Source organism: Amborella trichopoda, chromosome 11 (assembly GCF_054954075.1).
Source record: "Amborella trichopoda isolate Santa Cruz 75 chromosome 11, AtrichopodaSantaCruz75HAP2 v2.0, whole genome shotgun sequence".
Lineage (NCBI taxonomy): Eukaryota > Viridiplantae > Streptophyta > Magnoliopsida > Amborellales > Amborellaceae > Amborella > Amborella trichopoda.
In genome coordinates, this window is record NC_142346.1 from 33,569,828 (window position 1) to 33,641,916 (window position 72,089).

At 36.7% G+C, this 72,089-nt stretch overlaps 3 protein-coding genes across 9 annotated transcripts; 1 reads left to right on the top strand and 2 right to left on the bottom strand.

Moving 5' to 3' along the window:
• Positions 1–24,835: 24,835 nt before the first annotated feature.
• LOC18436656 (cellulose synthase-like protein H1) lies at positions 24,836–36,946 on the bottom strand. 6 transcript variants are annotated; one of them, XM_088852105.1, is made up of 9 exons: positions 36,404–36,946; positions 35,970–36,303; positions 35,749–35,880; positions 34,211–34,327; positions 31,556–31,768; positions 29,148–29,277; positions 27,659–27,843; positions 26,906–27,250; positions 24,836–25,420 (listed from the first exon to the last, which is right to left on the bottom strand). In XM_088852105.1, the coding sequence occupies exons 1-9, from the start codon at positions 36,712–36,714 to the stop codon at positions 24,890–24,892; spliced, it is 2,298 nt and encodes a 765-aa protein (XP_088708231.1). In that variant the 5' UTR covers positions 36,715–36,946; the 3' UTR covers positions 24,836–24,889. The 6 variants fall into 6 exon arrangements, 5 of the variants coding, with proteins under 5 accessions (XP_088708231.1, XP_088708233.1, XP_088708232.1 ...); XM_088852107.1 differs by having other exon boundaries at positions 35,970–36,296; positions 36,404–36,880; XR_016044586.1 differs by lacking the exon at positions 29,148–29,277.
• Positions 36,947–44,272: 7,326 nt separating this feature from the next.
• On the top strand, positions 44,273–46,004 carry LOC18436657 (F-box/kelch-repeat protein At5g15710). The gene has a single exon (XM_006846890.3). It carries the CDS (start codon positions 44,622–44,624, stop codon positions 45,762–45,764), a length of 1,143 nt encoding a protein of 380 aa, XP_006846953.1. The 5' UTR covers positions 44,273–44,621; the 3' UTR covers positions 45,765–46,004.
• Positions 46,005–65,602: 19,598 nt separating this feature from the next.
• LOC18436658 (transcription factor TCP8) lies at positions 65,603–69,164 on the bottom strand. Of its 2 annotated transcripts, none has more exons than XM_020668905.2 (2): positions 67,317–69,164; positions 65,603–65,818 (listed from the first exon to the last, which is right to left on the bottom strand). In XM_020668905.2, exon 1 carries the CDS (start codon positions 68,915–68,917, stop codon positions 67,418–67,420), a length of 1,500 nt encoding a protein of 499 aa, XP_020524564.1. In that variant the 5' UTR covers positions 68,918–69,164; the 3' UTR covers positions 65,603–65,818; positions 67,317–67,417. The 2 variants fall into 2 exon arrangements, with proteins under 2 accessions (XP_020524564.1, XP_020524563.1); XM_020668904.2 differs by having other exon boundaries at positions 67,179–69,164.
• Between the last annotated feature and the right edge of the window lie 2,925 nt (positions 69,165–72,089).

Genomic DNA, 72,089 nt, shown 5'->3' on the forward strand with positions numbered 1-72,089 from the left:
CTATCATTTCCATAGCTTTTGGGTATATAAGTTTATCTTTATCTAGTGTGGACTCTCATGTCTATCCTAACATAACTAGAACTAACCTAAAAAGATAATTATCCTAAATAATATGAATTACCCAAAAATGGGAAACCCAAATAGAGGTCACGTGATGCCCCTATCTCTTGCCAATTTAAAGATATCCAAAAAATATTTGTTTCCTAAATTTTGGGCTTCCAATCGCAACAAAATACGGAAACCTAACCATGATTTATCTGGGAATACAAGACAAATAAACAAATCTCCACCTTGGCTTGAATTCCAAAGAAAGAAAAAACCATCGATCGTCTTCTTCACACTCGTTGTCATAGGTGCTTACCTTAGTAACACATTAGTCAAGTCCAAGCATAGCTTGAACTTCTGTAATGGAACCGGCATTGTTAACATATCTGCAATATTCTTTTTTATGTCAATTTGCAATAAAAAGATATCATCTTCAGCTATGATCTAACGAATAAAATGATATCTGACATCAATATGCTTCGTCCTTGCATAATATACCTGGTTCTTAGCTAAATGTATTGCACTCTAACTGTTATAATAAATAACAGTCTCATCCTGTCGTAAGCCAAATCGCTTACAGGCCCTTTAAGCCAAATGGCTTCGTTCATTCCCTTAGTAACAACCATTCATTATGCTTTAGATAATGCAACAATAGTTTGTAGCATTGACCTCCAAATGATTGGAGCTCCTGCAAGTGTAAACACATGACCTATAGTAGATCTCCTACAATCCAAATCACTTGCAAAGTCAACATCAACATAACTAATAACCTTGTCACCAAATTTGCTATGCCTATCAAAAATCAGATCCACATCTGATCTACCCTTTAGGTAATGCAGAATCCATTTTACCACCTGCCAATGGTATGAAAAATATCTGGTCGACTGCAAACCATTGCATACATGAGGCTTCCAATTACACTCGCATAGGGAACACGTGACATGCGTTTTTTTTCAGCATCTGAACTTGGAGATAATGCTGCCGACAATCTCAAATGTGCAGCAAGAGGAGTACCCACTAGCTTTGCATTTTCCATCCCGAATCTAGCGAGGACCTTCTCAATGTACTCCATCTAAGATATCCACAATTTACCCAACTTTTGATCTCTACGTATCTTCATGCCCAAAATTTTCTTTGCTGAACTTAAATTTTTCATTTCAAATTCTCTGGAAAGCTGAGTCTTCAATTTACTGATTTTTAAAGAATTCTTCACAACAATAAGCATATCATCTACATAAACAATAAATAGATGAACGAATCATCAGTAAATCTCTTAAAATCGGCACAATTGTCTTACTTTTGACATACTAGTGTCCAACTATGAATGTATCAAAGCGTTTGTACCACTGTCTAGGAGACTGCTTTAGGCCGTACAGTGACTTCTTAAGCTTGCAGACATAGTCCTACTTTCCTTTAACAACAAACCCTTCTGGTTGAGTCATATAAATATGGTATTCTAATTCTCCATGACATAATGCAGTATTGATATCAAGATGCTCTAACTCCAAATCAAACAATGCAATCATGGCTAGTACAACCCGAATAGAAGTATATTTCACAACTGGAGACAAAATCTAATTATAGTCAACACCTTCTTTCTGCGCATAGCCTTTTTGTTGACACGAATGGCTATGAGGCCTTACGTGTCTAAACCTACATTTGTGGAAATCCAATATATCCAACGGTCTTATGGTCCAACGTCCATATGAACATTGGATATCCCTGAGATCAGCGATCGTTTTTATCAAAGATCCTTTGGAGATCAGGGAACCCCTCATTTTTCTCAGAGACCCGATGGAGAAATCCACTATTTCCCCCATCTTCTCCCTATAAATGGAAAGCTAAAGAGAGGATGTGAATAGCAAGAAAAAGGCGTACAATTGTGTACAGTTTTTCTCTCTCTTTAAAAAGTGAAGGGATAAAAAATTCGTACTCTACGATCACCAGCCTCACGGTACTCCTCTCTGATCTTGAGTTTTATTTCATCTGCATCCTCTACTTTTCACTAACACTGGTATAAGAGCGATCAGTTTCCTTATTTGACCTTTGATATTTAATTTTATTTTCAAGTTAATAAATACAAAATTATATATGAAGAGATGAATCCAAAATTCATGACCATCCATGCTCACAATAAGGTTTCTTTCTTGATCGATAATATCTTTGTTTTGTTTGTATAGTTTGTTTTCTCTGCTTGTTGCTAAAGCTTATCCTATCAAGTCCACAAAGCAAGTATCTGAGAAAAATTTTATATAATTTTTTTTTTTTTCTTTTTTCCATAGCTCAGTGGGAAAGAGAGATCCCCTGACCCTGGCGTTTGTAGGACTCGAGCCTGAGAACTGAGCGTCGCAAATTCTATCACCCGACGTACTTGCCTGGCTTGAGAGAGAGATTACTTAGGTGTGCCCCTTGGCTTGAGAGAGATTACTTGGACGTGCCCCTTGGTTTGAGAGAGAGTTTACTTGGGCGTGCTTTTGACAAATGCTTCTATTGGTCCAACCTTTGCATTGTGTCTATAATTCATGCGTCAGAAAAACCCTTAAGCACTTGTTTCTATTTTTTTATTTAAAGTCTAGGTTGGTTTCCTCTGTTCATATTTTTTTGTTTCTACTAGCCTAGTTGGTAACAAAATATTGGATCCATATATATATATATATATAAGAGATTGCTTATAATTACAGAAAGATATAAAATGATGGGTAGCAGTCGTATCTTTTAATCTACCAAAGTAGTTAACTTTTGGTAGATTATCTGTTACAGAGATACAGTCACTTTGAACATATATCGCATCTCTGAATATATATTTTGTTTTCTTATATATTATTGATATCTCTATTAAAAAAAAAAAAAAGTAGAAGATTTATTTTGCTCATTTTTAACATTTTTTATATTTAAATGCACTTACTGCCTTAGTGTGATATAGAATTTGATTTATCTAATCACATACTTGATATTTGCTCTTTTATAGGGCTCACACACCCATGATATTGCTCATGCACCCCAAATAAAAAAAATAAAAGGGGAATTCATGTTGTCTTTGATAATTGTAGTGTTTCGAAGCTTGCCTATTTCATAAAATTGTTTTTAAGGCATCACTTAATAACTAATATTATTTATGAAATATTTGCAGCTCTCTCTGTACATGTGTTGACCACACATAACAAATATTTTGGTGGCTTATTTAGCTTCTTTAGAACTTAGAAAGTATGAGGTTGCTTACACATAACTTAGCAAATGACCAGTAGAATTGTAATAGCTGAACTGTCTAGAGATGAAAAATTGAAGGGAAACAATTTTGCCATATGGAAGAGAAATAGTGCAATTTCCGCAACCGTTGGCGACACCTATTGGTCAGTATGCCCCTCAAGCACCAATGCATCAAATCGCCCTAGTGACTACGACTCATCAATCTCAGGCCGATGTAGTCCAATAGATACCCCAAATTTCAACTTATCAGTCTACGCTTGGGAACCCACCAACCAGTGGGCCTACTATCATGCCAAATACTCAACAAGAAATCACCTTAAAATCAATCCAGGATATGCTTGTAAGGATGGGCATGCATGAAATTCTATCCCCAAAGGCCTCTGTTTATGAGACCCTTGGAAGCATGGAAGACCTTCCTTTGGGATTTGTCATCCCAGAATTTAGAAACAAGTTCAATGGGAAGAGCGATCCAGATACTCAAGTCAACACATACCTCCTCTCAGTTCGAGCTTTGCGAGACATACCTAACCAATTGAGGCCATCTTTTCACAAACATTGACCGGTGAGGCCTTGAACTGCCATCGGAGAACAATGTCCGCTCAACCACACATCACTCTAGAGGAAATGTTCAACCTATGCGTCTCTCACTACCGCGGGTCGACACTAAGACCACTTTCCCTAGGCAAACTCAGTGCAACAAAACAAAACCCAGGAGAATCCTTCGAGTATTTCATCGGTCGATTCCGCGTGGCGGCAATACAGGTCATAGAATGTCTACTTACAGACCCAGCTAAGATCTCCATAGTCTTAGAGAATGTTGCATCAGAGTACAGAACCTTCTTTCTCCAAGGTCTTATCCCCCAGTCTTTCGACTCCATGATCGAGTGGGTGGTGTGACATGAAAGAGCCAGAGGGACACCCCTTAGCACCAAGACCGACAACAAGCCGATAACAACTCCCCAAAATAAGAACAAAAAAAAGGGAATGCTTTCGGTCAGGTTAATGAGATCATCGTTAACGAATCGGCCCAAAGTTCAGTTACTCAACGCAATAATCAGAATCAAAACCAAAGGGGTCCGCCTAGAGCCAACGCTCAAAATAGTAACCAAAGGTGAGAGGATAATTTCACCAATCTCAAAGACTCATTCGAAAAAGTATTGGAATTACTCTTGCCTAATAATATGGTTTATCTTCTGCCACCATTTGAGCCACCATTTCAAATCACGGAAAAGAGAAGGTGGTGCAAATGGCATCAAAACTATGATCATGATACTCAAAACTGCATATATTTGAAACGGGTGATTCAAGGGTTAATCGATAGGGGGCACATCACTGTCGCACCTTGAAATCAACCGGTCAAAGAACCTAATCAAAACATGGGTATCTTCACAAATCCTCTCCCTAAAAATATGGTCACAACGACTGAAAAGCTGAGAGCTCAAGACAAGTCGAAAGAGAACGTTATTATAATGTCAAGACGAAGAAGAGGATCCCAGTCAGTTCATATTGGTTTGTGATCATCACTTTCAAGAACTCGAAGAAGATCTTTTGAGCCTCCTAAGAGGAAGCCCTTCATCTCCAAACCTCGATAACCTTCCTAAATGGGACCGATATGATGACGATGACATACTAGAGACTCATATGGTCAAGATCAATGAAAATGCGTAATCTTTCAAACAAGGGGCCAACACTCCAAAATCTCTCATTACTCTCGCTAGGGCTGACCCTATCGAGCATTAGGCTGACGAGGTTGACTCTTTAACCAGAAGAGGCCAAGTGTTCAAACCCATTCAATTGATGGCCAATACTCTCGATGAAAGAATTGGAAATACCTTAAAAACCAAACAACCAGCGGGGTCATAAAGGAAATTTAAGGATCTGCAACCACCTAAGATCTAACAGCTCATCTTGGAAAGATCTAGGCTCAAATATTCATCTTGGAGCTACTCTTCAATTCACCAACACATAGAGCCCAGATCGAGAAGGTCCTTGCTAAGACACACATCCCAAGCCACACACAGCTGGATGAGTTGTGCGGAATGATCAACCAGCTGATGACACCAACACCAATCATGTTCACAGACGATGATATCCCAGCCAGCTTCAACCGATTTCCCGTCCAAGCTCTGCACATCACCGTCTTCACGTAAGGATATGAGATACGAAGAGTGCTTGTTGATAATGAGGCATCCTTAAACATATGCCTTATGAAAACAGTGAAGCAGATAGGCAAAAGCCCAGATGACTTTGAGTCGTGTCAATTAACTATCGCTGCATACGACAGAACCAAAAGACAAGTTGAAGGCATACTACCTCTCACACTCAAGATCAATCCTACCATCCAAGTGATAAAGTTTTATGTCTTGGACATAAAGCCTTCTTTCAACATGTTGTTAGGAAGACCGTGGCTGCATGAAAACCTCGTGGTGGTCACCCCTACACTCCATTAATGCCTCAAATTTCCAACTAAAAACGACATTGCAAAGGTATGTGCTAAACCCCCTGCTTTTCTCAATCCTAGTATACATAATAGGAAGTTAGCTGTAGGAGTCGTGCTCAGAGAAATCCCGCTCGCTTCATTCGAGCAAGCCAATTGTGCCACCTTACGCCTAGAAACTGGCGACCCTGTTCCTTAAATTTTGCAAACTTTTGCATTAATGGATGACATTATCCAATGTCACATCGATATGGTTTCAGGTCCCTCAAAGCTTAGCACATGCTCTTCTCCCAAGGCTTCCAACCAGGCCAAGGCTTGGGTAGTCAAGGGCAAGGCGTAATGGAGGCAATTTCTGAATCATTCGAAGCCAAAACTGAAAACATAGATCGAAGAGGTCTTGGGTGTTCTCTCACCTTATTGCAAAGCTGGATGAAGCCTTCAAGCTATCCAAGCTTTGTATGAGGTCTTGGGTGTTCTCTCATCATCTTCCATGACTTTATGCACACCATCATTGAAGACTATGTCGACGACATTCTGGTCAAGTCGAAGACCAGGCCTAATCATCTCATCAACTTGAGAACCATTTTCGAAGGCTCTGAAAACATTAACTCAAACTCAATCCGCAAAAATGTGCCTTTGGAGTTGAATCCGAGAAATTACTAGGCTTTATAGTAACCCAAAGAGACATTAAGATGGAGCCGTCCAAAATACGAGCCATCACTAAAATGCCCTCTCCCCAGAACATTAGAGAAATTTGTAAAATACAAGCCATAAGGCATTTCATCTCACACCTAGCAGACAAGTGCGTGCTGTTTAATAGACTACTAAAAAAAGATACCCCATTCTTATGGGATAATGAGTGCCAAGAAGAGTTTGATCAAATCAAGGAGTACCTTACCAAACCTCCCATCCTTAGTCCTTGTAGTCCAGACAAACCCCTATTCCTATACATGTCAGTGAGAGACAAGACCATGGGGGCAATGTTAGGACAATATGATAATTATGGGAAAGAACAAACGATATACTACATTAACAAGACTATGGTGGACTATGAGACAAGATACATGGATGTGGAGAAGCATTGCTTGACACTTGCGTGGATCATGCAAAAGTTAAGACACTATGTCTTATCTCATTCAATCAAGCTCATCTAAAAAATAGACCCACTCAAGTACCTATTGGAGAGACCAGTCCTGGACGGATGTTTGGTGAAGTGGAGAATGCTATTGAGTGAGTTTGAGATCGAATATATTACTCAAAAATCGATCAAAGGACAAGCCAGTGCTGACCACTTAGTTGAACCTGCACTGCCAGATAACACTTCCATCAACATGGATCTCCTTGATGAGAACCTCTTCACAATCGAGGAATCAATTTGGGAGCTATACTTCGATGGTGCAAGGAATGAATACGGGACAGGTATAGGAGTCATACTATGCTCACCCGAGAATATTTTGAATACTAACAACCATCAGATTGAATTTCCCATGTACCAATAACGTTACTAAATATGAAGCCTTGATAACTGGGCTCGAGAACACCATGGAAATGGAAATCCAACAAATACTAGTGATTGATGACTCCTTACTCGTCATAAACCAAGTTCAAGGGATTTGGAAGGTGAAGAAGAAAGCTCAAGCCTTATCAAGAAAAGGTAGAAAAGATGATCTCATATTTTAAGAAAATCACCTTTCAGCATGTAACTAAGGAAAATAATCTGTTTGTCGACGCCCTTGCGACCCTTGCTTCAATGGTTGATATTCCTCTAGAAATCACCATGCTACCATTCTATATCAAGAACAAACATTATCCTTCCCCACCAAGGATCGAAGAATAAATAGAGCAAGAAAATGAGAACGATGGAGAAGTGTCTCTCGTGGCTTTAGATGCACTAGTTAAGGCAAAACCATGGTTCAAGGATGTTCTGTTCTTGCTGAAAGATGGGTTATACCCTGAAGGAGCCATCAAAAAGGATAAAGAAGCCCTTCAAAGGTTTTCTATGGATTTTTAGTAAGAGGAGATCTTCTGCTCAAAAATTCATTCGATGGAATCATTCTACGGTTTCTCGATCAGCCATAAATCGATCAAAGTACTGACAGAGTTACATAATGAAGGAGGTCATTCTAGAGCAACCGCCTTAGCTCAGAAAATCAGGCGTCAAGGCTATTATTGGACCACCATGGCTGAAGATTGTTGGAAGTTCGTAAAGAGGTGTCCCAAATGTCAGCTTTATGAAGACCTCATCCATGCACCGTCTGTACCACTCAACTCAACACCCCCTGTATGGCCCTTTTCCATATGGGGTCTTGATATCATCGAAATGATCTCACCGAAAGCCCCAAACAGTCACTGTTTTATATTAACGGCTACATAGTACTTCACCAAATGGGTAGAGGCCGCATCATTGTCAAAATTGAGGGACAACATGTTGCCTGTTTCATAAAGAACAAATTGTATTCAGGTTCAGTGTTCCTAAGTCAATCATTATTGACAAGGGATCCAATCTAAAAAATGAAAAGGTCTCTAAAGTGTGAAAATTTTTTGGGATAACGTAGAAATTCTCTACACCTTACTACCCTCCAGGAAATGGACAAGCAAAGACTACAAAAAAAAGACTTCTCAGAATTATAGACAGAAGAATAAAAGGAGGCAAAGATTGGCACAAAAAGCTAAATGACGTGCTATGGGCCTACTGGACAACTGAGAAGACTCCTACTGCCATAACCCCGTACTCATTGGTGTATGATATGAAAGCAGTCTTACGTATTGAAGTTGAGATACTGTCTCTCCGAGTACTTATTCATAAAGATTCAGATGAGAAACAAAAGATCGAAGCACGAATCGCTGCCCTGGTTAATTTGGATGAAAGACGACTACGAGCAACACAAAATATTCTTGCTTACCAGCGTAGAATTGAGAGGGCATACCAAAATAAAGTTGTTCCTCGACAGTTCAGGGAAGGGGACATGGTACTCAAGAAAATCTTCCACACTGTTGCAAACCCACACCCTTTAGGGAAGTTCAAACGTAATTGGGAGGGGCCATTCATGGTCACCAGAGTGCATGCAGACAATTCTTACAAGAGCAAGATTCATGAGGGGTGCGAGCTCAATGACCCCATCAATGCAATGTATCTCAAAAAATACTACCCTTAACGGGCTCAAAAGAGTGGTGAAAACCTAAAAAGGCATAAAAAAAAAGAAAAAATGGACATGGTGAAAACCTGAAAGGGCATCACAGGTAAAAAAAAAAAAAAAATCTCAAAAAAGAAGCTTCTAATTCAAAAACACTCGAGTACAAACAAGTACTTGCAAGTTCCAACAATACGACACAAGCAGAACCTAAGGACGAAGACTCCTCCTAAACCCTGCAGGTTCCCAACAGAACTAACTCAAAAAGATGCAGTAGAGTGGTATCAATGGAAAACCGAAGTGACTTCGACGAATCCTGGAAGAACATCAGGACCTCTCTAAGATGGAAGCTCATCAAGAATCCAAAGAACTCTTCATGGACGCACGAAGCACAAGATGAAAGCTCAAAAGGTAAAAAGACAACTTCGAGACTTTTGAGCTTTCACGATCCCACAAGGTAATGCTTTTATCATCTTTGGGCAAAATATAATAAAGAAAATGACTACCAAAGGGCCACAAGTGGCAAAACTATAAGGGCCGTCCCTTTTAAAAGAGTTTTTTCAATTTGATGGTTAAAAATTTCAATTTTCAAAACCCTTTTAGAAAAGACTTCCTCCATCACTACAAGAGGTTAAATTGTTAGTCGATCTGGCCTCGTTCTCAAAGCCAACTTCCTACGCCTGTTATGAAAGTTTGAAACTAGCCAGGCACTCCATGGTTGTATGAATATAACTACCAACTACCACATATTGGAGATGAGTGAACCTCACCAATGACGATATTGGCTAGTTTAGGAGCATTTTTCTCTCGACTAGATCCCCTAAGGCGAAATGAAGCAAGCTCATCCCCGTGTGTGCGTATGATGTCCCAAAAGTCCAATTCAGAAAAACATCAAACTCATGCGACGTAAAAGATCGGAGACAAGATAAATATCAAATTCGTGCAACATAAAAGAGACGAGACAAGATAAGCGTCAAACTCATGCGAAGCCGAGAAAAAAAAAATACGTCAAAGTCGTGCGACGTTAAAAGAGCCGAGAAAGGAAAAAAAATTAAACACGTGCGACGTTAAAGAGCCGAAATAAGAAAAACATCAAACTCGTACGATGTTAAAAAGCCGAGAGAGGAAAAACGTTAAACTCGTATGATGTTAAAGAGCCGAGATCGGAAAGACATCAAACTCGTGCGACGTAAAAGAGCTGAAGTAGATATTGTCTACCCCCGTATGACGTGAAAGGTCGGGTGTATTCAGAGCACAACCACCCTGTTTCAATGGAAAAACGTCAAATTTATATGGCATAAAAGAGCCAAGACAGGTACCGCCTATTCTCGTATGACGTGAAAGGTCGGGTGTATCCAAGGCACAACCACCTTGTTTCAATGGAAAAATGTCAAACTCGTGCTATGTAAAAGAGTTGAGGTAGGTATTGTCTATCCCCGTATGATGTGAAAGGTCGGGTATATCCAGGGCACAACCACCCTGTTCGATGGAAAAACGTCAAACTCGTACGGCATAAAAGAGCCGAGGCATGTACCGTCTATCCCCGTATGATGTGGAACGTCGGGTGTATCCCGGGCACAACCACCCTATTTGATGGAAAAACATCAAACTGGTGCAACGTAAAAGAGCTGAGGTAGGTACTGTCTAGCCGCGTATGACGCAAAAAGGTCTGGTGTATACAGGGCACAACCACCTTGTTCGATGGATTTTATTTATCCCCGTATTGATATAAAGGGGTCGAGTGTATGGTCCATCGCTGCATGACAATAAACTGCTTAAAGGGCTCTATGGTTGCAGGAGTTAAAACTGCTAACCAACCTTGTTTTTCGAAATATCTTTCTCTTTTCAAAATTTTCACTATATGTCTTGTGTTTTTCAAAATTTTAATTTCTTTGTTAAAATCATAACATGTCCTTGCTCCAGGTTCTATTTCAAATCTCCCCCTACTTTCAAAAAAATTCTAAACAATTCTTAAAAAAGCAAAGGACCTTGGACACCCATCTATGATGATTACCACGTTGTCGCGATTGCCGTGTTGTTGACTCGTCTCTCACTGCAGATTCGGTAAGAAAAGTCTCTTCTTATAGAAAGCCTTTTCCTATAGACAGCCTTAGGAAACCCTAAGGAGATCAAAGAAAATGCTAGGGTTAAAAATTCAAACAACAAAAACCCCTGAAATTGAGTGGCATGGCTAGAAAATCCAACTCGAGTGGGTGAGCTTAGTGAGTGCAATAACGTGGAGGGATAGTTGGTGTGCCTCCTGACCCTGTGACTTCAAGAAGAAATTTAAAATGTCTGCTTTATTTTTTATGTTCATCTGTCCCTCGAAGGACAGGGAACGCCAAAGTCTCTACTTCTTTGCCACTCACCTAACCCTCGAAGGACAGGGACTACAAAAGAGGGGCAAATGTAAATACCCCATTTTAAATCTAACAAATTCTATAGTTTTTTGAACCCGTAGGACCATATTATCCTAGTAGATCCAATTTAATTACTCCAAATCCTATTTCAATTTGAAGTAGAGCCCAAGAGCTTTCCAACGGTCCAAGAATCGTCAGAAGAGGACCTACGGATAAAAAGATATAACAAATAACAATTTAGTCCCTGTGAGATCCAACTGTCGGGCCTCGGGCCGGGCTGTAACGGGCTCGACAGGCCCAAACATAGGCTGATGACGCATTCAACGCATTTGATGATGCAGTAAACGAGTGTTTTTTAATTAAATAAGACTAAAACTTCAAGATGAATCCAAAAATTTTTTAAAAAACTCCAAAAAATTTAGAAAACATCACCATTGAAATTTTATAAATACCCCCCTCTCCCTAATCCAAAAAGAGAGATAAAAAGAGACAAAAAAATTCTTAGAAATTCTCAAAATTAGGAAAATTACCCAAAAATATTAAAAATAGGAAAAACCCTTGGAAAATTCTTAAAAAATTTAGGAAAAATCCCCAAAAAGCCCAAAAAATTAGAGAAAATATCAGAATTCTTATTCAACCTATGGAGATCACAAAGCCCTTAGAAAACTGAGGAAATTCTCCTCCAGACACAAGAAAGATCGACAGCTTTAGAAAAATCTCTAGATTGAAAACCCTAGAGAAGATAGAAACCCTAGCCTCCTGAAGTCATAACCCCCATGACTGAGAAAACCTAGACCTAGGGCATAAAAACCCTAGATCAAAACTAGAATTAGGGCACAACAACCCTAGATCTAACCCTTTGCACCAGAGATCTACTGGTCAACATCTGAATCAAAAAGGCAAAGAGAACCAGTTCTGATACAGGCGAGTCCTCGAAGGCTTGGGAATTCCGGGCCATCCGCCCCGGTTTGGTATTATTTCTTCATCTCTCTTTCTTCTTCTTTTTACTATTTTACTTCTTTTATATACTTTTTATCTGTTAACTTGTCTTAAAAATCGTATTTTAATGCTTTGGATTATGCGGGCTCTGCCACAGATCTGAGAGTAGATATGCTCGTGTCGGGGAAAATTTGGCCTCAGATTTGAATTCGATCTATCCCACTTTCTATACCACTTTATTTACATCTTTTTAATTAGTTTAAGGTGTTAAAATTTGAAAGCTCTTCATCAGAAGATCTTTCATATTTTCATCGTAAACTACTCTCCACCATTATCAATCCTCAAGCACTTGACCTTCTTTCCAGTATGTCTTTCTACCATAGCTTTCCAATGTTTGTATGTGTTAAATACATCTGCCTTTTTCTTAAATGTGTAAATTCACACATTCTTAAAGAAATCATCTATGAAGGAAACAAAGTACAGAGATCCATCTTTTGAGACAATCGATGCAAGGCCCCAAACATCTGAATGAATATAGTCAAGAATACATTTTGTGGTATATTTTGACATGCAAAACTGTACTCTACACTTCTTACCATAAACGCAGTGTTCACAGAAGTCCAACTTACACTTCTTCCCGCTATTGATCAATTGACGTTGGCTAAGTCTCATCAAACCTCTCTCACCCATGCGGCCTAATCGCATATGCCACAACTGAGTCAAGTCACCATCATCAGACACAAAAATTGATGCTCTATCAGTGATAGTATTACCAAGCAGCACGTATATATTCGGTCTGATCTTCTTGCCTTTCATCACAACCAGAGCACCCTTAAGAATATTTAGAACTCCACCTTCTCCAACAAATTTGCAGTCATTGGAATCTAAGGTACCCAGAGAAATAAGATTCTTCTTCAAATCTGGAATGTGTCTAACATCAGTCAAGGTTCTGACAACTCCATCATACATCTTAATAGTACTTGTCCCAACACCAATGGTCTTCCAAGCTGTATCATTCCCCATCAAAACTGATCCACTATCAATGCTCTTATATGTGGTGAACCAATCCCGATGAGGGTACATATAATTGGAACATCCTGAATAAAAAACCCACGAGTCTTTAGAGTTGTCACAATTTGTTGAGACCAACAACACATTATCTGTTCCACTTACCGAGCTTCGATCAACTATATTGGCTGCTTCAGAAGCTCGTCTTTCTTTCTCTTTGAGTTTCTAACAATCATTCTTAACATGCCCCTTTTTCTTGCAGTAATTGCAATAAATATTACTTTTTTTTATCTAGATTTGGATCTGGACCAACCCCTTTTTCATGTATCTTTTCATTTCTCTCAACATATCTCCCTCGAGCCATTAAACCATCTGCATGTGGCTGAGCATTATCCTGTCTCTTCATCAAATCATTGGAGAAAAGAGTCGAAGTCACATCCTCCATCTCCATGATACCTTTTCCATAAAGCAATGTTATGACTAGATGCTTACACGAATGAGTGAGTGAGGATAACAAAATTATAGACTTATCCTCATCATCCATTTTAACACCAATATTCAATAATTCACAAATAACTTTCTTAAAATAATTCAGGTGTTCATGGATATATGTACCTTCATTCATCCGCATGGTGTACAATTTTTGCTTCAAAACCAATCGATTTATGAGGGACTTCGTCATATACAAACTCTCAAGCTTCAACCAAGGACTTGACGCCGAGTCTTCCTTGACGATATTAAATAACACTTCACTCAATAAGTACAATCATATAGTGCTCATAGCCCTCAGATCTAAGTCTTCCCAGTTTTCATCAGACATGGATTCTGGTTTCTTTGACTTTCCTTTCAGAGCTTTATGTACACCTTGTTGCACTAGCAAATCTCAAACATTGATTTTTCAAATTCCAAAATTATTTTTGCAATCAAATTTCTCTACCTCGAATTTTGCATTCGAAATTTTTACCGTCATACCAACAACCCCAAACCGTGCTCGGATACCACTTGTTGTGCGTGGAAAGTCTAAACCTGATGGGTTGATTTTTGACAAATAAAGTACGAGAAAAAGAATAAAAAAAAAACAAGCAATAAGCAACAAAAATAAAGCAATAAATAAATAACAGAAAAAGAACATCAAGATTTACATGGTTCGTCATAGATGTGACTACATTTACGTATGAAGATGATCGATGTTTTTCACTAAATCAAATAAAGAAAATTACAAGGTAACTTACTTGAGTGACCTAGATACTCAATCTCCTACTAAACCTTTTTCTCTACAATTTTCTCTCTATGCAAAAACCCCTAAAAACTTTTCTTTATTTTTTTAGATGTTGTTCTCTATCTAAATAACCCAATATATAGAAAAAGCACATCACCCTAAGAGGTGGTACGTGGGGCTCTATCTTTTCCGTAACTTTGGGTACATAAGTTTATCTTTATCTAGTGTGGATTCTCATGTTTACCTAAGATAACTAGAATTAATCCAAGAAGATAATTATCCTAAATAATAGGAACTACCCAAAATAAGAAACCCTAATGGAGGTCACATGATGCCCCAATTTAGGGATATCCAAACAATATTTGTTTTTAAAATTTTGGATTTCAATCCCAACAAAATATGAAAACCTAACCGTGATTTATCTTGAAATACAAGACAGATCAACACCCTATAGAAAATATAAATATATATTTCAAAAGAAAAACAAAATGACCAAAATTCTCAAAAACTTCGACCGATATTTTGATTATTTTGTTTCATTCAACTTAGTTTTTATCCTTTTCACAGATGTTCCGTGTTGAGGTGCACTCGCTTTCCTAATTTCAGCTTGATTTGATTTTAAGCAAAACAATAGCTGAAGATAGGGCCAATGTTTTCATGAGGCACATCACCACCAAAACAATGGTTGTCCGTGATTGAGAGAGTATGAGCCACCACCCCAATTCATATCATGCGCCAGCGGGTCCTGGCATCTTTGCATTGACCAATGAGATGATGAATTTACCATGATGACTATATATCTTATGTGCTCATGAGGATTACAATATATTTCAGATTTGCATAATGTTCTACATGCGGGGCATAAATAATGTCCCACCTCATCTCAACTCCAGTATCAACAACCGATCGTATAAAAGGGCTGGGTCGTGGTGTAGCACCGTCATACTTAAGTTACCACCTTGTAGTTTTCAGTTTTGCTGACACTGATAACTTCAGAAAAGTTAACTCCCTAATCCATCTCAAAAAACAGATAAGGCCTATCTTCTCCGTTGCATTACCCAAAAAAAAAAAAAAAACAAACAAACATATCGTTGAGATTAAAAAGAATCTCCATCATTATCCAAAAAAAAAAAAAAAAACAAACAAACATATCGTTGAGATTAAAAAGAATCTCCAAGTCGAGGATGCTGGGGGAGAGAGAGACGTTGGGTATAAATGGAAAGGTGGAGAAATGCTGCACATACTTGGCCAGTGTTTCCCAAAGTATTTTGTTACATGTTGTGGTCCACTTGGCTATAACTTTATGTTCCACAGTGACCCAAGTACTACCATTCCCACACTCAAGTATGTCCAATCCAGTATTGTGTTTTTTGTCAAGCACCATCTTTCCATCCTTTAGATTCGAGTTTTTAGTCCAATCCAGTGTTTTAAAATCTGCTTATTGGAAAGGAGAATCACCAACCTAGATTAGATTTCGTGGAGGCAATTCAGAATCCTGTAAAATCGCTTATTACTAATTTTTTATCAACCATTTTTTTCACTTCAAACGATCTAGACCAATTATCCACCACTCTAGATCAGTAAAAGGTTAATTGTTTCATGTGGGAGCCTCCCCACAATCCATCTTATTTGGATGGTGGTGATGGAAAAATATCTTTGTGATTGATAGCCTCAACTCCATGCAACTTAGATTCATGCTCCAAGCATATAAATCTAATACATGGATACAATGAGACCGCATATGAATCTAATACATGGATACAATGAGACCATTTACCTTTGGTACATGGAGGTCACAATTATCTAATGTAAAATCTGATAGCATGGGTATGTCACAAAGTTCGAGAAAAATTCTTTTGAACTTTGATCTTGGTCAATGAAATAAATGCAGCCATCTAATTTCACATCCAATAGACAAGATTAATTGGGACCACCTTCTACCAAAAGTAAACGGTCTCATTATATACTTTCCCAAAACTTAAATCATGCATTCCATAAGATAGATAAAATTATCGATTCTGAATAAATAATGGCGCCACATCGCCAATTATGACCCAAACGCTACAAACTCTGTAAATAAAGTAAAATTATAGCTTCACTCTTTCTTAATATATTTGGCCAACCAATACAATATCCTAAAATTATGTCTCAGTTGTGACAGAGAAGAAAAAACTATCCCAACACAAACAAGAAAATAATTCTTTAATAACAAAATAAATTAAAAAATAGTCAAAGATGCTACATAATCTAAGGGCAGCAGCACAACTTTTTGTAACTTTGACTTCAAAATAGCCCAATTTTGTCCATCTTTGTTAGGATCAATTTAAGGTGGTTACTAGTATAAATTAATACAAAAATCAGATTTGAATCAAAATCTCTTTTTTAATTTTACTTGAAAATAATATGAAACAAGAATATAATCCAATTACATAAGAAATATAGCGTGCACACACACACACACACACACACACACACACACACACACACACACACACACACACACACACACACACACACACACACACACACACACACATATATATATATATATATATATATATATATATATATATATATATATATATATATATATATATATATATATATATATATATATATATATATAATTAAGATCTCATTGAATCATCAAATCAAATCCCCAAACTAGTATCATCTATTTTATGTATTATCCTAACCATGAATCATACCAATGAGCAAATACTAAGCATGGAATAAAATCACTAATATGCTCCAACTACGACTTGTAAAGAATGAGCAAATTCACAACTCAAAAACAAAAAAAATACCCTAATATTTTACTGAAAATTCTAGAGCATGAGATTAGTAGCAATGTAGAGAGAAAATTAAGGATAATGGTGCATGAGATTATACTCAACAGTAGCTTGTCTCAGGATGACCTTGCAAAGGTTTGAGTGCTCCCTTGTGATCAAGACACCTCTTAAATTTAAAGAGAGAGAAGAATTATGGGTAGTGAAAAAGAGACTAGAACACCAAGGCTTTCTCTCTCAACCTATCTCTCTTTAAGTTGCAAAATTCCAACATGTGGGTTTTGGGGGATACCGTTTTCTTTTCTTTTTTTTAACACTTGCCAAAAGAGATATATGCAAACAAATTTATAATATATTATAATAAGGCCAAGGATATTTTATACATAAAAAAATTATTTTAGAAAAATAAAACATATGAAAAAAAACTCACGCCAACACCAGGTATGGGACTACTATGGTAAGAAGCCACTATTAGGTCTTTGTTGACCTAGGGGTTCTCATAATAGCCCAAAATTGTCCCCTTTTAATGAGATGGGACACCCCTCAATTTGAAAAGGAAAACACTTCAAAATAGAGAGCAAAACATCCTTAAAATTTGATTTTCTTTAAAATAATGGATTACATTTTTAATCTTATTTATAATCGAATGACTACTCTCTCTTCCCGTCTATTGAATAAAATAAATATTTCAAAATTATTTGCAAAATGATAGGCCCATTTTTAATTTTCCTTTTCTTTATCTACCCAAAGTGGTTAAAAATAAAAATAAAGGGCATTTGTTAACGCAACATAGGGCATACTCTTTCTCTACAAGTATCTTCTTCTCTTTTTTTTCTCTAGCTATATAACGGAAAGGCTTTGGAGGTGTTAAGGCATATCATCTCCTACGCTTTCCAATTAGTTGGGTATAGGGGCATACCTCTAAACTCCATGAGAGCCTACATTGATCATAGGATAGCTAGAATACCGTTTTTCCCTTGTTTTCCTCCCATGCACTATTATCTATGTGGATCATTTCCTAACTTATTTTTACAACTGTAAGGATCAATTTAAAGTGGCTACCAATATGAATTAATACAACAATTAGATTTGGATGAAAATTTCTCTTTAAACCTTACTTGAAAATATAATCCAATGACCTAAGAAGTAAAAGCATATATCTACCACTGAGAACTCCTCAAAACATGGAATCAAATGTCCAATCTATCATCCTCTATTTCATATTTTCCTTAATCATAAATCATAACAAAATAAGCAAATACGAAGTATGGAACAAACTCACTAATATGACTAATATGATTCAACTAGGACATGTAGAAAAAGGACACCTTTATAATACCAAAAGTATGCTAATACCTTGCTGGAAATTCTAGAGCATGTAGAGATTAGTAGCAATGTAGAGAGAAAGTTAAAGGATAATTGTGCATGAAATTAAGTTCAACAGTGGCTTTTAGGTACTCCCTTGTGATTAAGACACCTCTAAAATTGGTAAAGAGAGAGAGAGGAATGATGGGTAGTGAGAGAGACTAGAACATTATAGCTCTCTCTCCCAACCCAATCTCTTTTTAAGCCTTAAAACTCCAATGGGTGAATTTTTGAGGAATGAGGTTTTCTTTTTCCTTTTTGACATTCGGCAAAAACGATAAATACAAAGTTCATTATAATAAGGCTAGGGCTCTTTTGGTCATAAAAAGATGTTTTTTTAGGAAAATAACAAATAGAGAAAAGAACTCATGCCAATATTCCCCACTATTCTCGATTTTTTTAAAATATAAAATCATCGACCTATTGGAATGATGTGCTCCATCATGATCACTTGAGTTGTACGTCCTCATGTAATCCATAGTCCATCAACATATATATTCCAGGATCTCAATGACATCAACCACTCACTTTTCCATGCTTATTATACATTGTGTTGTTGGGTACCTCCCAATAGGTACCCAACAACACAATGTGTCAGACACCCTCTCAATAGGTACCCAACAACACAATGTGTCAGACATTGCATTGCGGATGCCATACATGCACCCATTACCAAAATTTTGATAGTTTATCGGTATAGTGAGTTGCTATATAATCCCCACAAAGAGATGCATCTTACTAAAAGACCCTCAATTGCCGAAATTTCCATACTTTTAAATCACAAGGGCAAACCACGAAGATCCAATCACCCATAAATGCTTAGAGTATCAGTCAGACAGGCTAGTGGATCACAAACAAACTATCGTATCACTAACGTATGATTGGATCACTAAGATGCCCATACCACACATGTGTAATCGAGATAAAACTAGGAATGCCACAAAGGCAAGTAATCACATTATCGTTATAAGGGTTAATGTAGCCACAAAGGCTATTCATAATACCATATGTCAACTACTAAGGCTCCAATATGTTTGCTCAAACATCAATATGACACTAAGGCTAATATCATTGTGACACATGGCAAGTACACTTCTGACAAATGGGTCTACATGAGTTTCATTTGTTAGTAGATTAACAATCATCAATTGAGTAGAAATATAACTAACTTTTACTTCATTGTTTTCCACATTCTCATTTACAAAGTGGTACTTTTTCTTAATATGTTTTGACTTGCACTGATACATTGGTTGTTTAGAAATGGCTACTGTTGCTTGATTATCACAATAAATTATTGTGGTTGCATGATCAAACTTGACTAGTGGCATTTCACTAAGAAAGTGCCCTAAGAGTATCACTTATCTTGAAGCGTGATATAAAGTAATATAGTCAGCTTCCATAATGGAATGTGAGATATATTTGTGTTTTTTACTTCCCCAAGATATACATGTCTCACCAAATGTAAACAGTCATTCTGATGTGGATCTATAATCATCAATGTCTCCTCTTAGATTTGCATCACAATAGCCTTCTAGAATTAGATCCTTAATCCCATAACATAAACCATGTTATGTGTCCTCTTTAGATATCTAAATATCATCTTTGTGAATTTGCTATGTTTAATTTTAGGGTTAGCCACATATCTACTAGCAATCCCCACTACATATGTTATATCGGGTTTAACACAATTCATCAAATAGTTAAGAGAACCAACAACGTGTGCATAAGGGTATTTCTTCATAATTTCCCTGTTTTTGTCGCTTTTAGGACACATTTCCTTAGATACTTTACAATTTTTGTCAATCAAGGTGGCCACATGTTTAGAGTCCACCATATTAAATTTCTTTAATATCTTTTTAACATACTGATCTTGATCGAGAACTAGCAATCTTTTATTTTTACATCTTGTCACTTACTTAAGATATTATCAACTTGTCACCTGTTTTTCATCTCGAATTTGGAGGATAACCACTCTTTAAAATCATGAATGACTTTTGCATCAATCCCAGTTAAAATTATATCATCCATATACATGATCAAAATCAAATGTATATCCCCATTGTATTGGGTATATACACGGTAATCAATAGTAAGATGATTGATCCCATATTCTCTAAGAGCTTGACTAAACATTAAATATCACTACCTCGCGGCCTACTTTAAACCTGATTTATTTAATCTGCATACTTTATCTTCTTGACCTTGAGATTTAAAACCTTCAGGTTGAGTCATGTAGATCTTCTTATCTAGTTCAACATTTAAAAATACAGATTTTACATCCATTTGATAAACCTCAAAACCATAATGATTACATATTACTAATATTACTCTTATTGAAGATTTACTTGCTACAGGTGCAATGGTTTCTTGGAAATCAATTGTATCCTTTTGGCTAAACCCTTAGCCACTAACCCAGCTTTCTATTTTTTAATATTACCATCGGAGTTCATTTTACGTCTATTTAAAACCAATATCAATTTTTGAAAGTCTTCAAAGAAGTGGGATTCTCTATTCTCTAAAAAAAAATTTGTTTCCTCGTTATATATCGCTTGGAATCAACCAAATACCCAACAAATATACGTTTTACACTTTTAGGTCTCAATTTCTCTACTTTTATGAGGAATATGAACACGCACTAAAGAGTCTCATACAATTAACCATATTATTCCAAGCTATTTTGTTGAGGAGTATATGATCAAGACTTTGCCTAATTATCCCGTTTTCAATACAAAATTGATTAAATTCATATGATATATACCATTCTCCTCTCTCACTTCTAAGAATTTTAATTTTCTTATTTAATTGATTTTCAACTTCTGCTTTATATTTCTCGAATTTGTCAGATGCTTCATTTTTATCGGTTATTTAGTAAGTAAAAATATCTAGAATAAAAATCTATTAAAGTGATAAAATATTTACATCTACCATGAATTTTATATTTTACTTACCAAATATCAATATGGATAATTTCAAGTAAGTTTTGAGCCTTTTTACCCTTAGGAAATGATTCCTATGCATTTTTCCTTTTAAGCAACTTTGACATTTAAATTTTTTTTTCTAAATAACAGAGTATACTTTCTTTCATTAATCTATTTAGTTTTTCATAACCAATGTGACCAAGCCTTCTATGCCAACTATTGAAGCACTCATCATAAGCAAATGGCCTCTTCATTTTATGATCAAGATAAACCTTGTACGTATTGCCAACCATGGTGGCTTTTACCAAAAAAAACTTCTTTTCTAATAATTGTTTTCTCGTCTTTTATATCACCTCCACTTCTGTTATGCTTAGAGAGAGAACGGAAGTTCCTCCTCATATATGTGGCATACAATACATCAGCAAGAGTCAAGATGCCACCAGTTGGAAGCGGAAGTTTAATGATGTTATCTCCAATAATGTTGATACTAGATAAGTTGGTTATGTAAAATTTTTCACCACCGTCACTTTCTTCTTTAAAGTCTATCATATTTTTCCCAGAGAGTAGAATCAACAACTCGAAGTGATATCGCGAGAAGTGAAAAAAAAAAAATTTGCAAACTCATTGTTGAAAAGAAGTTACTAGAAAGATTTGGAGAAGTTAATTACTCTATTCTTATGCGTATATCATGTTTCGTTGCAGGTCCTTTTGTTGATGATAAACCAACATGCTTTGAAGATGCAAAGGGTAATGCAGAATGGGAAAACACTACGAAAGAAAAGACTGAAGCTCTTAACAGAAATGAAACATGGGACTTAGTTCCAAAGCTAAAAGGGGTGAAACCCATTTCTGGTAAATGGGTATTCAAGTAGGCATACGGATCCATTGATATCTATAAAGCCTAACTAGTAGTTGAGGGACAATTCTGTTATGATTTCACAATTCTGTTATGATTTCACAATTTTGGATTCTAATTTATTAGTTGAGGGACATAGAGATTTGCTCTCCATAGCAGATGATATGATCCTAACAAGGAACAATGAAGTTAAAGTAGCAATAGTACAATAGGAATTGAATATTTGATAAGAAATGAAGAACTTTTCTAAGTCCTTTCTTGGCTTGGAGGTGGAAATATATAATAAAGGTATATTTCTTTCTCAAAATCAATATGCAAGCAAGATAGTCACTGAGCTTGGAATGACTGGGAGTAAACCTATTTCAATTCCTATAGAACCAAATTTGAAGTTCAAGAGAGATGACGGCAAAGAGTTGGAAGATGTTAGTTTTTATCGAATGCTAGTAGGTAGTCTTTTTTACTTTACTATCACTAGACCAGATTTATGTTATGCAATTGGTGTTGCTAGTCAATTCTTGAAAACTTCTTGAAAGCCACATCTTGTGTAAAACAAATCTTGAAATATGAGAACTGAACTCATGAATTTAAGTTATTGTTTGAGCAAAATGGAAAGTTTCAACTTACTAATATTACCGATGAAGAATGAGGAAGCAATCTAGACAAACAAAAATTTACTTCTGGGTCTTCTTTTAATACCAGTTCGTCCCCAATTAGTTGGTTTAGTGAGAAGCAATCACGAGTAGATATTTCATCCACAGAAACCCAATATACGACAACTACTCTAGCTGTGTAAGAATGCTTATGGATAGAGAGGAGATATCTTCAAGGAAGACAAATATTTATTTCTTTGATTTTTTTATTATATGGGTAGTAGTACACATTTGATGAGAATAGGTTGTGTCGATTAGGTGTTAGTATATAGCAAATTCGCCAATATTCCTTTGGGCTCGTTGTTTTATATAACCATGTTATTATGGAAAAAAAAAGCGTGTGACATTTTTTTAGCCACAAAAACGAACCAGGACGTGGGTTCCCCATGTCAAGAAAAAGACGTCGTCAAACATAACACTGTTTTAACCACGCGCTCATGGCTCGCGTCAAAACCCATTTGCACCGTTCATTCTTTCTTTGTCTCTATGCAATCTCTCTATCTCCCTCTCTCTCATCCCAAAATTTTCAACATGTTTCGTTCCTAAAATTTTCAATGAAATTCCTCTCTTCTCATCTCAAGTTGTAACATCTTTTCTCCTGTTACTATTATTTAAAGGAGAAAAATTATATATAGTTGATGCCCTAAACAATCAATTTTAGGCGCACTTCAAATATTCTCTAGAAGAAATTGTTTCAATGCTGAAAAACTCTAAAATCTGATCATCCCAACCTTAAATTTGATATAGTTTCTCTCTCTAAAACTTTTAAAGTAGTTTGTTTCTCTCTAAAATTTGATATAGTTTCTTTCACTAAAATTTTGATAGAAGTTTTTACAAAGGGAAAATTTTTCTTATGTATTTGTCGCATACCAAATATGTGTAACATAATTTTCACATGAAAATATTTTGTACAAAAATATTTTCATACCTACCAAATGCATTCAAAATAGTGTAAAACCGTGTTATACAAATAGATAACCCAAACAAGGGATTTACATAACTTGCGTATTATCAAAAATCTATCCAAACAGTCATTTCTCAATAACCAGGGTTTTGCATAACCACGTTATGATCCAAAACATAGTTTTGTTTAGCCTAAGATCCAAACGAGCCCTTAGTCTCAAAGAAAAGGCCATGTAACTCGCTAGTGTGCTAGATTTGCTCTAGAAGTACTTATGGTCACACACACGCGCACAGATGTATACACACAAATGCATGCTATAAATTAGGTGTATAAATTTATAGTTAATCTCCTTGCACTCTTGGTTATTCTATTGGGTTTTTTAGTTTCTTGATTTTATAGCCCTTCCTTCTTTCTCTTCTTTTTTTTTTTTCTTCTTTTTTTCTTCTCTCTTTTTATTACAAAAATATGCGCCAAGATGAGCTAGGGGTGGACCACCAAACTCTAAGTGCCATGCCGCCAGACTAGGCATACTCGGGCCAGGCCTATAAGGGACAAGAGTAGGGCTATGACTATGGCCTGGCCATTGCATACCTTACAAATACTTAATCTAGTAAATGATTTATTATTACACATTTTTTTAAACCAAATGAATTTTATGTTGAAAATTACATTTAGAAGAAAAAAAATATCACCTCAAATATTAATTTTGGTAATTAACAAGCTTGACCAACAGAAAAATAAATAAAACTACATACAAATTTCAAATTTAGAACCACTGCATAAACTTATACAAACCAATGTCGTACAACTGCAACAAAGCCTTGAGGACAAGAGAAAATGTCAATTGAATTTCTAGCACTTCTTGGTATTGTAATTGTAAAGGCACCAAGGGCAAGTTTGGAAGAACAACTAAACACAAAACTATTTTTTGATTATGCTAGAGGTATGATCCTCTCCATTTTTAACCTATTTATTTGAGTAAAGAAAATCTGCAAAACATCTGAAGGTGCCCCCAAAAAAAAATTATAGATTCATAGAAAACATGAAGATACAAACTACATTCATCCACCTTGAACATGCAGCTTGCAAATGTAAACAAACATGAGAGCCAGAGTCCCAGATTTGCAAATTATGGACCAAGGAATCCCATACCTTCCCTTCCTCACAAGTCCCTTGAGAAAAGGACTAAAGCAAGCAACCACCCATGCACTACAAATAACTTCCAATAGCATATTGAAGTCACCCCTAGCTAACTTAGGGGCAACCATAACCAGGCTTGCAAGGTTCAAGAACAACAAAGTTGTGGGTGGTATAAACATTACATGTGAATTGAAGGTAAACTTGTTAGCATAAAGATCGTTGTCCCCTTCATCCTTGGGTGTCACAACAAAGACAATGTCCGACAGGCCAAGTAGCTTCAAAGTGACGTCGAAGAATCCAAAAAGCCATCCACTGGCGCAATTTATCCTAGACATCCGTTGGTTATTCCACCATTCCCTCGTCGAGAGGTTACATCGCCAATACTCCATCAACCCGAAGAAGTTGAACAGCAAGAAGAGTGAGATAGGAATCAGCACTATTGGCTCATGAAACTGTCATGAAAATATAGGTCATCATCTTCTTCTTGTTCTTTTTTTTGCTTCGTTAAGTTTTGCTTAGTTTTGATCTAGAAAACTGGGTTAAATAGTAGCAAAATATATGGCAATATGAATCTACAAAATAATAAAATAACTCTATAGGATGAGTAATGATCCTATGAGATCGTGTGCTACATTACACATGTAGGACATTGATCTCCACCATTAGTGACCTACCACTGATTGTGGGAATTATTGGTAACTTAACTTTACAAACAATGGCAGATTTTGACGAAGTTACAGTCATCTCCATTATATGTTTCGTGTACGACCTAGTCTAATCGGATTATTTAATGTGTACTGCCAGTTACCTATAACATGGAAGAAGGATAAAGTTCAGGCGCAAAATTTCCCTAGCAATTGCACATGGGTCAACAAGTTAAATGCATACATGACAGACATGGAAATTGTTTCGCAGTCTCACTTGAGATGTGGTTATGGAAAATAAGGTGTGTAAGCCTACGAATTTATCCAATATTTGACCAAAATCAGTAAAAGTTCTTTCTATTGCAAAAGGAGGAAGAGTTTTATTATTATAGTCATACAAACTAATTTTTATTTTCGTATTATAGTCATACAAACTAATGTTTAATTAGATGGGAAAAGTTTATATAAGGTTGCAACCTTAAAATGTAGAATTACAGATGCACCTCAAAAATCCATTGGAAAGACTCTTTAATTGATCATCTCGACATTGAGATGTATGAATATGAAAAAGATAAAGATTTTGAGTCCCAGAAATAATGTAACATGCAACACATTATCTAGGTCGTCCACTTTCAATATTTTTGTTTTTTTATAGATCTATTTGATTTTAACCATTTTTGGAGTTCAAAATTTTATAATAAGATATAAAAATAGATTTTCAGATAATCCTAAGGATTTTTTACATGAAAGTTACATGTTCTCGTAAAATTTGAAGGTATGCCTTAATTGGATTGTTTAAGGTCGTAACCTTATAGAAAGCACACCCTAATTAGAATGGTATAAAATGCAGAAACAGAACCATTAAAAACCATATAATATTTTCCAATTATAGTTCTACCATAGTTTTTGACACACATGAAATACACGAGCTTGGAGCCCAATGGAATTTGCTCTATTATGTCGTGTTTCTGCTTTTTAAGTGAAATGGGCCACAAAGATGTCATTGATCATAGCATTATGAATTATCAATAGAACATAACTTGGTGGTTTCAATTAAGAGTTTCTTGGACACATATCATATATTGTCTCTGAAACGTTTTGCATAATATGTGATATCTTCCAAGAATTTCATTGTAACATTGGATTGCGACCTTCGATTTCCTAACCACTGATACAAGACGAAATCAGAGCCCGCGAAAAGACCCATTGAATTAATTATATAGATAATTTCATAAAATATCATAGAATACTTTCAGATCTTGTCCACAAAGTGGGGATTAGGTAAGCACATACCTTGGGCAAGAAGTGGGCGTTAGTAAGAAGTGAAATAGCAGGAAGAATGGAGTAGCAAATCTCAGGGATGGGACGCAAGGCCCATAAGTTAAGAAAAGCCAAGCATTGCCTTATCTTAAGCATCTTTGTTATGGCGGACAAGAGTGGGCTATGCCTTCCCACAACCACCTCCAAGAGGCCTGCTGCCCACCTTCTTTGCTGAAGTAGGGTCTCAGGACCACTACAGGGTGCACACCCAAGAAAGGCTGGTGGTTTTGGTGTGCAATATACTGACCTCCATCCCGCGGCAAAAAGTTTTAGAGATAGGATCAAGTCTTCTGTACAAGATACATAAACCCATCCTACCTGCAAAAATAATAATCTACAATTGAATTATTGGATAAAACTTGGGCAATCAACCATAAAAATTATGGTAAGAGAAGGAAATTATCTCTATCTATTTGTCCTCTCAACTCATGCCCCATTCTCGGAGGAATTTTGAGTAGATCTAGACACAAAGATATCATACTTGGAAGATTAATAGAGGGAAAATCCAGGTTATTATATCCCAAGATAAAAATTGCTTCGATATTTTTTGAATTCCTTCCGAAAGCTTCCACTTACGCCTCAAAGACAGATGCAAATTGAAGGTATAGACACAGATGCACAAAATGCACACACGCAAGCAGACACACATAGGCGCTAAACACATACACAAATGATTTTTCATGGGAAAGCCTTGAGACGACTTGTGTTTCAATAAATACAGTTTACCTGGTGTCCCCAGTAGGTATTGTTCTCATATTTGCAACCAGCCACAATGTGTGCAACCTCTACCTTCCTCTCAAAGCTAAGAGTGTCCCCAGCCTTGTCCAAATGAATACCTAATATTGACCTTAAGAGCTCCTCACAGTACCCAAATCTATTTATCAATTCCTCCATATTGGCTTCATTTGATCCTGAAAACGGCAGACCATACTTCAAATTGCAGTCAAGATATACATGGGGCTATCTTGATTCCTAACTGAACTACAACTGAAAAATTGCATTGTGCCATGCACTCTCACACTATTACTTGTATTTAGGTTCAATTACAGATGACCCATCAAGTGTAACAAACACTCATAAAACTTTATTTCTCTTTTTTTTTTCTTTTTTTTTTTCTGTAATTGAAAATTAAGACTTACATTCCTGATATTTTCATAGTTGTAGATGAATTAAGAATTTAATGGGATAATGCCTCTTCATCATTTATTTATTTTATATCAACATTTGTGTATGGATTAGGTTTCTCTCATTGGGTGCGATCGAAGTGCTTAAAAATTTTATATATGGTCTAAGTTTATCTATTTTATAAACATCAGTGTTAAAATAACTCGGATGGCTAAGAGACAAGTACTACTGGTGGACTTGGAATTAATAGAAAGGTCTTAAAAAATAAAATTGCTAATGAATGATGAAAAAGTATAATATTTATATTTTTTATGATAATTTGTTACTTTGATTGTGATGTGCTTTACTTTTCTTTAGACCTTTGGCTGGTTTCTTCTAAGCTTATGCATTTTATCCATATTCCATCTTCTTTATCCCATCTGCATAACTAATTTATTTTTTTTTCCAGATTCCATCATCTACCTATGTTCTTTTATATTTTTCATACTTTAATGTAGTTTATTTCTTCTTCAGCTTTTTACAGATTTTTATTTTGACCAATGTTTTGTAATTTATTTTGCAATTTTGATCCCTTTTTAGGCATGTTACTCAGATCGGGTAGGGGGAAGACTTGAGCCTCCACCAAGTTTTGGCACATTGGAAAAAATTGCTCAAGTTCCCTCAATGTTCCATTTACAGTGGTTATCATGATCACAATTATGTGATATTTATTGAAAATGCGTGATGATAAGAAATAATTCTCTTGTTGTAAACGTTAATCAATGTTAAATTTTAATTCCTTGTCATGTTGACTATAATGATATTGTTGTCTGCTCCTTTCTATAGCTCTAATTTGAAAATGTTTTGTACTTATCCATGCAGACTTAACTTCTTCGCTAAAAGGGATTAAGGAAAAGTTTGAAGTTTGTTGTTTTCTGGACCCTTAACATGTCAACGGAGTATATTTAGCTAGAATCTTCTTCTATGAGGTTCTATTCAGAATTGTATAAAGTTATAGAGCTGCTGGTTAAATCTCTTAGTAATGTGCTTTGAATCAGGGATCACGTTATTATATAGATGCATCAAGAAAAATTTATTGATAATTGTATGCCATCGAAGAACTCCAAACATTTTCCTTTTGAATCGTCTGGTGGAAAACCGTAGATGGCTTTTCTTCTATGAAAGCATCCTGTTCCTGAATAAGGAGGCCCTTTTATCCCTGAAACACCAGCCATTACAACCTGTGGCAAGAAACAATCCCAAACATCTTAATATGCTTGAGACAATGATAAAGTAGCTTCAAATTGGATTGAAACATTAAATTCTTCACAAGTAACGGAATATTTGTACATGCAGCGCTTTAACCCCCTAGACAAGTAATTCAGTATTGAAATGCCCAAAGGAATCATAACCCAGTGAGCTATTTAAACATATAAGGGTATATATAGAGCCCTCAAAGTATTTGACAGAGAGCAAATACAGGTATATAGATGGCCAACTTTTTCCCAACCTGTTCTGTAACCATGAATATGATGCTAAAGGGTACTCTTGATCTAATATCTCCAATATGCCCCATTCTCAATATGCTTTGATGGATATGCCAAACTCTCCCTTTCATGACCTACCAAAATTTTCATGAATAACACAAAGGAAAGGTTCCTTCTTACACTAGGAATAAACACTTCAAAAACTTCATAGAACTTTGAATGAGAATAGATGTATAACTATTTGGGCAAAGAATCACAATAATCTTAAAAATTTAGGATCCTGCCACCTAGGCAATTAGATTTGGCCTTGAATCTCCTTAGGGTTAAACTTCAAATGAAAGCCTAAAATTGCAACCCCATTTTTTTTCTGATGGTTAGTAATTTCACACCTCAACCTTACTACTTAATTCTTTCCTCTTCTTACTTGTAACCCACAGGCTTTTCAAAGTAATTATTGTACGCATGAAAATACTTTAGTGAAAGTATTTTAACATAAAACAATTTTCCCAAGGAATTCTTTCATGTGAAAATAATTTCACACGTACTAAACGTGCATTAAATTTCACTAGATGGGTATCATTATTCCAATATAGGCTAGTTTTATTATATTTAATCTGCTTCTTAGGTCTCTATACGTCCCATCTCACTCCAATAAATGTGTTAAAATTTACTTGTGAAACTAGTATAGATTTTATTTTGTTATGAAACTAGCATAAATGTTCATGGTCAATCCTAACAATTTAATTCAGACAAAATGAAAAGCTTATTGCCTAGAATTAAACTTCTAGGAAGTCAGTTTTCATCCTCTTTAAACTTTTGTTTTTTTTCTTAATTTCAATGTATTTTTAAACGTACATTGTGGATTTTTTTCATAATTTCAATGATACGGGTACTGCATTGTGCATTTTTATTATTTTATCAAAATACATAAATATCAAGTACACATATCATGTTTGAGTGCTTGTTGACCATTACATTGATTGTATAGATAAAGTGAAGCCTAAAAATGCTATTCAATATGATACAATGGATCACTCTAATTCAAAAAAAAAAATTTTGTATTTTTATAATCTTCAATGTCACTTAGGCATGTAACGATAGGGTGTCTTGCCTACCCATTGAGTTAGGGCGTGGGCATTTTTCTAATGCCTTGACAAGGAAAAACTATGAAAATTACGGGTAGAGTTTTCTACTTGGTCTACAATTTTGTCTGGTTTCTAGGAGATGGAGGAGACATGGAATTTTAAATTTAAGTTTACATGCTAGTGATGGACAAACAAGTGGTTTGTTTAAGTTTCAAATTGACCATTATGTTGTGGAGCTCTAGTCTCAAGTCTCAGCCATGGCTCAACAACAATCTTGAGGTTCACAATTGTAAACAAAATAATACAGGTAAATCCACATAAGAGTTGTTATGAAGTCAGCGTAATACCATGCTTATACTTTTGACTATTGTTCAGTTCTTCATAGGTTGTCAGAGGTTTAAAGCTATAAATATAGGAAATAAAACATATCATTGATAATGTGCATTAAATTGGGACCCAAGGTCTAGAAAAGTAGAGAGATTTTCGGTGGCGTATATGTCCATGGCCTACAAAAGTTCAAAAAATTTATCTCTCATTTGAGGTGTTGAACGAGAACAGTTGGCCACTAATGAACTATCAAGTAGGGGAAATCATATATACTCCATTCTATCTAGTGGGTATGGAATCATCCACATAGAAATGTGGGCCTCCAGTAAATAAAAAAATTTGAAAAATAAAAATTAAAAATTTATAATAAATAAACACTATACGAAAAATGTGGAGCATCCAGTAAAATAAAAATTTTGAAAAATAATTTTTTTATAGAAAATAAAAAAATTATATGGAAGTGGTTGGTTCTTATGGAATCAGCCAGTTCCTGATGTTAAGAGGGAACAAGATTGATTCCTTTGAAAATCGATACGAATTGAGCGATTCTGATCCAAATTGATGTTTTATAATACATTGTATTTAATAATAATGTCGGAGAAGTGATGTGTTGAACTCACACTGAAGAGGACTTTCAGTTGGTTTCCAAACGGGTCATCCTTGAGGCCTCCATAGAACACTTGGGGAAATTGAACAAAGGCGGACTCTCTCTCACTTTTGAACCCCAATAGAAGGCACATTGCTTCATAAAAACAAGTGGGGTTGTTCACAAACATGTCGCAGTCCACGTTCATGATGATAGGGGCATTTGTCATCACTGCCGACACTCGTGTCTGTACAATGAACAAAAATTACACATCATTTCTTTCTTTTGATGGTTTTTAATAACTCTACTTACTTATTGATTTTGTTTTAATATCGAGAACTTAAAAGGAATGAATTGTCTGCCTAAGCTTAAGGACCAATCATAATTGCACATGGTTTCTTTTCTCTTTCTTATTCTCATTAACAGTGCAAGTTTTGGCATTTTAATAAGGGATCAATCGCTGCAGTCTTAACAATACGGCTAGGCCACGGAATATAGACTGAGGACTGTGGCGAGTAGGGCCTTTGCTAAGGCTGAGACAGACAAGGGCCATGGCTTCTTCGGCTAGGTCTAGGCCCGTCCTATGGGGACCAAGGCCAGGCTTGGGGGAGGGATGTCATAGCCATGCCCATCCTCTTAATGCAAGCCAAAGTTGTATAATACTGGGCAGCGTATGAGCAGTGCTCTAATGAGTACTGTTATATACTAAAAAGGGGTAGTATTTCCATCTCTCTTTCATGACCGAGGTCATCTCTCTTTCTACCTGTAGGCAGCAAGTCTCATGATGGAATTCACTGTAGGATGTTGGTGATATAATTCAATATACGGTATCATACCTGCACTGACCCTGCTACGTTGAAACAAAATTGTTATTTACGTGCGGATTTTAAATAAATTAGAAAAATACGAATTGTTTTTTGGACATCTGAAAATTACATTCAACGTCGGTCAATGTGCTTTTTTTTTTCTTTAAAAAATTAGCCCCTCAGTCCTAGGATAACCGTTGTTTTTTTCTTTCAAAATTTATAAGTTAGCAGTCTGAGGATGGCATTCTTAAACCGCTTTTTTTTTTCAAAACTTAAGTTGAGGTCCAAGGATTTAAAACTCAGATCGAAACTTAAGTTTTTTTTTAAAAAAAAAGAGCAGTTCGAGAATGCCATCCTAACATCGCAATGTTAAGGTTTGAAAAAAAAAAAAAAAAAAGGCACACCGCATTTTTTTTTCCTCAAAACTTCTATCCCTGAATGGTTTTTTTTACAAAAAAAACTTAAAAGTGGTCTGGAGATGCCATCCTCGGATCCCAACTTAAGTTTGGACCTAAAAAAAAGTGCCATCCTCGAATCGAGAGGTAAATATTTTAATCATTCTTTATATGTTTTAAATATTTTAGTAGATTTTTTTTTGTATTTTTTTATATTTTTTTTATTTTTTTGACCGCCTGAGACTTACTCGGTTAGAGCGGTTGAATAGGCCGGTTTACTGGTTAGGCCGGTTAAACCGCTTCCGGGCCCATGTCCAGTTAACCGTTACGGTTTGATTTTGCGAACATTGGATCCTCCCCATGAGGCACCCTTGACTTGGGAATTCATGGAACAATATATTCTTTTTCAAATTTTATTATTTGTTATTTCCTAATTTTTTTAAAAAATCTAGGTGAAAGGCTTTTAGTACTCAACGGCTGCAAATTAGTAACCAATCCAAATCACTGGAAAGAAAAGAACGTAAACCCTCTAAAATGGTTATCCCAAATAACTACCCGGTCTATAAAAAGCCCATACAAATTAAAAGAAAATGACGTTCAACCCGTTCTTTTTTCATTGTCCAAATTACAAAATTTGTCACTTTTATTATTTTTTCGAATGTCTCATACATCAAAACCCAAAAACACAACCCCTTTCTCTGTCTCTCTGTCTCACCCTTGAACCTCTTCCACCCTCTTTCTAGCTCTTGCAACCTTTTTTGCATCCTCATAGCACTCTCTCATCTCATGAACCTCACGAGTAGGTTAAAAGAAGCATTTCAAATTTCATTTATATAATATGTTTTTTAGAAAAAGAAAAAAAAAGGGTAAACATTGTTAATTTGATCAATGAAAAGGTAAAGAAAACTTTATCTAGCTGAAAAAAGTCAGTTACCTTATGTATAAGGTGGTCATTAATTTTAATTATTGGATGTGAAATTTGGTAGCAGCATTTATTTAATTGATCAAACTCAAAATTCAAAAAAAAAAAATTCAAACTTTGTGACACTTCCAAACCATCAAATTTTACATCAGATGATTATAAGTAATTGTGACCTCTCTATTTCAAAGATAAATGGTCGAAATAGAGATAAATGGCCTCATTGTATGGATACATTTTTTTTTTACTTAAAAAAATTTTATGTATTTTTTTAAGAACGGTAGCATATTTAGATTTTAGAGAGTACGAATACGTCTTCTTTCCAACGAATTAAAGAATTAAATATTATGGGAAAGGCCAAAATGCAATAGAATATTAACAGGTCATTTGGAAAAAGCAATGAAACAGTAACCGTAAAAGTTTAAAATAATACAAAAAGGACAAAAATGTTCGAACAAAAAGGGATAGGCATGAGCCATAAAAATAAATAAATAAATAATAAAAATATAAAAATATAAATAAAAAACGTCCTCTGACAAGGGGACGAAGTACGGTTTGTTGTATGTTACCAAAACATTCATGGCGCCTGCCTTGTAGTGATGTGGATGCTTTGGACGCTTCTCCCTTGACACATAAATTACATGTGCTAATCCACCACTGCTTCTTTCCCTATTCTCTACAATCACCTACAAAATTTTCCCATAAAAATATTAACAATGATAAAGTTTGTCAGGAGGACAAAGAATAGAACGAGAGGAAGTCAATTACTCATTTTCCGACCCACTAGAATGGCTCACATCTCACCGTACGATGTTGAGTATGGTTGATAGAGATTATATGTATCATAGGATTGGTGTAATACACGTATTCATAGCTTCCTAGGCTTATTCGGTTCGGGCATCTTAAGAAACAAAAAGGGTGATTTATGTACGGATCCGAAGACTTCACCTAAAACATACAATTATCCGATTATAAGCGAAAATTACAAATAAAGTCGCTCAACCTTTGTTTTTTAAAAAATTTCAAAATTATCTCCGATCTATACCATATTCGGACCACGTTTTAATTTTTAATATTTTTTAGTTTTTTCATTAGTAGGGCAATGCCCCAAGCTTTAGGGTCAGGATTCAGGCAGTCCGAGGCTAGAATCCTCGGACTGCCCTATAGACTGAGCATGCATCAATTCCTAAACATTCGAGGTCCCCATCCTCGGACCGCTCCTTCTTTCTTTGTTTCGTATTTTGTGAGAAAAACCAAAGTCCCCATCCTTAGACTTCGCTTTATTTTTTACTTTTTTATAATAACAGTGATCCAACGATGGGGACCTCAGAGTGCTCTGGCTCAGTTCCGGTGCAGTGTGAGATCCCCATCCTCAGACCATGCTTTATTTCTTATTTTTTGAGAAAAATAACAGTCCAAATATGTGAACCTCCTACCGCTATAATGGGGTTTTGCTGTGTTTATAGGGCGGTCCAAGGATTCTAACATCGGATCGCCTAGGCACTACCCTAATAATGAAAAACTAAAAACAAAATTTAAAATGTGGTCTAAGGATGAAATCCTCCTATCGAGGGGCGATTTCAGAAAATATAAAAAAAATTGCTGTTTTACCGACCTTCCTCGTAATTTCTACCAATAATCAAATCATTTCGTATTTTAGGTAACTATTTCGGTTCTATACGTAATTTACTCAAACAAATACAAAACAAAAAATTTGCAAGATATGTGAAACCTAAAAGTGTTTAAATGAAGATTCTGAACCCTAAACTAGTTTCAGTCCGGTGGTTTTATAATAAAAACTGTTTAAATATAATTTTTAGGGGTATTTGGCCGATTCTGAAGTTGAGGATAAAATCGGACAGGCTATCCGTTAGTCCAATTGGGCTCGGAATGCTGATTTTTGAAACATGAAAGATTAATTTTTGTGATTCGGAGAGAAAAGTAAATAGATGAGAAAATACACTCTTAGGCAGATTGTATATGCTTCTATTTTGTAGATTCATGGTGGAGACAGGGGTTCGATTGTTCATCACAATTTGCTAATAAGAACCAACATGGATGCTCACCATACACAAAATGTTTACGAAAACCATCGCCAAATCTGTACCTTTATGATGCTCGGATGGTCTCCGCCTTCAATCCGAGAGAAAGCAGCAAATTCCTCATTCATATTTGGATATGGCACCGACTTGCTGGTAACTGCCTCGTTGATTCTTCTGCTAAGTTCATCGTATTCACTCTTCACATAAACATAACATACAAATTATGTGAAGAACAAACCAGTTATTGAAATGAATGGTGAAGCTTTGTTCAGTTTAGAAGATGCACCTTCATTTTCTTCCATTCTGTTAGAAATTCTGAGGTGAAACTGTCGCAGTTATGAGATGTCTCTGAGAAATATATGAAGGGGGCTCTGACACCCACACCATGCTTCTTGCAAAACGGTACCCATAGTCTCACGTACTCCGCGGCCTCTGTAAGAGCATAAAAAGTGAGGGGCGAAGCTCCTTCGTCGGAGACATAGCACGCAAGCTTGTTCAAAGGGTAGTCCACCGCAAGGAGAGATAGGACTGTGTTTACTGTGAGGATTGGAGGCTCCTTCAGAGCGTCGGCCGTCGTCACGAACATGTCCACTGCTGGTAGTTCTGATTCTGACTTCAACCTTAATCACCAGAAATCAATATCATTCACTAAATCAAGTACTTGATTGCTACATAGTTTCAAACTGTGCTTTTCTCGATCAGTAGATAAATCACTCTTACCTTTTCAAGAGCCTGTTGGGGTACGTTCGATACTCGACCATCCTCCACCTTATGTTCATTGATAAAATCCACAGACAAGCAAAGCAAGTCTCACAGGCAAGTGCGAGGGTCCAAATGACATGGTTTAGTCCTTTGTGGACAGATAAGGTAGAGAAACGGTAGAAGATGAAGGAGAGAAGAAGAACGAAGAGGAAGAGTGAGAATGCGTTGAGGTATGTAGTGTTGACCTTAATTCTCTCTTGTACTGCGCCATCTTCTTCCTCGGCTCTGTGAATGTTCCCAGAACTTTGATATGAAAAGTTGGGTGCCATTTTGGAGCACAGATACTGTAGCTAGATGCTACAGCGAGAGAGAGATGGCTCTGGCTTGAGCTCAGGAGTGGAAATGTATGTGGAGAGAAGGCCTCAGTTTCATTTATAAGGCTGCTCTCTCTCTCTCTCTCTCTCTCTCTCTCTCTTATTTTCACTTGTCTCGTGTATAGAACGCGGCCACGTTAAAGCATGGAGACTTAGAGAGGTCTTACTGGTTTTGACTGACATGAATAATGAAGGGCCAATAATGAATGGGAGATTCAGGGTGAACAGATGAATAAGGTTGGATATTCCATTAATATAAGTTGAGCGCATAATTCATCCTTCCACGGGAGCACACTGTATACTTGATCAACTAATGAAGTTTTTTTTAAGTGGCCATTAAAAGCCTTAGTAATTGTATCAAATGGAACATAAAGTCATTGGGAGTGTGGTCCCTCGTGGACCATACTATTCAAACATATCGATATGTGTTTGGCAGTTTGAGCCAGTCGGTTGGAAAAAAACCCATTTATCTAGGCATAGAGTATAAATTGATAAAGGTTCTAATGGGTCATCCCTTGATGAGGTTAGAGTATGCCCGGATGAGTGAGCCGAGGAACTGTGTGACCTTTATGTGTGATGGTGGCCTGTAGAGACGGAGGCTAAAGCCACATCCTTGTACTATCACACGACCGTTTTGGGAAAGCAAGTCACCTTTCAGGGTGAAGCGTATGCATGTGCGAGATATACCTCTATGCACCATGGGAGCTGTGGTCGCATCAGGTCTAGGTGACCTTGACTCGTCTCTAGGGGAGAACTTGAAATCCACAGATTAGGATTGCAACTCCTTGGCTCATCGGCCGGACTTTGGTGACCCACTAATGAACCCTTGCTTGGATTATGGGTCATGGGAAACATTGGGTTGGTCTGATAAAACAACTGTGGTCTGCAATCCACAGTTGAAGGTGGAGTGCCCCGTGATTGTTGATTCAATTCCTAAACCATATAGATCATTTTTCTCATCAAACTAATTTAATTATTTGTGTTTTTTTTATGATGAAAATTATTTTAAAATTATTATTTGAATTTTTATAAACCCCTGTATATTTTATTTATAATTTTTAGATTTATAAAATTAAAGATATTAATTTTATAATAGTTTAAATATTCAAATAATATTCTAAAAATTCTTTTATTAATTTTAAATATATATCATGGGGGCCCATTGTGCACATGGGCCCACCATATTTCTAGAAGGTGGTGGCTCATGAGTGCCTTCTTTGGGTGGCACGTCCTTCACTTACTATCTTTTTAAGATTTTGATGTGTGGCATATGGTTGGCTAAATATTGACTTAATATATCTTTGAAAGATTTTGTGAAAGTATGAAAAAGCTTGTGCAATTTATGGGATGTACAATCTTTTGATTAGATATTTTCTATCGATGGAAAAATGGTTTAGGAAAGGGAGATAAGGATTTATGCACTTTCTATAATGTTGATGGCCCATCTATAGAATAGATGGCTCGGATCTTTCACCCCACAAGTCGCCCTGATCAACGGTTTACATTCAATCTCACTAGAAGAGGCAAACTATGGGAAATCCTAAGAAACCCTAAACCTAATTTTTTACTATAAATAAGGGTGTACCCCCGTTATTCTCTACACCTTCTCTCTTGTCTCTCACATCTCTCTCTTCCCTCTCTAAGGGGCACTCCCCACTCTCTCTCCTCTCCTTTCTAGACCTCTCTCTCCTAACCTATCTCTAGAGGGGCACGCCCCAACCCTAGGCCACCTCCTAAGTCTCTCTCTAATCTTGATTAAAACTTAAGGGTTGGGAAGTAGGGGATATGTTAAATTAAGTCTTGGGGGTTAGGACCTAAGTTCAAAACTTGGGAATTCTAAAAAGTTCCATAGAATAATTTGGCCTAAACTTGCTTTCCTGTTTGAGATTGAAGCTAGATCGTTGATCCCTTGCCATCAGATAGTGGTGACTCGGTGTGAGGTGTAATAAGCCCGGTTGAAGTAATCTCTAGCACTCTCTACTTTTATTTATTACAATTTCATCTTTATATTCTCAAGCATAATAAATAGTTATTCTAATGGCTTCAAGTTTCAAGATCTTGGTTTTATTATTTTGTTGCTTTTAGTTTGAAGTATATGTTATTGTAATAAGACTATTTGTAAGTGATCTTTTGTCAAAATAAAAGGGGTGAGGAAAAAAAAATGTATTATTCCTCGGTAAAATATCACATTGGTCCTTTCTTTTAGCAACCTTATAGAAACCACAACCCTCTCTAAATACAATAGCATATTTCTTTAACTAAGATTGTTTTTCTTGGCTCCTCCCTCTCCTAAAGTTTCTCTCTTTAATTTGTCTACTAGGAGTTATACATTCTAAACTGCTTTGGTGTTCTTGTCTAAAAGTTTTTCTCTCTCTTTCTAAATCCAACAAACCAAATTATCTCCTCTAAAGAACTTTTCTCTTTCTAAATAGAAGAAGTTACCATGTTTAAATTAGGAACCACTCTGATAATATTGAGACGCCTCTTTTACCTAAAAGCTCTCTATAAAATATAGGTCCACTCTTGTACTCTTTCTTAATCTTTCTTGTACTCCTCTATATCCATATTCAATGTGGAACATCTTAAATAGAAAACCGAAGTCCATGCAACGAGGGGTTTTCAATTGGGTCAATCACCTACCTCTTAGATGTCGATAATCCAAAAAAATTGAGAGATTGGGGAAGATGTCGTAAATAAAATTAGAATTGAGTGAACAAAATAGAGATGTACAACAAGAATTTTATGTAATCGCCACATACCGATGAAGTTAAATAGCAAGTTCTATAGGACAACTGTGAGACCAGCTTTGCTCTATGAGGTACACTGTTGAGCAGTCAAGAAACAACTTACCCATAGAATGAGTGTAGCAGAGATGAAGATGTTGAGATGGATGAGTGGCAATACAAGAATGGATGGGATTCGAAATTAATACATTAGAAAAAATTTGAGTATGACACCAACAAACGATAAAATGAGAGAGAGTAGACTTCGGTTGGCTAGCCATGTGTGGCATAAACCCAATACAATACATGTTAGGAGGTGCGAGTTAGTTCAAGTGGAAGGCACAAAAAGAAAAATGAATAGGCCCAAAAGAACATGGTTGAAAGTAGTGGGAAATGATATGAGAACTTATGGTCTCACTGAAGGTATGGCTCTCAATAGAGCAGAATGGTAAACCAAGATTCGTGTAGCCAAACCAATTAGTTAGGAAAGGGCTTTGATGATGATGAAGAAACTCACCTCTCAGATGGATCAACCTGATGCGGACTAGATCTAGACTCAAATATTAGACTGGATTGGGTCGACCTTTGGCCCGAATCCATACACAAATATCCGACTCAATGGATTAGGTTTGGGTCAAGGTTGATTGGACCTGACCTAATATTTATGTGTAATATATACAGTGGACACCCCCATAAAGATTCAGACTAAATGAATTCCTTGAAACCTCACTTCTAAGCTCTAAGGACCACACTAAGTCTAGTGAATCTTAGCGAGCTTAGGCACCTTAGTGCAGACACTCCCCTCGAATTTCTGGCAAAGGAAAATCCTAAAAACTTTGATTATGAGTATCGATGACCACGCAAACCCTAATAAGCTATAGTTAGCTTAAACCTTGATTACTTGAGCAAAAGCCTTCCAAACTCTATCTCAGGCCGTAGTAGACCTCGAAAGCTTTCCAACAGTTCAATAATCACTCAAATCAGACCTTTGTTTATAATTTGTTTAAGATTAAAACCCTTTACAATTTCTTCAAAAAAAAGAAAAAAAAAAAAGTTTAGCTCTTTTACGGCCAATGGCCAACATGTCAATCTCAGATGCAAATCATTTTGGAGATTTTACCACCTTCTTTTGACCCTCATCCACTCAGGCAGCAGCGGCCTTCACCCCCTTCACCATAAAATCCACTAAATCCTCTAAAAGGTTGAGTTTATTTCCGTTGAGCGATATCATCCTGCTTTTTGTATTGTAATCCATCTTAAATCACACACACTAGCTATCCCCCATGCATTTCGGTTAGCTATTGCCCAATTGTTTCGGTTAACTATCGTACAATCGTGAACTGCCGCCCGATCTTGAGTTGCCGCCCGATCGTGAACTGCCGCCCAATCGTGAATTGTCACCTGATCGTGAACTATCGCCTGATTGTGAACTACCCCCCAATCGCCAACTGTCACCCTATCATTCTGACATCCGATCATTACTGTCGCCTAATCGTTAACTGCTGCCATCGTCAGTTAAGCCTTCGAAAAAAAAATTTCACAAAATTTCGGCAAAGCTTCCTCGTGAGGGTTTGAATCCCAAAAAAATCCCTAAGCCTAATTAATCGAAAAGTTAAGTCGGGGCATAGCCCAAAGCTGTGACTAGGATTAAAGGAGTGGGATTTGTTTTCTTCCTTACTTGTCTTATGACCGCTAGGCTCGCTATATTAAAAAAAGGTGATAGGGGGAACCAAGCGACGAGGGAAACACACTCCGATACCACTTGTTAGGCTTACCTAGTTAGCGCCATCTCGTACGAATGCAGATGTGCGCAGTAAAACCCGAAAATATGAGACACAAGATTATAGTAAAAACGATGTGTGTGTATGAGTGGGAAAACATGCAATAAAGTAAATAAAAAATAAATCTTACTGGCAATGGATTTACGTGGTTCACCCTTTCAGGTTAAGTCTATGGGAGAAAGAGATGAATCCACTATTAACTTTGCAAGTTACAATAGTCTTCCAAGAAACAACTTTTCCTAGGATGACTGATTTCATCTAGAGACTTCTCTCTAAGATTTCTCTCTCTGATCTCAAAGACTTCTTTTCTTTCTAGAGAGGTTTTCTCTCTCTAAAAGAAAATGTTATATATTTCTCTCCTTTTTCTTCCCTTCTCCCTCTTTTCTATCAACAAAGAAAATACTCAAGAAGAGGATCACTTATTCTCTTTCGTCTTCTTCTTATCTCTAAGAAGAACGATTACTTTCTCTCTATTATTTTTCTCGCTTAAGATAAGGATAACTCTCGCTCTTCTTCTCTTTAAGAGAAGGATAATTTTCTCTCTTCTTCTTCTTTTCTTAAACTAAAATCGCATTCCAAATATCTAGAATATGCATTTTCAACACCAAAACGTCAACTACATGTTACATGGGCTTTACAATAAACGGTATGGTCTGTATAGAACCTAGGCTCTAAACAATCGAATTAGAGCCTGCCTTCAAATAGTCTTAAGAAACGTAGTTTCAATACTAGAAATCTTTTTGATAGCTTTAAAATATATTTTCATCATTATTTATAAAGTTTAAAGCTTAAAAATAGTGTAGATTCAGAGATCTATGAAAATTTGGAAATTTTGAAAATTGACGGTCCAAAAATGCGTTACAAAATACACTATTTCTAAAACTTGAAATCCATATTTTTTCTCATATCCATGCATCTTAATGTCGAGATAATCAATTTGAGGATATTTAAGCATCAAAACAACATCTTCTAATGAAATTTTTAGGTAGGCTCTAATTTGATTGTTTAGTGCCTCGGCTCTATATAAAGTTTTCCCAACAATAAAAAGTAAAACCTCATTCCAAATATCTAGAATATGCATTTTCAAAACCAAAAAACCCTCAAGATGATAATATCGACTTCAACAAATCTAGAAATAAAATGGGTTTCAAGCTCTTAAAAATAGTGTATCTTGCAACATATTATTAGACAAATATTTAAATATCCGTTAACCTAAGCGTATTTTTAGAAATTCAGATTTCATTATCATGGAAAATAGGTTCTCATGTTAAAGACTTCAAGAGCCCCTGCAACATTTTATGAGTTGAGATTTGTGACTTTTGTACGCATGTAAAATTGATAATTCATATTTTTAATAAAATTAATCAATGTATTTGTTGTTTGGAAGTGGCTAATATAAAGTTACCGGATATAAGTTATAGGTAGTTTTATATAAGTTTATCTATCCGAAACTTGTTTTTATTCTATTTGAAATAATTTGCCAAAATGAGGTATTTTCGGCCATAATGCCTAAAAATAGTTAAAATTTGCCAAATCAAGTTAAAAATTAAATAATATTTTTGAACCGTTCTTTTTTAATATTTTCATGTGTTTATAGATTTACTTGATTTTAACCATTTTTAGAATTTGAAGTTTTATAAAATAGATTCTCAAACCATCCTACAAGTTTTTTATACCAAAATTCTATTTATGATGAAAATTAAAGGTACACCTTAATTGGATATTTTAAGGTTGCAACCTTATTGAAACCACACTCTAAAAATAAAAAACCCTTGTTTTTATTGAGGGTGTGGTTTGTATAGAGCCGAGGCTCTAAAAAAACAATATAAAGCATATCTTCAAATAGTATTAAGAAATGTGGTTTCAAAATTCTATTTATGATGAAATTTAAAGGTGCACCTTAATTGGATATTTTAAGGTTGCAACCTTATTGAAACCACACCCAAAAATTAAAAAGCCCTTGCTTTTATTGAGGGTGTGGTTTGTATAGAGCCGAGGCTCTAAAAGATCACTATAAAGCATACCTTCAAATAGTATTGAGAAATGTGGTTTTAATAATAGAAAGTTTTGTAATAGCCTTAAAATATATTTTTATCTCTAATTATAAAATTTAAAGCTTAAAACAAAGTGTAGATCGAGCAGATCTATGAAAATCTTGAAAATTGACGGTCCAAAAATACATTACAAGATTCACTATTTCCAAAACTTGAAATCTATGTTTTTTCTCATATCCATATATCTTGATATCGAGATGATCAATTTGAGGACATCTGAGCATCGAAACATCCTACTTCTAATGAATTTTTTGAGGTAGGCTCTAATTTGATTGTATAGAGCCTCGGCTCTCAATAAACTTTTTCCTTTTATTGAAGACCCTGCACCTTGCGCAATTCGCACCCATGAGATCTTACTAAAAAAGCGTTACCCCTCTCACACAAATCGTGTGTGTGATTCCTCAACTAATTCGACATAACTCCATCTCTTAAACAAGAGGCATTCTTTCTTATGGTCGTATGGATTGTAATAATGGAATTAGGGAAAATTAGAAAAAACACCAACATCACATTTTCTTTGCAATTTACTCCCAATCTAATTATTTTTCTCACTTTTTTTCTAAAAAACAAACTTTCTATGTAAATACTTCCAAAGAAAAAAGGTCACTTTTTTAGACGAAAATATTCTTTCCATATATAAATATCATTTTGGACATATTTGACCGTTGACTTTTGGACTCTAGTAGCACATTACCGGAGCTCACGATCATATTGCCGAAGCGCACAAGTGCCGAAACCCGCAGCTGCCACACCATCATATCAGTCTTTGCAACTGTCGAACTGTCGTTTTCAATGGCCGGATCGCATTTTACACCGTGCCGGGGTGCTACTACGGAGCCCTACTGCCAGACCGTACTTTACATAGTGTCGGAGTGTTACTGTCGTACCTAAATTTATATAGTGTCGAACGCTTCAGCCGGACCGCATTTATATAGTGTCGGAGTCATCTATTTTGGTGGGATAGAGGAGGAACTATTTTGGTGGGATAGAGGAGGGAGGCATGGATAAAGTAAAAGTAAAAAATGGTGGTTTAGGTATTTTTTTTATTTTTTATTTATTTAGGGGGTTTTTACATTGAAAGAATAGAAAAAAAAAAAAAAATGGGAGAAAATGTTGCGTTGGGGGTACGTTACATGGAAGTGTAATTTGTTTTTTTTTTTTTGGGGTAATTTTCCCATGGAATTATGCATCACCTTGTGGGATTAAGAAAGCCCCATTTGGAGTGAATCCGTTTCTCTCTATCTCTCTCCTTTGCAGCTAAAGGTCTAAAGCTGCTCTCTCTCTCAACCCATACCTACTGATCAATGGACGCTTCTGCAATCCAGACCAGTGAATTTCTTATAAATGAATATGAGGAAGAAGAAGAAGATTGGTTAATGGTGAAACCAGCGAGGGTAAATGCAAAGCAACTCCCAGACCACATCTGGGAGAACATCCTTTCAGGGCTCCCCATTTCTTCCCTTTTAAAAATGAAATCAGTCTGCAAAAGCTGGAGAACCATCATCAATTCCAACACCTTCTTGACAGTATACAAAAAGCTACCACCCCAAGATCTCTACTTCTTCCTCTTTGCTGATTATATACACAAATCCATTGCAGCTGCTTATAACCCAACTGATAACAAATGGGTTTTGATCCCTCTCTCTCACATCTCATCCTCTTGCCCAAGCACTTGTTGTAAACTAAGGCGCCCCATTGTCTCTCATGGTGGTCTAATTCTTGCTGAGGACCGAAAGGGGTCACTGGTTTTGTTCAATCCCTTCACAAAAACTTGTAGAACTCTGCCCCCCATGATGCCCATGAAGTGGCCCTATGTGGTTGCCATGATGGGTTCTTATGATTCTAGTTTTAAGATCTTAGCCATCAGCACCACTGATAAAATCTCATCTCAGGTCTATGATTATGGCCGTAATTTGTGGGAAATGAGTGGGGAGTTCGATGGGAGGTTTGCCATGATTGGAAGTGCAGCTTGTTTAAATGGGTTCTTGTTTTGCTTGAGTCATGGCCCTGATTATCTTTTGGCTTATGATATTAGGATGGGTACATGGGATTTGGTCAATGGCAATGCTTCCATACCCCATGTCTCATGTTCTTATATATCAGAGTATCAAGGTTCATTGATATTGGTTGGTGGGGTTGAGGAGCATGGGGCTATGAAGAGTATTGATATATTTGAATTCGATATGAGAGAAAGGATATGGCGCTTGATATGTAGGATGCCCCATCACTTATTCATTGGGTTTGGTCTTGGGAAGCTAAGCCACTTTGTGACAGTGGCTCATTCTGGTAGGATATGTTTCTACAAGAATTCTACTTCTTCAATCATGATGTATGATATGCCTGCAAATAGATGGTCATTGCTGCCCCCATGTCCTCTTGATAGCTGCCTTAATAGGCCATTGTGGTTTGGCCTTGCTGTGGAGCCAAGGATGGATGTATTTGTATGATTTCGTGAAAAGAAAAGGGACCTGACTTCCACAGTTTTCAATGATTCCCTTGCCTCATGTTCTTCTATGATTTGAAATCTTCCTATTTTCTGAACTAGATGGATTGGATGTAAATATCCAATATGGAATATTATTACTATTTTTATGGAGATTGTGGCCTTTCATTCTATTCATTATCTTGTTCTATTAATTTCGCAGTCTGTATCTATAATGTCAATGAAAATGTATTTATTAAGCAAATGGACTCCTAAACTGCTACAGGGGATTAATGTCGTCATCCTTAACTTTCTTTCACTTTGTCCTCTTAGCCTTGTGAGATGATTTTGTATTCTTTGTGTGTGTGGTAGATCCATGAGATGCGTGCATTCATTATTGTGAACTTTGTTAGACAAGCTATTGATGCATGGACGGACAAAAAAAAAGCCTTGGACACCAGTATTTTGTCAATTCGTCATTGTAGAGAATTTATTTTGATTTCATTTTATGAATAAATTATTGTACTGAATGTAGCTATCATTTCATCAATGCATTATTGTACCCAGCTTCACTTTTATTTCATCAATTCACTGTTGTACTTAGTTTTGCTTTATTTCCATCTTATAGGTTTGAAGCATGTGCTGTGTTTTCACTGTTAACTGATTACAAATGCATGGGCTTTGCATTGTAAAATATTTAACTGGTTTTTGTTCCATGATTTATGATCTATCTAAAGTTCATTGACTAAAATTCTATCTAAAGTTCATTGACTAAAATTCTTTTTCATTACTTCAAATTTAATTATTGTATTCTACACCAATGATATTAGATTTTTGATGTATAGATACTGAAAAATGAATGGGTCTTTGCGTTTTAATGAAATATCTGTTTCTTCTTTCATGATTTACGATCTATCTGAAGTCCTTTGCCTAAAATCTTTTTCATTACTTCAAATTCAATTATTGGACCCTACACCAATCATATTAGGTGTTTGATGTATAGATAGTAATGTGCTATGATGTGCTGGTGTTGCCTCTTAGATTGATAGCAGTGATACTAAAGAAAGATTCATAGCAGGTTTTCGTTTTGATGGAAAACATGTTGTCTATAATGGGAATCAAACCAACACTGTAGGGAAATATGGGTAGGTCAACAGAGGATAATAAAAATATTCATTAAATAAAAAAATGGAATCATTAGAAAACATCAAATAATTCAGCAAGGATTTATCATTCGCAAAAAAAACCGGCAAGGATTTCTACTAACTTAGGGCTTGTTTGAAAGGTGGAAGGCCCCTTTCCCACAAAAATCTGGGAAAGCCGCACTCCCCTATTTTGGCTTCCACCAATCTAGCCCGCCCTTAAAGAATTTAGAACTAAGACTTAGGGTTGTAATGCAAATTTCAGTAGCAAGGAGTGTGAAACACATTATTAGTTTATAAAATTGAGTTCAAACCCTCCACAATGGCATGTGAAACACATCTCTAATTTCTTAGAGGCTAAAGCTCATTATTCTCATAAATAAAAGAGAAATTTATCAAAGTACACCTCACTTTTTTACTATTTGACATTTTATCTTATTTCTTCTATTCCATGTCTAAATCATGTGTATTTTGATGGGCATTTTGATCAAAAAGGCAAAACGTTAAATAGTTAATATCTTATGTGTATTTTGACAAATTTCCCCAAATAAAAAGAGGCTAACCGCAAAGGTTCTCTGTACTTGAATTTCCTTCAAATCCAAATAAGTAATTAACCTATTATATAATCCAAACCTAACTCTTGAAACTTTTTGGTTAGTCCTTCAGTTTTGTTATTAGAAGTCATTGTCCTTGAACCATATTTTTATGTTCTTACCATGATTCTTGAACTTTGTTTATAATTCTTCTTATAATTCTTTTCATCCCATTATCCATAAATAGCTTGTCTTATTGACATAACATTTTTTCTTGTAAGTGAACATTTATTGATGAATTGGTTTAGACATGAGGTTCAGACTCTACTGAAAAGGGGATTGGGAATGGGATTTTGTGGTCAAAGTTTTTAAAGGACACCGTATGGAGTTAGGTATTAAGATGAAAAAGAAGAGAATCATACAATGTCTCCTCATTATCTCAGACTGCCCTTTCTGTGTTAGTCCTTCGTTTTTGTTATGAGAAGTCAATCCTTGAACCATATTTTTATATTCGTACCATAATTCTTGAACTTTGTTTATAATTCTTTTCTTCCCATTTATCCATAGATAGCTTGTCTTATTGACATATCATTTTTTCATGTAAGTGAACATTTATTGATGAATTGGTTTAAAGATGAGGTTCAGACTCTGCAGAAAAGTGGATTTCATGAAGGGTGCTCTCAATTAATTTGGGAATGGAATTTTGTGGTCAAAGCTTTTGAAGGACACCTCATGGAGTTGGGTATTAAGATGAAAAGGAAGAGAATCATACATCGTCATTCGTCTCTTCATTTTCTCAGACTGCCCTTTTTGTGTTTTATTTCATTTGGATATTGGTAATGCTTATTTGTTTGGCATTTCATATTTGATTAATTTAACCTTTTTTTGTAACTATTTATCATTGCTTACAACAAGAAATTTATTGATATATCTGGGGAACATTTATGGTGTCATGGTGTTGTATGAACCCATCTAAGGAGTTAGGTATTAAGATGGGAATGGAATTTTGAGGCCAAAGGTTTTAAAGGACACCTCATGGAGTTGGTATTAAGATGAAAAAGAGGAGAATCACTCATCGTTGTTTGTCTCTTCATTATCTCAGACTGCCCTTTCTGTGTTTCATTCATTTGCATATTGGTAATACTTCCTTGTTTGGAATTTCATATTTGTTTAATTTGACCTTTGTTTGAAACTATTTATCATTGGATACAGCGAGAAATTTATTGATATGTGGGGAACATTTACGGTATCATGGTGTTATATGAACCGATCAATGATTGTGGTGCCATGTTCACATTCTCATCCAACCTTCTCATCCATTTCTTCTTCATTGCCATTTCCTATTTACATGCATTTCACTTTCTTAACTTGTCCTTTGGTTGTGCTAAGCATGTCTTCAGGATGGAAGTGGAACCACATGTATCCTGCACAGGTGTAGATGCCTGCGGTTCTCAGCTCCTTAACTTGTCATGATCACATTTTCCACCAACATGGATACGGGTGTCAGGGATCTGATCAAAATCGAAACTTTTGTCCCGTCCTGAAATGTAGGTACAAGGCTAAGTCATTTGTTGACTGGGGTAAGATGGGACCTCAGCATTGCAGTACTACAGTCAACATTAGCTATTAGTATCAAGCTCTTGTTCACCCATAAAAGATGTCAAGCTCTTGCTTATGACATGGCTCCACCATGTTCTTCATCCCTTGGATTGGATTGTGATAATTATGTCCTCTCTTCATAGTGCTAACAGATCTTGTACTACCGTGATGACAATGGCGTTCTATTATTCCTTTGGTTGCTGTTTTTATACCTTCTGACTCAGACTTTAGCAGTTGCCACTGGTTCCTTATTTCCTTAGGTCACCAGTAACTTGCCATTCATCAATCGGTTTTTTAACGATTTCTGGTTTTTGAATAAATATTCTTGGCCTGCAGCCTTGAAAGAATCCATGATGGCAGTCACTCAGCACTGGGATATCCATGATATCTAATACGGCTAAATTCATTCGTTTAGGTCTACTAATGTAGTGTCAAATTTGTATACTATCATAGATTAGGTCATTTCAATTGAATTCAATCTTTTTGAGGTCTCTTATTATTCATGATTAGATTGTAGTATTCAAATGTGTATGCCATCATAGATTAGGTTATTTCTGTTATCAATGATAGGATAAAGTTGAATTATTAAAAAAAGTTAAAAATAAAGTTTTATATTCAAAAGTAAATCCACATTTCTTTAGACCTCAGGGTGTATGTATTGTCTTGAAAATAATGAAGAATCCTATGTCCTTTTTACTCATTATGAGAAATTGTTTCTTAGCCTGTTGATTTAATTTACTTTGTTGTGTAGCGTGCTCTTGTGCCTTTGCTTTGGGTTTCTTGATGCAGACTACTTTCCAAAGGCATAGCAAAGCTCCAATTGAAGATCTCTCCAGATTTACGTGTTACTTTCCTTAATAATGCTAGGCTTCTTTCTTTCCACTATTATGTCCTAGAAACCGTAGAGTGGGAAACCAGAGCACTCTACAGAGATCAATCTTCCAAAAACTGTGGGCTCCAAAGGTGAGAAAGTTGAGTATTTAAAATTTTAGTGAGTTGTTTCTTACCTTGTTTTGCAAGTTAGGTTAGTTTCTTAATTTTGCTTAGGAGTCTAGAATGATGTTTTCCATGTTTTCTTACAGGCCTAGTTTCCTGAAACTATAAATGAACTAGTTACCTTCCGAAAGAATCTAGATTCTAGAATATTAAGGCCCCATTTGAAGAACAATTAAATTTATCTAGAATTTATTATCTTATCCGAAATTAATGAACTCAGGATAATGTTACTTTGTTAGCTGTTTGGTACCTGTTATTCTGTATAATATTATTTAAACAACTTTTCAGTGATTTTCAGTTATTTTTAGCTATCTCTACTCAAGCAACATGTGATTTTCAGCAAATTACTTTGAATAAAGTAAAGAAACTTTTAAAAAAGATAAACTTATATGTAAAACTGCCTATAAGTTTATCTTATATAACTTTAAAAGAGACATAGCCAAACATCAGATAACTCATTATCAGGATTAATTTTATGGAAACAGTGAATTATAAGTGATAACAGTACACCCAAACAGGCCCTAAGAAGTTTAAGAAACTATAGATTGCTCGAGTCCCAAGCTAAGTCACATAAAGACAGATTCCAAGCTCTATAATTTAACCCATTCAGATCTGCAGCCTAAATCACTAGAGTATAAAAATTTGGGTTCAATTGTGTTGAGAAGCCCTATTTAGAGGAGATGTTTCTCAAATCTTTTTGAAGAGAGTTATTCTACAACTCAAGCTAGGTTTGGAGTGGGTTCCCTGAAGATGGAGCACAATTTTTTTCGTTGGTGGAGATATTCCCAAAATCCTAGATTGTGATTTGGAGGTTCGTCTCCCCACTTATGCTTCGCCTCTTTTTACCCCCCTATGCAGTGTATTCCCTTCAACTAAGTGTTTTACAATTTTTCAAATCCATCAAATCAACCCTTCAACCCTAATGACATAGCCCACCTCCTTCACAAACCCATCACCCATTAAGTCCTCAAAACCTAATTTAGCCAATCTCACATTGTTTATTCAAACCTAGCCATCACCCTTTGTGCCACCATTAAATAACTCTAAAGGTTGTCTGAAACCCTATAAACCATTTCTCATAACCCAAAATTGTTTTCTGCCTTCTTTTAGCTTCAAATCATCCTATCATACTTGCGCTAGAAACCTTTATCCAATTCTAAAAACTGAACTTGTTCCCATCTAATCAAGCCCTAAACCAACGTAAGACCAAAATCCTAGTTCATAAGGAATCTAAAATTCCTAATTCCAACCCTTCTTTCTGAGCAGTCCACACATGTTTTACTTGAGTAGGAGCCAAGCCCCCTTGGTCCTTCATCAATTCTTCTTGTATACGAGTCTTTGAATCATTTTAGTGAAATAATAGATTTATTTGGATAGTTTTTCAAACTCTAGATGGATTAGTGATTTTCCAGCAGTTTTATGCTTTGGTATCAAAATGGTTGTACACCCCTCTTAAGTTTGAGTTGGTGAGTATACCCCACTAGAATTTTCCAGTGCTTCAAAAATCGGGTGAGACTGAATTGGACTCATCCAAATTTGTCAGAACCAACGTCCCGCCAGTTCTTGAACAGGAAGACACGAATTATCCGAGTCTGACTCGAGTCTATCTAAGTCTTTAAAAATCTAGCAATATTCTCAAATTACAGTTTTCAAAGGACAACACTTACCGAGCTGGCTCTGGTAGTGCCGACTTCCTGGGCACGTGTGAGGTTTAAAACACTGGAATTCTCCAATATTGTTGAGTTTTCATCACTGTACCGGGACTTGAACTTGACCGAGTTACTCGGCCTTGGGTGAGGCCAAGTACCCCCAAGTTATGTGACAACTGGGATTTTTATTTAAATTATGGTGTACAGTTTTTCCTTGCGTGATTTAGGTGTATTTGTCAAAGATTGGTGAGTGTTTTATGCCATAATCACAAATTTTATATTTTTGGATTTTTATAAAAAATTCCAAACTGTAAATTGGTTTTTTAAATCCATGTTTTCTCTTTAGCTGGCCCTAAATAATTGGGATAAGACATAGATGATAATGTTTTCTCTACTTTTTTAGCCTTGTTTTAACTTTTTTGAATACTTTCAATACATGTTCATTATTTTTTCAAATTTTTTCTTTTTCTGTTTTACTTTTTTTGGGCCAAAAGGCCCTGTGCTGTAATTGGCCGAGTGCCTTGGCTTTTTTGTACACTGGTTTTCATGTTGCTCACCATTAACTTTCTTTCTCACTTTGTTAAAGTGCAAGAGAAGTCACACATCTCTTAATACTGTTCATGGTTGTGTTGCATATAATTCCCTCTAATAGGTCTGATTCTCTAGTTAATGCGTCAATACACGTTCAATCATCACTCCTCTACCCGCTCTAGATGTTTTATCTGATTGTGTAGTCCATATCTTATTGGCATGTCTATCTTGAGCATTCTCTGTTTCTGGCATGGAAGAACAAGATCCTTGGGCCTAGCTCTTACAACAGGATTTTCACGTCACGAAAACAATTATTGGACCCAAAATATTTATATTTGTCATTTGCTAGTTGGTTTACAAAATCACATTATGTATCATGTCTATGAAATTTGTTGAAAGGTTTAACATCATCGTGTTCCACCGGGCCTTGTTGCTTTAGTCTTGCGGGGTGGCAGTCTTCCTTTCAAACTTATTGTTGCCCTAAGGTGAATGGAAATGAAATTCATGACTTTGGATCTTTAGTCATTTATGCGGCAAATTTCATGAGCAAAGTGGTCAGTTGTTAAATAAAAGGCAAGTTACAAATTGTCTCTTTCTTTGCAATTGCTGTTACTTTCTTTGGTTTCCAATATGTCGTTAGGATAGAATTTCTATGTTCAGTAGATGCTTTGAGGGATTTCAGACGGTGTTTTGGTTTCCAGTGTATAAGGATTTGGTCGGCATGTTTTGAAGTGCAGGTTCTTGCCTTGGTTCTTAAGTTATGGATTAGGACTTCATTCATTTATAAATAGGTTGCTCTGGGTCCATTATAGAGGAGATTGAATTATTATTTTATTTGAATAGGAACTTCCGAGTTATTGAGATTTTAAGGTCCTCTTGAGATTGTCTCCCTTTTCCTCTTTTGAGATTTATCTCGCCTCACGATTTTTGCTGCATCATAAGGCCCCTTGTCCCATTGGTTTGATTAATTTGCTTGTTCTCTCCAGCTTCAAGGATATTACGATGGTTGATTTTTCCTCAACCATTAAACATGCATCATTGTGTCTTTTTTGCTTTATATTGATAAGATATTTGATTAGTAACCTTAAGAATCACAATATGTTGATCATCTATTTGCAAAACAAATTTGCTGTGGAGATTCTTGACCCCCTTAATTACATTTTGGTATTGAGATATCTGAGACTTCTGGCATATTTCTCTCCTGGAACAAGGATGCTCGAGTAAGATGCTTGAAAGAACTTTAGTTCGTGTGATTCAATGCTTTTGCTTTTCATAGTGCTCTTACAAGGTATGATCTTAAACCTCATAAGCTATATGGCTGGCTCCATGTTCTTGCTCGACCAATTTAGGTATGTGCTTTCATACTCACCAAATGTATAATGGTGATCTATAGTGCTCCTTGTTTCACTGTAATTTCCATGGTTGCACAGACGTTCAATGAAATTGATTATGGTCCTATTCAAGATGTATAGTACATGCAAAGTCTTCCATGGTTTGTTTTAACGGAAGATAACTATGCAATATATGTTACACGATGTCTTTCATATACCTATCAATAATATATTTACCAGAAAAGTTGGATAGATTTGCGAGAAGGGGTGACATTCTTTATTTCTTCTCATGCTTTGCACCACCTCATACCATGTAAGAATGTTTTCCATTCCCTCTCGTCTTTTTTTAAAAAAATAGGAAGAAGAAGAAAAAAAGAAAAAGAAAGTCTTTTCGCTTTTGAATTAAAAAAAAAGGAAATAAAGAAATAAAGGTTTTGCAATGCCCTCTGTAATTATTTCAAGCATGGTTATTAATTCCTTTGGCAAGCTTGTAAAACTTGCATGTTTATTGGGTATCTGGGTAATTTCTCTATCCATTGCAACCATGTATTGTTTCAGGTCACAAAAATGATTTTCCCTACTGAGATCACACTAGTTTCAGCATGGCATGAGATGCCTTTAGGAAATACATGCATCCTAGAAATGCTTAGTTAAAACCCTTTCATTTATGCTTCTCACTAACTGTTTTGATAATCAGAGCTGGGTGTTTCAATTCTCCAAACTCAAATCACTGTTGAATGTGTGCAAGGAGAAAGGTGGGTTTTCTAGAAGACAAGGTTTCAGGTTCTGAGTGCGTGCAAGAAGGGAGAAAGGCGAGATTTCTAAAAGTCAAGGTTTCAGGCACTGAAGAAGGGAAAAAGGTGGGTATTTTAGAAGCCTACTCCTCTTGGGCAGACAAACAACCGATGCTGTTCATGCCTCGACACAAGAGGTAGATGGCAACTATTTCAGAGGCAAACCAAGATGGGCGATGCCATTGTGTTCCACCCGATTAAAGAAAACTAAAGGAACCCAACCTTTCAGACCAGATAGTTATCTATGTCTCTGGTGATGACATTGCAGGCTCCCTTATCACCAGCCCCAATGATGGTCTCAACAGATGGAGGGAGAAACTACTTACAAACAGGAATCCTTAGACCAGCATTCCAGGATGGAACAACTTGGGAAAGTGGATGCTGCTTGTGTCCAGCATTGCAGAAAGTACTCGGATTGGTTTGCAATGCGGTCTGAGATGAAACAAGTCCAACAGAGTTGCTCTGTGATGAGACAATATCCTCATCTGAGTGTAGCCACCTAAAGGTGAAACCTTTAAGGTCAATTCCTTGGGATGAAGAGAGGGAGCAATCATCCAGGTCCTTGGGTTGAGATGGAGAGCTACAATAGGTGGGGGTCATGATGGGATCCTGATGATGCATACACCATAGATGAGGAGGAATTCCAGATATTTTGGGCATCTAAGCATGTGGTGCTCGTGCTAGATGCAATGCGAATTACTTATGATGGTTGTGTAGACGACATTTTCTGATGCTATCAGGGCAAATGCAGCAATAGAGGAGGATGGGTGAGTGCGGAAGTTGCAGAAGCAGCAATCGAAATGGACCTCCCTCCCCTTGCCCAAATGGAAGGCATCCACCAGTTAGGAGGTGCCAAATGTCTAACCAGATCCACGAAGATTCTATCATTGAACATAAGGGGTTTGGGGGAACACCAGAAAGAGAAGGTCAATTAGAAGTGTTGTGCAGAAATTAAATCTAGAAGTGTTAATACTGCTAGAAACAAAGATGCCCAGACCAGGTTTGATGATGGTGAAATCAATTTGGGATAGGGAGCCGGTGTGTAATTTTGCCATATTTAGGTCCAACTGGTGCCGCTTATTAATGGTGAAGCTTTTTAACCTTAAAATTTGCATGGTGATATAGGACTCAAACATGAATCCAACTGTCCAAGTTTTAGTAACAAGGTAGATATGGCTCCTCGAAGTCGCACCTCTGCTGATGCATATTTTGACAACAGATTTGCCCATTGAGGACGGAACCTCTTTCTTCTCAGGGGATTATGAACCGTGGGAGCTTAATAATCTTGTTGAGGAGCTCATAATGTATATCTCCAAGAGCTTTGGTACCAAACCTCTCCATATATTGGAAGATATTTATTTAGGTCAGGAGGTAAAGCTTTTGCATAATTTTATAACTACTGTTGCAAAGGCATCTGATTTCACGTGAGAGACCCACAGAGAGTGCAGTTCCCCCACGTGACTAGAGGTTATCTTAGCTACTGAGTATGTGCCTAGCAAACGATTGATATGGGTCATGGCTACCGATGAGTATAGAAGGGGGTCAAATGATCTTCGATTGACCTGAAACTATAGGAAGAGGGTTATTATGCCTCACACATGATTTCCCAAACTTCAGTCCATATGCATATAAAACTGTAATTAGAGTTAAGGTTTTCTCAAAGAACATCTTGTATGTATGCTATGTAAAGTTCGGTAAGTCAAAACTATACCCAAACACCTAGCAGCACTAAAAATACTCAAAGAATATTTGGCATGCTCTATAATGGTACGATTCATCCTCTCAGCAATTCCATTTAACTGATGTGTTTTAGGAACTGTCACTACCTAACAATATTATGCTCACTAACAAAATTATTAAATTCATCATAACAAAATTATTCCCCATCAGTTCTTGGACACTTGATTCTCTTCTATTTCAAATTGTTTGCCCATGCCTTATAGTATTTGCAACAACTAAAGGCATTTGATTTATTTTTTAGCATATAAATCCATACTTTTCTTAAAACTCATTAATAAAAATGACAAACTACGCATCACCCTATAAAGATAACATATGATTTCATGTGTGGGAATAAATAAATTCCCAAAAAGTCCTTATTTCTAGTGATGGATAAAGCAAATTGCAATTTATTGTGTGTTCAAAATAAACATAACCCATAAAAATGTAAATTAAAAGGTTTTAAACCAAAGAGAAATTTTTTTTTGAGAGATACCTTGAGTCCATGCTCACTTATATAACCCAAACGGGCACGCTATGACAGAGTCTAACTCTACAATATAAGCCTCTATGAAAATTGTCCGTCCAATAAGTTTATACAAATTACTTGTTAAGTGCTCTCTTTAAAATTTTAGAAATCTAGTACCACATGTAAACTTGAAACCTTGCTCATCAAAAATTTTCAATCATTGGAAACTCCTTTAGAGACATGGAATGTCTAATATTTAGGATTGTGCATGTTACTCCATTGAATATCTTGATTATTGCTTCTCCAACTCTCATATTTTACACGAGTCATTATTTCCCATATAAAGAATACCTCCATCACATGGTAGATATTTATATAACCAACCCCTAGGTAAAGTCATGCGAAAGGATATACCTTAAGTCAAGTAACTAATATTACAAAACTTCCTACATATCCATAAACAAAACTTCTCCATCTTTAGAAAACTAGCTTTCTTCTACTAGATCCTTAAGACTCAATTGAACAAGGCTTCTCATTAAAACTAGTTTTAGGGGCTCATTGATTTTCCTTTTTTGTCTCTTAAAATATTTGTTTATATGACCGAAATTTTTTATAGCTCCAACATTTCACTTTCCTATGCCCTCTCGACGTGGATTATCACTAACACGTTCTTTTAGTTCTTTCCATTGATCTCCTATGCAAGAAACACATTTCTAAGGATTCTTGACCAACATTCGCCTAGACACCTCGGTAAAAAGTGTCACAACAATAGAATTAAATTCAAGAGACTTTGTGCTATTGGGATTCATGATCATCCCATCCCATGTTTATAACATAAAATAAAGTAATAGGGTTCCCTTTTTTTTCTTCATCAATTTTCACATCTAGTGACATCAAGTTGCTAATCAGGGCACTAAATTTATTTAAGTGCCCTTGCAAAGAAGCACATTCCCTCAACTTGACATTATAAAGTTGTCAACAAAAAAAAAATTTATTAAGAAGAGATTTACCATTTTAAGTATTTTCGGCCTGCCGCATAAATTCTTTACCGATTTGTCTAAGGTGACATTGAATAAAATAGATTCATCTAAAGCCAAAAGAATATCTACCTTGGACAACTCACCAATCTCATCAAATTCCTCTTCATCCATCACTGTTGGCTTCCTTTCGTTTGCATTTATAACCACTACAAAACCGTCTTTCACCAACATCACATGTATCTTCAACTCCTAGTTTGACAAATTTGAACTATCAAGTTTTGGGATTTTGTATATGGTTAAACTTCTTCCAATCATTTTCAAATATCCACGATCCACTACAAACCTCATGCCCAACAAGAATATCAAACCTTGAGGCTCTAATGCCAACCGTAGAGAATGAATGCAAAGGTTTAGACAAAAATAAAGAGAGAAAAATACTACATAAAATTGAAGGAGAAAAACACAAATATTTATGTGGTTCGGCAATTGCCTACGTTCGCAAGGTAGCAAAATTCTCTTCCATAGATCATAAAAAATATCATGTAAGCATGAAAGAAACAAGAGCTTTCAAGTTCTCTCGGATAAAGGTTATTTCTTACATGCATTGACTTTCTTTCTCTATAAAATATCTTTTACAAAGAGGAAATCAAGAGATGGGAAAGGTTTCTATGCTTCCCTTGCAACATAGAAGTTCTATCCTCTTCCTATCATTCAGCCGTCCAATTTTGACCAAGAGAGCCACTCACCGTTTGATCTTAAATCCGACGTCTCAAAGTATTTTATTTTTAGTTTTTTTTATAAAAAATGTATGAATATAAAATTTAGTACGTGTCATCTTCTCATTGGGGCACACCAATAAAAAATGTTAAAAATAATTTTTTGATAAAATATAATGACCAAAATATCCCTTGAAACTTTCAGAGGTATTTTGATCATTTTATTTTATTTCAAATATTTTTTATATATTTTTTGCTAGTGCGAGTTTAAAAGAGGAATCAATTTCCAAAATTTGGTGTCAAAATAGTTTATAAACAAAAAATTAAAAATAAAATAGTATAGAGATGTGATATTGTGATTGGGGCAATCTTAGCCCTCCATTCAGAATGGATGGTTGGATAAAGGGAAGAATAGAACTTCTATGCTGCAGGGGAAGTATAGAAAGCTTGTCCTTAAGAGATACCTCCTAACCAATAATATTTGCTTTTCCACAAAATATGTATTTTGCCTCAACCTAATCACGTGATTTCCAAACCCAAAAGAATTCATGCCCCACAATACTAAGGAAAACCATAATTGAGGAAACATGGCTTCACCATATAAAAAGGAAAAGTTATATTATTGAAATAAGGTGCACCTCAAAAATCCTATAGAAGAGAGTCCATGATGTTGTAGAACTCTCTAATTGATCATCTCGACCTTGAGATGTATTTACATAAAAAAAAGAAGAAATTGGGTCAAAAAAATAGTGCATATTGTAACAAGTTATCTGGATCATCTATTTTCAAGATTTTCAAGTGTTTTTTCATTTGTTTGATCATTACCATTTTTGAAGTTTTAAATTTTATAAATATAGATAAAATAGATTTTAAAGTTATCATAAACAAATTTTAGAAATGCACCTTAATTTTATAGTACACCTTTCTAAACAAATTTTAGAAATGCACTTTAATTATACAGTACACCTTTCTAAACACAAAGGTGCACTGATAGGTGGAATTACAAAGGTGCACTTATTAGTGGAATTACAAAGAAAGTTGTTTAACCCATTTTTTTAAAAAAATTTCAAAATTGCCTTTTGGTCGAGCAGAATTTTGAAATCTTTCTTTTTTGTTTTTTTAGTAGGGGAGAGCCCCAAGCTTTGAGGCATTGCCCTACTAATAAGATAACTAAAAAAATTTAAAAAAAATCAAAATATGAGATGCTCCATAGGCAATTTTAGAAAAAATAAAAAAATGAATTGACCGACTTTGTTTTGTAATTTCTGTATATAAGTGGAACATTTTTTATTTTACCTAAAATTTTAGGATCCCAATGTAAATCAAGAAAAGTTTCTATACTTCCTCTACAACATAGAATATCTATGCTTCCCCTACCATCTAGCCATCCATTTTTTATCAAGAGAGCCACTCACCGTTTGATCTTAGATCCAACGTCTCAAAGTATTTTATTTTTAATTTTTTTATACAAATTGTATGAATATGAAATTTGGTACGTGCCATCTTCTCATTGGGGCGTACCTATAAAAAATATTAAAAATAAATTTTTGATAAAATATAATGATCAAAATACCCCTTGAAAATTTCAGAAGTATTTTGGTTATTTTATTTTATTGAAAATAATTTGTTAATATTTTCACTAATGCAAGTTTAATAGAGAATTGGACATCTAAAATTTCATGTCAAAGTAGTTTATAGAAAAAAATAAAAGAAAAATAATGTAAGGACGTTAGATTGCGATTGGGGCAATCTCAACCCTCCATTCAGAATGGACGGTTCACAATCTTAACCCTCCATTCAGAATGGACGGTTGGATAAGGGGAAGTATATAAGTTGGATAAGAGGAAGTATGTAAGTTGAATGGACGGTAGGAAAAGGAGAAATATACAAAATGAATGGACCGTTGGATAAAAGGAAGTATATAAGTTTTATGGTGTAGGAGAAAGCTTGCCCATTAAAAGCTCCGTTTTTCTTTGGAAATAGTACCATCGTGTCAAAGGCTGTGCACATTCCTCGTGATTATCGCAGCATCTAATCTCTCTCTTACGGCTGGACGCAATACTTATTGGCGAGAATGGATGCGACTTGTTTTAAGCGAAAAGATATCTCACTCCTGCAGGCTTATATTAACCATTTACTCCTTTGGACAAATTAAATGTTTGGGATATTTTTTAGATTTTAATTTTTGAGGTTGTCATCTCTACATCTATAGAATAATCTCAGGAAAAAATATTTGATAAGTGAACTCTCTATGTACTAGAAAAAACTAACACTTTGAAATTGAATAGATACCGTCCAATTTTTAAATGGCTGTATTTAACAATCACAAAATTCAAAATTTAATTTTCCTTTAAAAATAATTATCTCGCAATTTTTAGTTGGTTTCTAAACTAAAATAATCAATTTGGCTAGGTGTTTTGACCGAGTGACTGTATATGCACAACAAGCTCCTGCGGGAGTATAGTATATATGCTGTTAGTTTAACTGATCAGGCAAAAGTGCGATGTATGCGTGTATCCCTATATAAAATCCTCCTCGAGAATAATACGAAGTTAGAAGTTGACCGCTAAGAGTTGTACCTTGAGGCGGGTACCCTACTTGGAGGGGTGGCAACCTGCAAGGGAACGGCCTAACCCGGTCCTAAAAAAATTCGGCCTGAGGGTAGAACTGACCTAGACCAGGGCCAATGCTGGCCTGGACCCGTCCCTTTTTCTTTGTGTTTTACCCAGTATTGGAAAAATTGAACCGGAAGCAATTCAACCGGCATGGCCGGTTCAACCGTTCTAACTGGAAAAGTCTCGGATGGTCAAAAAATTGTTAAAAAAATAAAAAAAATACAATTTTTTACTAAAATATGAAAAAGATATTTAAAGAATGATTAAACAAAGTACATCCAAATGAAGTTGAAAAATTAATGAAAAAAGAATTTTAAATAATCAATTTGTGTCTAGAAGTATTTTTAATTTTTTTTAAAAACGATGGAAAAATATAAAAATAAATATTAATGACCAAAAAAATTTCTAATATTTGCTATAACAATGAAAAACATTAAAAATACATTACAAATAAAATCTCTTATTTTTTGAGATTTTATATATTATTTTTGTAAAATACTCGGCCGGTTACCAAAACCAGGCGAAATCAAAACCGGCTAGTGGTTGGTTCCGATCTAATCGAGCGGTAACTGATTAGATCTAGCGATTTTTCCTACAATGTTTTTAACTTTTCTTTTTTTTTGACCTGGTCCGGCCCTGATAGGCTAGGGCCAACTTTTTTGCCTAGTTAGAGCCGGGCCAGGGTTGGCCTGGTTAGGGCGGGGCCACGATTGGCCCGCCAAGGCCTTGCTTGTTGCCGGCCTACCTGCTTGACCAAAGAAATATATGGCCCCTACACATATTTTAAAGAATAGACTCGGTGCAAATAGCATAGTACAAATCCGTAGGACATGGGCCCCTACAACTCGCGTTTGCCCCGGATGCTCACTGCCACGCTCCCCCACCAGATTAATCCTACAATTACGTGGACATACGAGGCCCACTCAACACTCCCAAAGTTCTCATCTTTGCAGTGCTTAGAGGGAGAGTTTAAGGGCTACAGAAGCATTGACCGAAGAATCTGCACCAACCGTTTCTGAGTAAAGGATGGATCTGAACCGTCCAATAAATGGAAGAGAAGTACGGACCCACAACGTTTGTGATACGTCTGAGAAAAATCCCTAAGATTACGTAGAAAAGGGTTAAGAAACAATCAAAAGGAATCTTTTTAAGCAGGGGAGGGGGGAGGCAGGCCCTGACCAAAAGGTCACTTCCGACCAATGCCTACCCAGATCCACGTGTACGGCTGCGATCAGGTACACAGGCATAGCCCACGTGCAAAAGTGGACCTTTTCTTCCTCATTACCCCTAGGAAGCCAGGCGGGAAATTACTCAAATTGTAATAACTTCAAAAAGGGAAAAGTAAAAGGAAAATGGTTTGATAGGGCGGCCCTATCAAACTAAGTGAAGCCTCACCTAATAATGCATTGAATACTGGAATTCATCATCTCGGCTTAAACATTATGGGTTAAACTCTAAAATTAGTGTATATTGCAACAGATTATTTAAACCACCTATTTCACCCTAAGTGTTCAATGATCCACAAGATTTGTATCATTTTTTTAGTTTCAAATTTAATTTTTGGTGTTAAAAATCGATTCTAGTGGCATCATGGAGATTTCTATTGCCAAAAGTGCTTTCCAATCGACAATTTGATTTGAGGCTTTATTTTTGTTTTTTTCCATAAAGCATAGGCGTATAAAAACATCATCAAGAAAAAAAAAAAGGAATTGGAAAATCCTTCAAAAAGGAAAATATTTTAATAGGGATGCAGCCCTATCATCAAAATAAGTAGAATGTCCCCTCAAAACTCACCAAATTTTGTAGTTCTGATGTTAGAAAACCTTTAAATCACTCATCTCAGCCTTGACTATTTGGTTGTGGAAAAAAAATTAAGATTTCAAGTCCTCAAAATAGGGTATAATGCATTATCTAAACCATTCATTTTTCCCTAAAAATAATTGTTCATGGATCCACAAGATCTGTAACATTTTTTTCGCTTCAAATTTCATAGCCAATGTTGGAAATTGATTTTAGAACCACCATGGAGATTTTCAAAGCTCAATGGAGGATTTGAAGTGAGGCTTTACTTTGCTTCCATAAAGCCTAGGCCTTATCGAAACTTCCTCCAATTTATAAAGGGTGTAGTTTGTATAGAGCCTAGGCTCCAAACAATCAAATTACAGCCTACCTTCAAACAATGTCGAAAAATGTGGTTTCAATATTGAAAATCTTTGTGGAAGCCTTAAAATATATTTCCATCTTTATTTATAAAGTTTAAAGCTTAAAAAAAAGTGTAAATCGATAGATCTATGAAAACTTGAAATTTTTGAAAACTGACGGTCCAAAAATGAGGTACAAAATACACTATTTTTAGAATGTGAAATCCATTTTTTTCTCATGTCCATGCATCTTGATGTTGAGATGATCAATTTGAGGATATTTGAGCATCAAAACAACCTCTTCTAATGAAATTTGATTGTTTAGTGCCTTGGCTCTATGTTAACTCTTTCTATTTATAAATGAAGGTGTCTAAAGACTATTCAAACTATAACTCATCTTTAGGAAAGGGGCTGGGGTCGTGGTGGTAGCATCCCCACACCCAGTTACCATATCCTGGTGTCCATTCTTCTCGCTGATATCTCCAATTAACATCTTTTCAAAATGTAACTCCCGAATCTAATGAAAAAACGGGTAGGGGCCTGTCTTCCTCGCTAAATTACCCAAAAAACAAAAAAAAAACTATTACTCATCTTCTCCAACATCGTGAAAATATACTTATATTCCTCATTGTCAAAAGAGAGTATAGTGTGGTACTGCCTTCCATTGTCAAAATAGACTGTCCGTCTATTTCTTATCATATACGGTAATAGATAATAGTGAATGGCTAGGCTTTGGTGTTTGTCGCAAATTCCGCACTATATTTTTAATGAGCATTTGAAGAATTATTAATTGAAATTGGAATCACTTAATTCAGTTCGGGATTAGCAAGTGGGATATTCTTATTTGGAAAAACCCAGAATCCCTTTACGAATTATTTTAATTGCTCTATAATGTAAAGCTTCATCTGACTCGAGAACCCCCCGAGTGAGACTATATAGCCCTTTTGATGAAATGAATAATATGCTCCCTAAGGGATGGCTATCTCCACTAAAGGGATGCTTTAAATTAACTTTTTGATGGGAGTTCTTTTGGTAACCCAAGTGAAGCGTGTATCCGAGGAGCTGTATGAAATTGGAATGAGTTAATTTTGTTTGGTTATGCAGGCCCGATCGGTTTGGTAACAACCAACCATGCTGAATTCAATGCCCTCTTTCATGGTCTTAAATTTTTTAGACAAAAAAATATGGGTTCTATCTGCATGGTAGAAGGGGATTCGTTAAATACTATCAAATGATGTAATACTGAGCAACGAGTCCCTTCGGAGCTTCGTTCTATTTGCTGCCAGGTGATGGATATGATCGATGTGTTGACTGTCCATCCACCATATTTATAGGCAGGCTGATAGTGTAGCAAATGCCCTAGCCAAGAGAGGAGTTACTCTTTCTTTGATTTTAATTACGGATGATGTAAATCTCTTGTAATTTTTTAGCAATAAAATTTTATAACTTTTGTCAAAAAAAAAAATTGATCTCTCAAAGAGACCTAATCCAAATCCCTAACTTCTAACGAGTACTCAGTGTTCATAAAAAGGTTAATTTTGTTTGAGGTGAGGCTTTATTTTCTTTTCGTAAAGTCTAGGCCTCAAAGAAACCTCATCCTATCTATAATATCAACCCATATTATAAGTTACAGTCAAATAATATAGTCAAATATTGGCGATCCTGAGTTTTATTTTGTCGTTACATATGAGCAGAATGGCCAACATAATCCTTTGTTGATATATGAAACAATTTAGATCATTTTTTTTATAATTTCTTTAAATATCGCTCTTTACATCAATTATAAGGCCATTATTCTAGGGAAAATATTAATAAAGAAAAAATGGGACAGCTGTTATAATGTATCTTGTATTAAGTCTTATCACTGATGTTTTTCAAAAATTTACACCGTTAGATTTTTTTCAAGTAAAATTTGTCAATATACCCCGTAGGGAAGTATTACTTTTCCTAATTGCAACTATTCCAACTCAAAGCCATTTCTTTTTTTAAGGGTATATTGAAATTAAATCCGAAAATAGGGTAAAGTTTTCAATTGTTCATGTCTTGTGAGTAATTGTATAGATTTTCCTTTTTAAAATAATGAATTATTATTCTGGTTTCCTGGTTTAAACCAGGATATATCGAATAATACCATTATATAAGAACCTGTGCCTTAGCGCTCTTCAGATTCATACCCATGTTTTCAAAAAAAGAAAAACGATTCAAAGAATTAATATTTATATATAATAGCAGAACATTTTAAAGCATATCTTTTTTTAGCATGTTTGAAAAGCCTATAGCCACAAGTGTTTATTCGTTAGTTTTGCTTAAATATAGCCAATACAAATAGTTTTAATGAAATGAAAATGAGTAATATAAATGAAACCTCTGAGATATATCAAGTCACTTGCTAAATTAAATTGAAATATAAATCCCGCCAATACATACAGCTTTAAGAGAATGCACTTTTCACCTAAATTTACATTTTTCCCATAATTTCAGTAGTTTTTAATTCCCTGTACTTTATTTTGATAAAATCTTCCGATTGGATTGTCTCTCATTTCCTTGCATTTTTCCAACTCAAACTCCAAAATAAATTCAAAAAAATATGTTTAATAACAAATAAGCTTGTATCCATCTTCTCAGAGGAGAAACGACAGATATATAAATGTGCAAAAATAATGTTATAATATATCACCATTTCATCACAAAAATAGTGTATATATAATATGAGAACATCCACATGTAACTCCATATAAAACTAAGGAAAAGGAGGGAGAAAAAAAATGTCTTTCTACCTGGAAGGCTGCAATCACTACCTATATTCTCATTCTTTTCGCCCCGCATGAGCTGCAACTCCACTCCTCATCAGACACACGCCCCAGCTGCACAATATGAACAAAAAAAATACATGTAGAGAGAGAGAGAAGAGGAGAGAGAAAGAGAGAGGGAGAGGAATTTCCTTTTGAAAAATAACCTTTTGCTTCCCTTTAAAAAAAAGGAAAACAGTTGTTCCGTTATACCCTATGCAACAGGCATGGGAACTCAAAACTCTTGTTTTCTTTAACCATTTTGTCAACCAAATTTAAAACTCTCAAAATTAACCAACAGAAAGATAAGCAAAACCCTACATTTACCAAAAAAAAAAAGTAAAAGAAACTGAAGGCTCCCCATGCACAAGTAGAGAGAAGAAGCAAATCCCAAGAAAACCCACCACACATAATCATGGGAAAAGGGCGTTTTTCGTTCGCCACTAATTAATGGTGCAAAAAACAGAGCCTTTCTCATCAATCTCATTCATACAATGATTTAAATGTCTATTATCTAACCAACAAAATAATGAATGTTCAAGTCGTACAAGGAATTGAATGGAGTTGCAGGTGCAAGGCTTTAAGAATGGGCTGCTAACATTATGGTCGGGGAATTGAAGAAAATCAGAAGGAAAGACTTTTAATAATATTAAGGCTTTTGATTTGATAACTGTGTTGTGTTTCTCTCTCTTCCCGTCTTCGGTTCTTGAGAGTTGAGATCACCCATGACCGACAGGCTCAGAAATCAGAGCAACGGTTGCTTCTCAAAATCGAATTGGGGCAAAGACCAGTGATTAAATTTAAGGGTTTTTTTTGCACAAACTCCAAGTTTCTTAAGAAAAGCAATGTAATACAGGAAATAGAAGCAGTTACCAGCTGGTGATAACAGTAACAGTCTCGGGGGTCTCTCTCTCTAGAAATTGGGATTTTTTTAAGAGAGAGAAAGTAAATCATCCAAGAAGAATGCTGGTTTTGGTCCCAACATAACAGACATTTTTCAGAAGAAAGTTAGTAAATTGGGTCGGTACCAAGTGAGTGGAGTTTCTAATAATAGGATGAGTGCTGAGCTTCTTTTCCTGCACAATTGCTAGTATACTCAGAAGAGAATTAATGCTTCCATGCACCTGCAACTCTAGAGAGAGAGAGAGAGGAGAGAGGGACGAGATAGAGATACCAGGGTTCTTCAATGGAGGTTGAAGCACTGGGCATGGATTGTTCCTCAAATCGCACAACAGGTTATTGGGTTCTCCTCATACAAACAAAGAATTAATACTACACAAAAAACAAATTCCCTATACAATCTGTGTCTGTCTGTCCCCATGGTCCTTTGGACCAAACAAATAATAATAAAACTTTGAAGTGCCCTGAAACTAGCCCAAGAGACTGAATCAACGCCATTAATTCTCTTTCACTTTCTCTTTTTTTTTTCTTATACCTGAGGAATTAGACTGTGGGACTGTAGGCTCTCAATCCTGCTGCATCTCAAGAATTGCAATGGCATCCATCCAAAACACCGAAATCCAAAGCGGAAGAAGAAAGAGGACTGAGAAAAAAACACCCAATCGAAACTCACAAGGAGAAAACTGGAAAGCCCATCTTGCTCTTGCTGCTAGAGAAAGGGAAGTGAAAGATATTGGGGGCGAAGTCACTGTGTGGAGAGATGGTCGATTTCGACTACTGTGAACTCGTCTGGTGGTCATCTCCACTGTCGGCCCCTTGTTGTTGCTGCTGCTGCTGCTGCTGCTGGTGGTGGCGCACCTGCTCCATGGCCTGCTGCGCCGTCTGTTGCTGCCCCCCCTGTTGTTGCTCACTGCCGACCGAACCCCGATTGTATGCATTCAGGGCCGCCAGCATCCCGAGATTCGTATCCGAGATCCCAAGACCCAAATTGTGCGACCCCGGCGGCCCCAACATTGAGCCCAAGGGCACATGACCCACTCTCTCCAGCCCCGCAAGTCCTCCTGATATATTAATTCTCGGCATAAAATGTAAGGGTGCTTGTATGGTGTTACCGCTTTGCAATGAGCCCGAGCCTCCGAGGTGGATCGATGTGCCCGCCGGCACCCTGTACATTGTGCTCGGGCCCGCCGCCGAGGGTGGGAATGTCCAGATGGGCTCTGAGGGCCCGGCAGCTGCCATCACCCCAGGGCTGCTCGCACCCGCACTTACTGGCAGCATCCAGAAGGCCCCGGGGCTGCTTGACAGCCCTGCAGCCGGAGCAGCAGCTACTGCCCACATAGCTGCTGCCGGCATCACCGGCCTCGCTGCCTCCGGCGGAGGCCGTTGCTGCTGCGATTGCATGCCCCTTAATGGCTTTGCTGCCTCCGCCCCATCATCCTTGAACAAGTCCTCTCGGAACCTCTTGCGGACATAATTCTCCCCTGGGTCACCCCCCATCGGCTCCCCCGTGAGGTGGTCTCCTCCTGCAGCAGCGGCAGCCAACAGGTTGTCATGCTGGAAGCCAAGGATTGACTGCTCGTGCACCGCACGGGCTGCGTCCTCTGCGCGCTCCCAGTCAGGCCGTGCTGAGGCATGATGTTGGATCCCAAGGAAGGAGTGGTGATGTGGGGCGGCCTTCGATGCACCGGACATGGCCGAGCTCCCTCCGCTCCTCAAAGAGACGTTCAGGGTTGAGAAGTTAGCAGGGATTGTTCCAGTGCCCGTGGCTGCTATGATCGCAGGCTCCGCCTGTTGCAGGAGCCACTCGATCGTCTCACCATCCGACTTGTGCCCTAGCTCCCGAGTGAGCTGAAAAACCCTGGCCGCACATGTAGCAGGCATGCGTATGCGGCGGCCCCTGCCATCGACCTTCGTGTGTCGGTCCTTGGATGAGCGTTTCGCGACTAGCTTCTTCGATGGATCTTGGATTGGGACTATGGCGCCAGGGTTGGAGCCCTCTGGCTTAGTGGGCTCAGGTTTCGTGGACATGGCGAGCTCGACATGGGTGGAGGAGGGACCTATGGAGCCCATAAAGGGACCAGGAATCTCTTTGGCGGAGGGCTCACCCCGGTACCCTACAACGAGGCCGCGGCCATCAAAGGCCACCATCTGTTGCTGTTGCTGTTGCTGTTGCTGTTGCTGCTGCTGAGAAGATGAGGGCGTAGACGAAGAAGGGCCTCCTCCTCCTCCTCCTTCTGAATTGGTCTTGGACCTGACATGATCACCTTGTTCCATAGTTAAAAGAGCCCCCACCTAAGCATCAAGCCCCCCACTTTGGTTTCTCTCTCCTTTCACCTACCAGGATCCCGTGATCTTCTCTTCCTTGAGGGGCCTGAAACATAGGCAATCGGGTGTGCAGAGAGGGCTAGAGAGATGAAAAAAGAGTGGGGTAGAGAGAGATGCGTCAGGTAGAGAGAGACAGGGGGAGGGGAATGGGAGGGAGATAGAAAGAAGGGGATTAGCCCTCCGGGGAGGGTAATCCAGGAGAGAGAGGACCTCTCTAAGGAGATGAAGGGCACACTCTAGAGAGAGAAAGGGGCACACTCTAGAGAGAGAGAGAGAGAGGGGGGTGCTGGCGGCGGAGCTGAGATTGACCAAGGTCTGTAGGCCTAAAACCCTAAGGACCTAAACCTAAGGGACCCCTCCTCAAACCTAGAGAGAGAGAGAGACCTCAGCTTAGAGAGAGAGAGCGAGAGGAGCTTTTTGGTCCAACTTGTGGGGGCCTGGAAAAGCAGCAGTAGCCCACTCGTGGGGCCTCGTATGGAATGTTAAATGGGCGGGCTCCCCACCTCTCCACCCCTTCGAGTTTCTCTCTCTACCATAAACACAACCCGGTTTTTCTCTCTCCCCCCTTTCCCTCTCTTCTCTACCTTTGATAATGATAAAGAGGATGATCCTGGTTCAAGCTCAAATTATTTTGAACCACCCGTTCCAACCCATTTATCTCCTTTCTCTCTCCTCTTTCTCTTTCTCTTTCTGCCGCAGCTACAGAACAGACAACAGCTTAGCAGTCCCAGACAAAAACCCCCATTCAAACTCCAAAGAAAAAAAACCTGCAAAAACCAAGTATTAATGGCGTACTTTCTCCCATATTTACCAATCTCTCTCTCTTCCTCTAAAAACCACCTCGCCTTCCCCTTCCTTCTTTTATGGCATCCGCCCACGTAAAAGTAAAATCCTCTATCTCTCTCTCTTGAGCCTTAGTACTTACAAAAGGTCTAAAAAGTAATGGGAAAAAAAATGAACCAAATGTATGAAAGAGCCGCCGTTCAAGTCCAAACAGCCGACTCAGTTAAACAGTCCCTTTTTATGCCCAACTCCTCCGGTTTTATGCTCCTAGAGAGAGAAAAATAAAGAGAGAATCCATGCTTCTAGAGAGAGAATCCATAGCGTTTTGAGAGAGAATAAGGGATGAGCCTCATTACTTGGGTAATTAGAGCGAGTGACACTGTTAGAGAGGGGGGGGGAAGTGAGAGGGTAAAATGGGTAATAATGGTGGGTTATTTGGGGCAGGAGCGGGCAGACAGTGCAGGTGAGCGTCAGATAAGCATCTAATGCAGGGACAGCTCATCCCAACACACACTAAAATATAAAAAACATTCATTTAATAATTCAATGCTCCATCGGCCAGTCAACTCCACCTTGCCCCACTTTCCCCTTTTAAAATGCCCCACAAAAACGCCCTCTTACCTTTATGCCCCATCACTCTCTCTCCTCCAAACATATCCATCCCTTCCTTTTTCGCCTACCAATGGGCCGGTCCGGCCCAACTCATTTCCTCCAAAGACCAGCTGTCAATCACCCGTGCCGGGCCAATCCCTTTTCCTCTAAAGAAGTGGCACTTAATGGCTCGGGCCAGACCTAGCCCTATTCCTCTACAGACCAGCTCCGGCACTATCAGGGTTGGGCTGGGCCATGCTGGGATAAATTATAAAAAATAAAATAAAATAACAAAAAATAAAGGTCAGGCTGTCTGTGTCTTGGCCTGGCGCAAGCCGAACTGTCGGGCCATATTGTTGTAGCCTAGGCTTTTAATTTTATTAGAGTGGGACCCGATGAACGGGCCCATTACGACCTTTACTTTTTTTTATCCATTCATGCGAGACAGGGATGCAAAGTGTAGAGAGGGAGAGCAATAGGCATTAGAAAAGAACACGGAAAATTTCTCTGGAATCAAAAGAATGTGTGTTCAAAATTCCACCAGCTACTACATCGTTGAGCGAGGATCTAGGAATAACCCCTCCACTCATTCTCTCTCTTCTCTCTCTTCTTCTTCTCAAACGTTTCGCCGAAGCAACTTCAAACTTTTCAATCGGGAGGAGAGAGAGAGAGAGAGAGAGAGAGAGGGGAGTAAATAATGACTTTTGAAAAGTAAATCATACAGTTCTAGAGAGAGAAAGCCAATGAGTTGTAGAGAGAGAAAGCTGAGTTTCGAGTATAGGTGCAAAGGGGGCATTGGAAGAAGGATGAATAATGACTTTCTAGAGATAGAGAAGAGAGGGGGGGAATTTTGTAACTTTTGTTTCACTCTCAGCTCGCCAAAGACCGTATACTCACTGCTGATACATCACTCTCTTGTTGGGTTCTCCATATCGGGATTCCTGATAACGACCCCTCCCACTCTTTCTCCTCACTTTCTCTCTCTAAAACCCAAAACTTTCCAATTAACCTAACCTACTTTCCTCGAGCGAAATTTTATTGATTGATAACCCCTCATAAATTCCATCATTATTTGTTTTATCATATAAATAACCAACCCCAAATGGTTAAAAAGTTAAGGTTTAGAAATAATAAGCAGCTGAAAGAAAGAGGAGGAAAACAATTCGTTGTACAAACTAACTTGTCGTTCACAAATAAATACCTCAAAAAAAACGCCCAGTCGCCCCACATGTACTGAAATTATAAAATGTGAAAAATTTTGAGGACCTCATATATAATATGTATTTTAGTTTTGGGATAAGCAGTAGAAATGGAGAGGGGAATGAAAAAAAAGAGATATTTTTGTTTTATTTTGACTTCCTTTTTATTTTACTGATTTTTAGCCAGTCCATTCATATGAAACTCTTTAACCATCAGGAAAAAGGAAAATTATGGGAGAAAAAAACCATGATAATTCCTGGAGATTTCCTGCCCCCTCGCTTTTGGAAATGAAAAAAGCGATAAATCTCTCTCTCACAAAAAAAAGAAGAAGGGGATAAAAGAAACCCATAAAGAAGAATATTAATTTTCTTACTCCACTTTTGATTTAAAGGGCATAGAAAATTCCCAAATTCTACATGGCCACCATATGCTGCCCATCCCCAATTAAGAAAAGGAATAAAAATAATACTCTCAAACAAACACTCCATCCACAAACAATAAAAGAGATAAAAAATAAAAACAATACCAGTATAATAGCAAATAATAA

Coding starts and splice junctions, on each gene's coding strand:
- LOC18436657 (XM_006846890.3), top strand. CDS start 44,622: ATGGACGCTTCTGCAATCCAGACCAGTGAATTTCTTATAAATGAATAT.
- LOC18436658 (XM_020668905.2), bottom strand. CDS start 68,917: ATGGAACAAGGTGATCATGTCAGGTCCAAGACCAATTCAGAAGGAGGA.
- LOC18436656 (XM_088852105.1), bottom strand. CDS start 36,714: ATGGCACCCAACTTTTCATATCAAAGTTCTGGGAACATTCACAGAGCC. Junction 35,881..35,969: donor CAGAATGGAAGAAAATGAAG/GTGCATCTTCTA, acceptor GTTTATGTGAAG/AGTGAATACGATGAACTTAG. Junction 27,251..27,658: donor ATACCTACTGGGGACACCAG/GTAAACTGTATT, acceptor TTATTTTTGCAG/GTAGGATGGGTTTATGTATC.